The 59,816-nt window shown below is 42.3% G+C and overlaps 5 protein-coding genes and 3 long non-coding RNA genes across 51 annotated transcripts; 6 read left to right on the top strand and 2 right to left on the bottom strand.

Moving 5' to 3' along the window:
• The first annotated feature begins 2,673 nt into the window (after positions 1–2,673).
• On the top strand, positions 2,674–9,362 carry LOC4345297 (putative disease resistance protein RGA1). 19 transcript variants are annotated; one of them, XM_066303830.1, is made up of 7 exons: positions 2,674–3,283; positions 3,391–3,475; positions 3,782–4,231; positions 4,332–4,396; positions 5,272–5,362; positions 6,092–6,349; positions 6,436–9,362. In XM_066303830.1, the coding sequence occupies exon 7, from the start codon at positions 6,452–6,454 to the stop codon at positions 7,475–7,477; it is 1,026 nt and encodes a 341-aa protein (XP_066159927.1). In that variant the 5' UTR covers positions 2,674–3,283; positions 3,391–3,475; positions 3,782–4,231; positions 4,332–4,396; positions 5,272–5,362; positions 6,092–6,349; positions 6,436–6,451; the 3' UTR covers positions 7,478–9,362. The 19 variants fall into 19 exon arrangements, with proteins under 19 accessions (XP_066159927.1, XP_066159924.1, XP_066159920.1 ...); XM_066303827.1 differs by having other exon boundaries at positions 4,212–4,231; positions 5,272–6,349; XM_066303823.1 differs by having other exon boundaries at positions 4,212–4,231; positions 5,266–6,349.
• Positions 7,698–9,405, top strand: LOC136351558 (disease resistance protein RFL1-like). The gene is made up of 4 exons (XM_066303737.1): positions 7,698–8,187; positions 8,399–8,680; positions 8,774–8,951; positions 9,030–9,405. Exons 1-4 carry the CDS (start codon positions 7,698–7,700, stop codon positions 9,403–9,405), a joined length of 1,326 nt encoding a protein of 441 aa, XP_066159834.1.
• A 4,741-nt stretch (positions 9,406–14,146) lies between these two features.
• Positions 14,147–15,697, top strand: LOC136351359 (F-box/LRR-repeat protein 13-like). The gene has a single exon (XM_066303359.1). It carries the CDS (start codon positions 14,147–14,149, stop codon positions 15,695–15,697), a length of 1,551 nt encoding a protein of 516 aa, XP_066159456.1.
• A 4,153-nt stretch (positions 15,698–19,850) lies between these two features.
• Positions 19,851–21,462, top strand: LOC112939843 (uncharacterized). 9 transcript variants are annotated; one of them, XR_010734791.1, is made up of 5 exons: positions 19,851–20,293; positions 20,447–20,566; positions 20,666–20,675; positions 20,802–20,855; positions 21,000–21,462. XR_010734791.1 is itself a non-coding variant. In XM_026027362.2 (5 exons), the coding sequence occupies exons 2-5, from the start codon at positions 20,456–20,458 to the stop codon at positions 21,086–21,088; spliced, it is 294 nt and encodes a 97-aa protein (XP_025883147.1). In that variant the 5' UTR covers positions 19,851–20,293; positions 20,447–20,455; the 3' UTR covers positions 21,089–21,462. The 9 variants fall into 9 exon arrangements, 1 of the variants encoding a protein (XP_025883147.1); XR_010734790.1 differs by having other exon boundaries at positions 20,981–21,462; XR_003243692.2 differs by having other exon boundaries at positions 20,666–20,711.
• Positions 21,463–27,478: 6,016 nt separating this feature from the next.
• LOC4345295 (uncharacterized) lies at positions 27,479–35,256 on the top strand. 2 transcript variants are annotated; one of them, XR_010734695.1, is made up of 3 exons: positions 27,479–28,793; positions 28,908–29,229; positions 34,227–35,256. It is a non-coding gene; the product is annotated as an uncharacterized lncRNA (long non-coding RNA). The 2 variants fall into 2 exon arrangements; XR_001547993.3 differs by having other exon boundaries at positions 27,479–28,844.
• LOC107281832 (uncharacterized) lies at positions 30,867–33,742 on the bottom strand. 17 transcript variants are annotated; one of them, XR_010734692.1, is made up of 5 exons: positions 32,790–33,742; positions 32,630–32,717; positions 32,312–32,426; positions 31,908–32,094; positions 30,867–31,704 (listed from the first exon to the last, which is right to left on the bottom strand). It is a non-coding gene; the product is annotated as an uncharacterized lncRNA (long non-coding RNA). The 17 variants fall into 17 exon arrangements; XR_010734691.1 differs by having other exon boundaries at positions 32,630–32,681; XR_010734693.1 differs by lacking the exon at positions 32,790–33,742 and having other exon boundaries at positions 30,867–31,203; positions 31,295–31,502; positions 31,578–31,704; positions 32,312–32,783.
• Positions 35,257–41,394: 6,138 nt separating the features above from the next.
• On the top strand, positions 41,395–42,805 carry LOC9268948 (uncharacterized). Its single transcript, XR_001548122.3, has 2 exons — positions 41,395–41,681; positions 42,021–42,805. It is a non-coding gene; the product is annotated as an uncharacterized lncRNA (long non-coding RNA).
• A 5,139-nt stretch (positions 42,806–47,944) lies between these two features.
• Positions 47,945–51,046, bottom strand: LOC4345294 (LRR receptor-like serine/threonine-protein kinase EFR). The gene is made up of 2 exons (XM_015792639.3): positions 49,972–51,046; positions 47,945–49,840 (listed from the first exon to the last, which is right to left on the bottom strand). Exons 1-2 carry the CDS (start codon positions 51,008–51,010, stop codon positions 49,785–49,787), a joined length of 1,095 nt encoding a protein of 364 aa, XP_015648125.1. The 5' UTR covers positions 51,011–51,046; the 3' UTR covers positions 47,945–49,784.
• Between the last annotated feature and the right edge of the window lie 8,770 nt (positions 51,047–59,816).

Below are 59,816 nucleotides of genomic sequence, written 5' to 3'. Positions count from 1 at the left end.
ATCAAACCAAAATAGCCTGTACTTTGAAATCCTGCCAGTATTATCTAAGCCATGATTGTTTTTCATGAAAGTAACTAGGTTTTGCCATACGGATAACCATGGCAAATTCATGCCCAAATTTTGTTGTTTTAACTCTCAGCGTCGACTGATGCCAATACGTTCTACTAATCTATATCTATACAATCTTAAAAAAAAAGGCAATGGTGATGGACGTAGATAAATGGGGACCATAGATCAGTCACCTCTTGTTGACCAATATGGCAGTGGCCATGCGGTGGTAGTACTATGTTGGAATCTCAATTTGTTTCATGTAGAACACACTTACCGAATAATCTATTTATTTATTTTAATTCACTCTTAGTTAATTAGAGTCCAAGAGTGATGGTTTAGTCTTAATTAGATCATCTAATATCATTATACCTTGTTGCAACGTACAGGTGTTTCGCTAGTGTTAAAGAAAAGGTTATCACACAGATTCAAAGCAACATTGTAGTTTGTTATTGTGCACATTTTGGCTGTGTTCGGTACCGGGAGTTCCCAACTCTGGGGATTTTAACTATTTGCCACTCTTACGGATGTTGCTTAACGATTTGCCACTAGGCCCACATATCATAGACACATGAGGGCCCACATGTCATTGACAGGATGTGGCAAATTATTAATTGCCAGGTCACAAGAGTGGCAAATAGTTAAATTTCCCCCATCTCCCCCTCTCATTTTTCGCACGCACGCTTTTCAAACTTTTAAACGGTGTGTTTTTGCAAAAAGTTTATATACGAAAGTTGTTTAAAAAAATCATATTGATCTATTTTTGAAAAAAAATTAGCTAATACTTAATTAATCACGTGCTAATGGACCGCTCCTTTTTCGTGCGTGGATGATGGGTTTCTAACACCCACCACCGAACACAGCCTTTGCAGTGTTCTCTGCATCCGCAACTATGCATCATGTCCCTTGCGGTAACCGATGCCCTAACAGGCTATAGAGACGATGCAAAACTACCTTATTTGGTGAAAGGCGGACATTGTAATCCTACATCAGCTCAAATTTGGCACATCAAATAAAACACTGGAGAAAAGTACGTTGGAAGCATCATAAATTGTAGAATCGGTGCCAATGCTTGGAGCTGTACAGAAAGATTATTCCAGCGGTGTTCTAAACATCTCATAACATTCAATCGCGTCATCGTAACCGAGCTATAACTATGTGCCCCGAGTATTTCGGATCAGGGTTGTATGTAGATCCCATATGCCTCCCAAGCCCTGGGTAGTTGTCAGAACTGTGTTGATAAGGAAAATTGATCATCACATGAAAACATGATGCCATCCAAAGCTATAACATGAATGATATATTTTTTTCTTGAGATGGATAAGTTTGTTTGTAGTACTCTACTTGAATCTTATCACACGGCATGAGAGGCTCACGTTAGTATATATTCTTCAAACTTGCTTTTCATTTCTGGCTATTTATAAGCTAAACACGTACAAACTGTAGAAAAAAACATTTTATTTGTTACCTGTACATTCATTATCAAACTATTCTGAAAAGTGGGTAGTACATGACATCTTGATGTCTTGAGTTAAGACATGTTGTCCACCATGATTTCCAGTGGATTAAACATCCCGTACATTGTGCATGTAATGTTTATTATATATATCCATTCCAGCATAAAGAAAAGGCCTACTACCTCTATCACAAAATAAGTTTATTTTTAAATCCACCGCACACATTCCAATAAAAAACAAAAACATTAGAATATTCCTACTTTATTAAATGCCAATATATGTACTCCCAATATAATTAAGGCTAAGTTGAGGTTCCCAACTCACCTCTTTCTTTTTACGCGTGCACACTGTTCAAACGGCTAAGCGGTGTATTTTTTTTAAAAAAATTATAGGAAAGTTGCTTTAAAAAATCATATTAATTTATTTTTTTTAAAAAATACCTAATAGTTAATTAATTGTATGCTAATGAGCTACTCTGTTTTATGTGTATTGGAGATTAGTTCCAACGTGCAAGTGATGTTCATGCCAGCAATGTAATCTCTTATGCATAAAAGTTACTCCAGGAGATAAACTTTTGGTAAGTTATACTACGTACTCCCTCCATTTTTTAATAGATGACGCCGTTAACTTTTTCTCACATGTTTGGGTCCCCATCGTTTGGCTTATTTCCTAATAAGGCAAAATGGCTTATTAGAAAATAAAAATGAATTTATGGATAAAACTTTTATAAATGTGTTATTTGTGACTTAAAAGCCAACGTTGAAAAAAAACTACGTTGAAAATATGTTAAAATCAATCTTAAAATTAAGCTTGAAAATTTTAAATTTGGCTTTTTCTTTGGCTTATTAGGCCATCCGATAAGGCTGTTGACCGTTCGTCTTATTCAAAAAATTTACGTAATTATAATTTATTTTGTTATGGGTTGTTTTATCACTCATATTACTTTAAGTGTGATTTATATCTTATACATTTGCATAAAATTTTTGAATAAGACGAAAGGTCAAACATGTAAGAAAAAGTCAAAGGCGTCATCTATTAAAAAACGGAGATAGTAATATTTTTAGTTTTAATGGTAAACTACTGGTTCAGAGGCATTTAATTTCACAAAACAAAACACCACTTTTCTTTCTAGCTGCTTTTCTATTCCGTCAACTGGCAAGTGGGCCCCATTGTCAGCCCCAAACGTTTGCTCGTTCCTCGGTTTCCTCCTCCTCCATCAGCTGAGATGGAGCTGGGAGCCTGGGAGCTCGACTCTATGGCTCCAGGTCCAGGCAGGCCACTGTGTCTGTGTGTGAGCTATTTGGAAATTGGAATTGGAAGGGGAGAAGAGCAAAGCTGCGAAAACCGTCAGAGCCATGCACTGCCACTGCTGCTGCTCATCGGCGTCGATCCCCTCTACACTGGATCGAGTTCCCCTATGCGTCTGGACGCGGCGGAGCTCCATCAATCCCCTCCCCAAATTGAGACGCCAGATTGATCGTGGATGGCGAGGAGCGAGCGATCGATCGATCATCACGAGCATTTGCCTCAACAACTCGTTCTGGGAAACAAATGGGGGGAATGAATCGGATCGGGATTCGGGAGCGCGAGACCCGCGGCGGAAGCTTAATTGGCATTGTTGTTGTAGGCGCCGCCGCCGCCGCCCACACCGCGCATCAACCATCAAGTAGGGGAAGGGCTGATTCGCCGCGGATGATGCGCGCCTCTCTGCTCGCTCCTCTCGAGTTGAGCGCTGATCTCACCCCGCCGTTACCCAGTGCCAGGCACTTCGCCTCGAGGTAATTCGATTGCAAATACAAAGCCGAATGTGAAAAGCTTTCCCGTAGTTGCAGACATAACATGGCAAATTCAAAGAAAATTTAAGTGCTGCCGATGTTTAATTTAGGGGCTCATGCTTCCTTGAACTCTGACCAGGAGGAGACTTCTTCAGAATATGTGACTACAATCAAAAGAGGAAGGAGCAATCCCAGGTAATAAATCAGTCAACTTCTTTACAGTAGTAGGTAAAATGTGATTACTTTCAAAACATAGCAGAACATTTATGTTATTTATCTCTTAACTTGTTTACATTAACTATGCACTGGAAACAATTTAAATGCTCATCTTCACTAAATTCCGGATATTAGCAATTTTTTTTTGTGCAGTAGATTATGTTGATGCTCTCTTCTAATTCATGTTGCTAATTTACTGTAGTTAGGAGGAACCCTGAGAAGTTTTTAACCAAGCTTCTTATGTGTATTTGATACATTGACTGTCTTGCAAACTTTGTTTAACAGGCAGGTACCTGATCATTGTAGATATAAAAATAACTTCACCGAGCAAATTTTTTTGTCATGTTTTGGATCCATACTCTATTCCCTCTTTATTCTTCTCATAATTATCCAATGATGAAATATTTGCCTTTTTATTTTTGAGCTCTAATTTATGAGGATCATGAATTGAGGGATTACTTATGTTTCTTTTGCTACATGTGTTTCACGCGTTATGCTTAATCAGTTTGCCATCTCGACCTGAATTGGATGTATATGCTGGTGCAGATTTTTTTTGACCGATTGTTTTTTCTCTTTCTGTTTAAATCTTCCAGTTGTGATTTTATCATAAGGTGCCTGTATATGTAATTCCTTTGCTTGTACTCATGCTTTCTTCTTTTGCTTTTGCTCTGCTTCTGCTCTTTGTTTCCTGGTTTGCTGCTTTCGAAATGAACAGATCAATGGATTGTTCTTGAGGTATAGCAATTATACCATTTACATTTGATTTTAGAATAATCTCTACTGAACTCCATGTGTTGATTTGATCAATGGGTTGATACTATTTCTTTTAGCCCAGATCCATCAAAATGAAGCTAGCAGGCCTATGATCCTTCTGTGGCCAATACGAGCACCCTTTTGCAGGTATTGCTTTATTATCAGAATCTTAAAAAATGACTACCCTTCCCTTTCATGAAAACAACGTTTTACAGATAAATGTGAATGCTCCTCTTGTCTGCAGTAGACCAGTAGTTTGAGTCTACCTTTCTGTAAGCCTCACTACAATGTATTTGTGACAACAATACCACCTTCCTGTTCATTGGCTAAACCCAGCACTACAGATACTCTGGTGTCTGGTCGCTGTTTTATTTACCATATCGTAGTGCTGAAATTTCTCAGTGGTCTGTGTGTATAATGTGAAAGTCTTCACAAGATCATGAAGCAACATTATTTATCTCAGTCCCACTCTTCGAGGTGTTCAATTGTTCATGCCTACTTGATCAAATAAATGATATAGTACTTCAGCAAGCTATTATATATTGGCTCTTCTTTTCAATCTCGGTCACTAGATGTTGCTAGTCCTGCAACTTGGGTAGGTTCAGACTGAACCATTCAGGGTGTTGCCCTAATATTTTGCACGCCATTTCAAAATCCATCAGAGTCAACCTCAACTGTTGAAGTAGTCCACATATGTTAGGAAAACGGTGTTGCATCACCTTCACTCAGGCTGATAAGCCTTGTATCCTGTAGAGTCTTTAGGGCCCGGCATTCCTTTTCTCCTCAAAACCTCATCCTAAGTGTCATGTACATATCAGGTTTTATTTTCAGGTTGACAAATTGTTTCTTCAAGGTAATCGATCGTGAAATGATTGCTTCATTGTTCAAGGCCCTATAGCTACTCATTGCTTTGCTTGATTCAAATAGAACGACTATTACTACTTGTTCAATTTCATTGTGCTCAGTCTCTATCTGAAATTTCAAATTGCAATTACCGTTCTTATTTGTTTCTTCAGTTGCAGGCCCTCATGGTAAGCTCAACTGCACATTACAGTTGATAACATCAATGAGCAGGATGTAGTGAGTGTTCTGGCATCACCGATCGTTCTGTTGGTAGTCTGCCTCACAAACTTTGTGCTTTACCAAAGCCTTGGCTGCACCTCATTTGAAAAATCAGGCCACTGTCACATCGGCAAGCATGCCACATCAAATACCTACAACAATGATAGCAAATGTAGATTAGTTAACTGCCACATTAAGAATGCCTTCGCTAGAATAAATCTTTGCAAGCAAGCTGCTTTAACAAATTATGTATACTTGGATTGCTAGCTTTAACAAGCTATTTTAACTACATGTTCATTACACAACGATTCATATTCGAGAGTAACAACATCATTTTGATAAGGTTTTGCATGGTTTGTTGCCAGTGGTAGAAACCATGTGTACTAATTACCAAAGTTCTGGAGAGAAAGGAACCAGACGGCAACAGTGCAACAGTCAAAATGATCTGCAAAGAAAGTCAATGATGTACTGTTGCTAGCAATAATCAACAATAGAAAAATGATCTGCATGTTGGTGACTTGTCCAAATCAACAATAGCTCCTAGCCTTTCTTTATTAACTAGGAATATATTATTTACTACTGGTGTTGACAACTAATCAATTGCAATAAGTAACGTGTTAGGTTAGTGTGGACATAGAAAAAAAATACTTAGTTTTAAAACACATATCACAATTATTTATTTTTGTTGATAGCATTGCATGTGGACATACTCTGCTAATATGCTTCTTGCTCCATTTACTTTAACAAGTTTTGGTGAACTTAAGTCATTGTGCCCTGCAGCCTGTCTTGTTTCAAAATATAATATTGGCAAGGGGGTGACAAACCAGGTTGTCAGGGTTCTCAGGCCTTATCAGGAATCATAGTTGCCACACACACACACACAGAGACATACAGAAAGTGTTGCAACATGTGCCTCAACAATTTCCTTGTTCCAGCAATCCAGGGTCGCTTTACCTCCCCTGCCTGAACACTCTATGCTGCAGGTCAACGCAAGCTCACTCAAAGTGCTTCAACACCTCCAGCCATCTCCATTTTCAGGTACTGGCGTTCGATCTAAATGTGTTTCCAGGACTTGCATTGGTATCTGCAATTTATAAGACCTCTAAATTTGTTCTGTAGATCAGGCCACAAGCATAGACGATGGGGACAATTTTAGTGTGTTTGTCATCCAAATGTTTAGAAAAGCTGGTTGGGATACTGCGGGAGGAATTTGTGAAGACATTATTTGTGAGAAGAGATATCAGGAGGCTCCGTGAATCTCTGAAGTACTTTGATTCTGTTCGTGAAGATGCCGATGCTTTGGCCTTGGAAAATAGAGTGACAGGAACATGGTGGAGTGATGTGAAGGATGTTATGTATGATGTTGACGACATTGTAGATTTTTTGAGAGCTCACTCGTACAAGCAGCGATGTTGTGATCGTGTCCTGTTCTCTAGGCTGGCACAACTTCCACTTGATTACAGGATTGCCAGAAGAATCAAATATGTAAATGAAAGGCTTGTGCAAATCACAATGAACAGCAAGATGTTTGTTCCACTGGCAATGAGGAGTCCTCAAACTCTCCAAAGAAACGGTGTTAGTAGGTATGTGGCTGCTTTGGTTGATGAACTTGATGTTGTCGGAAGAGAAATCAAGGAAACTACTGATGATATGGTTCAAATGATCATTGGATGTGGCCATCAGAGCACCATATCAGTTTACGGGATCCTAGGGATGGGAGGAATTGGCAAGACAACTTTAGCTCAGAAGATATACAATGATCGAAGGATAAGGGAGAGGTTTCACCATGTCCTTATATGGCTGTCAATTTCTGAGAGCATCTCAGAGACTGACTTGCTGAAGGAGGCCATTGAAAAGGCAGGAGGACAGTCTTATCAGGGCAAGAGTAAGGATCAACTTCTACAAGCTCTACTAAATTGTATCACTGGACAAAGTATCTTCCTTGTGTTGGATAATATGACAAGTTCACATATCTGGATTGATCTTCTTCGGTCCCCAATAGAGAGATGTGCGGATGCCCATGTACTTGTTACCACAAGGAGCCGTGATGTTTTGTCACAGATGAACGCGATACATGTTCACGAAGTGCACAAGCTGAAGGAACATGATGGCCTGGAACTTCTTCAGATCATTCCGAACCGAAGACGAAATAAATGTATTCGGTGATATTGGATCACAGATTGTCAAGAAATGTGATGGGCTTCCTCTTGCCATCAAGGCCGTTGCAGGTGTCCTGTCCTCGAAGGCAACGAAGGAAGAATGGGCTAGAGTCCTGGAGAGCAGATGGTGTTATGAAGGACTTCCAGAAGAAATACAAGGCCCCTTGTATTTAAGTTACAATGACTTATCCCCACAGCTTAAGAGCTGTTTCCTCTGGTGTGCCTTGATGCCTCAAAATTTCCATATTCACCGAGATGTCACTTACTTCTGGATTGCTGAAGGCTTTGTGAAGAAAGAGGGCAGCAGACCGATACAGGAGGTAGCTGAAGATTACTACCACGAGCTAATCATGAGAAATCTACTGCAGGCAAGACCAGAGTACATAGACAAGGGAATTTCTACCATGCATGATCTACTAAGGTTGCTTGGCCAATACTTGACAAGAGACGTAGCCGTGTTCATGGATGAGGACGAAACCCCTCCAAATGTTCGGCGTTTAGCGGTTGGCAACGCCGTTGAGGAAATACCTGGTATACAAGACCAGAAAAACCTACGGTGCCTCCTAGTGTATCACCACGACGCATGCAGATCAGTCAAGAGGGACATTTACAGGAAGCTGGAGCATCTTCGCATCTTAATTCTAGTTGGAGCAGGCCTCCAGAGCATACCAGAGTCAGTTGGGCACCTGGTGCTGTTGAGGCTGCTGGATGTCAGCTGTAATGAAGAAATCAAGCAACTTCCGGGATCCATCGGAAACCTTACCTGCCTTGAACACCTCTCAGTGTCTGGTTGCGAAAAATTGGCATCGCTGCCGGCGAGTCTGATGACGCTGTCCACGATAAGCTTCCTCAATATAGGTGGCACAGCACTGACCCCAAGTTCCCAAAGGGATCGGTAATTTCCGATGCATGGATAATCTTCGATCAGTTTTCCAAGATGGTACTGGCGGGTTCCGATTGGATGAACTAGATAGTCTCTCCAAGATACGGCGCCTCTTGCTGATCAAGCTGGAGAAAGCCTCACCGCCAGCTTCACCCGTGTTGTGCAACAAGCGTCACCTCAAAGAGCTCGGCCTTACCTGTACAATGGGTGAAGAAGCTGATTGTCGAACCAGCTACGAGGACAGTGAAGTGAAGAACATCGAGGAGATCTACAACAAGCTCTGTCCATCACGAAAATTGCAGTACATCTTTATAGATGGGTTCCCTGGTGACGCGTTTCCAAAATGGTTATCTTCAGAGCCGCAGGACACACTGCCGAACCTGGCTCATTTGCACTTCAACCACTGAATATCTTGTCCAGAGCTTCCGCCTGCAGGCCAGCTACCAATGTTGCAGGTTCTTCATGTCAAAGGGGCTGATGCAGTTGTGAGCATTGGCCATGAACTCTTTGGTAAAGGGGTAGTGTCTCCAACACATACCATTATATTTCCAAAGCTTGAGCTGCTTGAGATCGTTGACATGTACAACTGGCAGAGTTGGTCGGTTAGCACAGAAAGCTTGTCTGATGGCACATCGGAAACCATCTCACGATCAGTCTTTCTTATGCCATGCATCAGGTACCTGCAGCTGATAAATTGCCCAAAACTGAGAGCTCTCCCCGAAGATCTGCACAGAATTGTTAACCTACGAAGGGTTCTTATAGAAGGTGTGCACAGCCTGCAGGAAATCGTCTACCATCCCGGAATCGTCTGGCTCAAGGTCAAGAACAATAAAAGCTTGAGGAGGATATCCAATCTTTCTAAGTTGCAACTCTTACTTGCGCAGGACTGCTCGGAATTGCAGCAGGCTGAGGAGCTTAGCTCGCTGAAAACCTTGTACATGGTCGACTGTCCAATGGAGCAAATGTTCTGGGATTGTTTCTCCAAGGAGCAACAGAGCATGATGACCCATGTAGTTGTTGGGATACGCGTGGGCTACGATAGCATAAATTAAAATTTTCTATCGCGTAAACCAGGAACCATGCAAGCATTAGATCATAGATCGTTACCACTCGACGCGCTGCACAGCGGAAGAAGACGCTGAGAAGTCGAAGGAACTATCGCGAAGTAGCGCGCATCGATGTAGAGGAAGTAGTCGATCGCACCGGCTCGACCTTCTCCTCCTCGTGCGTTCTCCTCGCCGTACTCCCACGCCGATCAGCACTGCAAACCAGTGGCGTCTCTACCGGTATCCACACGTACAGGGACGAAACGCCACGCGCAGATGTGCTAGCACCCGTGTGCGGCTAGGGTTTTGCTCGAGGACGGAAGTGACGGCTAGGGTTTCTCACGTGATGCAATGCCTCCGCCAGTCACGCCTCTCACGAATATATAGAATCCATTACTCGGGCCTCCAAGGCCCGTAGGACTCCTATTCGGATCCCTATCCGAATTAAGCTCATATTGGATCTCTATCCAATCCCCTTATTCTGGCCCATTAAGCGTGCGACCTTGTAGGTTCATATATACTCGGCTGTAACCCGAAAACTCCTTTTCGGTCCACGCGTCAACAGCGGCCCCTAGCAGAATGTATTGACCCACCGGGCATACATAAAGATCATATCGGCTGAACCTCTAGTGTATACTTGTATGAACCCCTTTGCCTCACGATATCGATTAAGCTCAAGGCTAGATATGTGCCATCCTCTAATAACTCAATCATTCACTCGAATCTGTTGATAGATTATATATCTTGTGATTGACTCCTCAATCACTTTTGGCATGGCCATACACTTCCATAATCTACAACATCGAGGGACCCAGAGATATCTCTCCATAGGAGGGGCAAATCCCATCTTGATTATTCATATCCCACTACATGTTTCATAGCATATCCGAATACTACTTTTATAGCTACCCATTTACGGAGTAGCGTTTAGCAGTCCCTAAGTAAGTTGCTACATATATTGAAAACCATGATAATCTCAGGTCTAAGGATTCAACACCAACACTAAATGAGATTACTGATGACACAACACATATGGCTCTTGCAGTGTCTCATGTTGGATCTATCCAACAACATGTTCACTAACATGTGTACACATTATTAATTTGGTATCTCTATACCATGATCCATGAGACATGATCATTAATTAATACATGTGCTGATCATATAAACATATTTGTTTCACATATGATATTTGATCAGGGATCCTTTAGAAATAGTAACAAACAACATAAAGAGTCTCATGAAAAAATTATATATTCATTAACCAATAAGGAGTTATCTATTTCAAGGAACAATATCGGATAAATATGTAAACATAGTATGTGATACAATCATCTCTATGATTGCCTCTAGGGCATATCACTAACAGTAGTCACCACTGAGGCATACGGTCAGGATATTTATCCTCTTGAATCAGTCTTTTCTTAAAAGGGACTGTACCACGAGCTATCTTCGGGAGAAAAAACATGCTAATACGTTCATGTCCCAATTCAATTTTTTTATTCTTAAACTTACAGTTTCTGCATAACCTGATTTGGCAAATACATTTGAAAAACTGTAGACACTCAAACCTGCTTTCTCCATCTTCCAACAAAAGTATGACCAAAGCTTGCCATTTTAACACCTTGATATTGTTGATTACCAAAACTTGTCACTCCCGTTATTCGTTAATGTATAAATTATAAAATGGTAGGAGTAAAATATTGTCGTTATAATTGCTCACTTTATACTATCGTTTCTCACCAATTATACATTCATTCTGTGCCTTGATTTATACTCCTTATTTGTTTGTACTGTTTGTTTATTATCCTTTGAAGTTTGAATTGCTAATAGGTGTTCTATATCCTCGGTACAGTTGAGAATATATCTGTTGGGTGAATTTCAGTATTGTGTCGATATTTGGATTGTTGATCCTGTTTTAAAGATATTTATGAAATACAATTTCATTGTCATTGTTATGAAACATACCCATACCATTTTATTAGAGGAAATCATTCAGCGGTAAAGTGCCCTAGAAACCAACACTTTTAGTTTATTTTGTAGATAAATGTACCTCTGAAATTCATGGTGGTATGAGTTATAAAACCTTAGTGGTGGTGCATTGGGTTTTAAACTCTAGCATTCTCACGAGTACCTTTCTTTCTCCTTATTAAAGAAAGGATACGCAGATCTCCTGCGTGTTAAAAAAAAGGAATTACTTGTGCAAATATGATAAACCTTGTAGCCTAGTGGTTACAAGAGCCTCAGTAGCACCTGAGGTCCTGGGTTCAACTCCCCATGGGAGCGAATTTTCTAGGATTTAATGGCGTTGTGCTTTCAGTGGTAGGTGCCGTACCTCTCGACAGCGAGACGCCTGTGGTGACTTCGTCAACTGCAAGTAGGGGAATAAGTTCATTATGACTCTCTGATTCGTATCCCTGAACCATGATACCGGATATTTCGACCCGCCCCCCAAACTATTAAACCGGTGGAATTTGACTCCCTCGATGGTTTTGGAGGTCGGTTTCACTGATATGGCGTCTATTTAGTGGTGTTGACTCGGTCTTCGTTCCATGTGGAGTCAACGTGATGCTTAGTGCATTAGAATTAAAAAACTGCGTCAACTCCATGTGGAATGAAGATCGAGTCAACACTGCCACTAGGCGCCACGTCAGCGAACCCGTCCTCCAAAACCACTTAGGATAGTTGATACCGGATATTTCGACCCACCCCCCAAACTATTAAACCGGTGGAATTTGACTCCCTCGATGGTTTTGGAGGTCGGTTTCACTGATATGGCGTCTATTTAGTGGTGTTGACTCGGTCTTCGTTCCATGTGGAGTCAACGTGATGCTTAGTGCATTAGAATTAAAAAACTGCGTCAACTCCATGTGGAATGAAGATCGAGTCAACACTGCCACTAGGCGCCACGTCAGCGAACCCGTCCTCCAAAACCACTTAGGATAGTTGGGGGGCGTCGAAATATCCGGTATTATGGTCCTGGGATACAAATCAACTTCAGTCACTGATTAAGGGATTCAAAGTGAACTTATTCCGCAAGTAGGAGAAATGAAGGGTCAAGAAGGGCCAGGATGGGCCCAAAGTGAAAATATGGGCCCTTATCTTTTACCATCTCATCTAATCTAACTGTAATTCACGTATAATCCTCTTTGAGCGTATATATCTATATCTATAACTAATATAAATATTCGTATTTTGCTGATCGTCACATCTAATTTTCGTCCATCTTTTGTCCATGCACAATCCGATTCGGTTAGCAATAGTCATGGAAAAAATTGCAAAAAAAAAAAAAAAAAAAAAATCGACGGCCGCCGATACCACCACCGCTGCCGGAGGGAGCCGCTGCCGCCTGATCCGCCCGCGGTCGCCATTGCCGCTGCCGGATCCGCACGCGGATGAAGCCGACGCCATCGCGGCCGTTGGGAGGGCGCCGTCACCGTCGAGGCCGACGGGGGGAGAGAGAGAGGGGGAGGGACGGTCGTCGCTGCCGTTTCCGCCGCACCCCGCCGTCGCTGCGCCAAGTCGGCGAGACGGGAAGGAGAGGGGGAGAGGGAGCGAGGCCGCCGCGGACGCCGTCGTCGCCGCCGTTGGGACGGCGCCGTCTCCGCCGAACCCCGCCGTTGCCGCACCGAGCCGGCGAGAAAGGAGGGAGATGGGAAGGGAAGCGGCGCCGGTGACGGGGGAAGCCGCCGGTTGGGAGGAGGGGGAAAGGGGGCGGCGCCGCCAGCGGGGAGGGGGAGGGGAAGCGGCGGCCCTCTAGCCTCCCTCCCGCGGCAGATCCGCCGTCGCGTCGCCGACGCCGCCTCTCCCCCCTACCCCCAGCCGGCCGTCTCCCCCGCCATCGGCGCCGCTTTCCTTCCCCCTCCCCTCCGGCGGCGCCGCCCCCTCCCCCTAGCCGCCTGCCTCCCCCGCCACCAGTCGCTGCCCGCGGTAGGGCAGGTATGCCGCCGCCTCGCCTCGGCCGCGAGATAGCCGGTCGCCGCCGCCGCCATTCGCCGACTCGCGGTGGGAGAGGGAGGAGAATGAGTTTGGGGGGGGGGGCGGGTGGGGAGGGTTAGGGTTAGGGTTAGGGTTAGGGTTTTGATAAGGCCGTGGGCCGATCGGAAGGAACGGAAATAAGTCTATTTTAGGTCCCTCGGGCCGGAAATAAGTCTATATTAGGTCCCTCGGGCCGAAAAAAAAAGAGAAGTTCATTTTTAGTGCTTCATTTCTTCATAAGCATTTACAATTATATTTATTGAATGTGTTTATTTCTAAGCAAACCTAACCGGAAGGATTTTCTTTCTTTTTCCAATTAAATAATTATTAAATGATGTTTGTATTATTAAAATTAGCAATTAAGTTCTGAAAATTCCAATAAAATTCCAAAGAGCGTAACTAATCATGGAGAATTTAATAAAATTAAATTTAACAATGTCATTTTATTTCTCACACTTGCTTTACTTGTAAATATATTTAATTATACACATACCTATTTAAAAATACCAAATATTTCAGTGAATTTGTATTTTAATTAATTGCATATTTTTTTGATCTGTGCGCTTCCCGGTGCAACGCACGGGCACTTTTGCTAGTGTGTGTGGCTATATATATATATATATATATATATATATATATATATATATATATATATATATATATATATATATATATATATATATATATATGATATTCCTCCTCGTTTCCTCGAAGAAACCCTAACGGATCGATCTAGCCTCTCGCTGTTGCCCAGCCGAGAACATCATCCATGGCCGCCGTGGATCGCATCTCTGAACTCTCCGACGACCTACTCCTGCACATCCTCTCCTCCCTGCACACCAAGGACGCCGCCGCCACCACCGTCCTCTCACGCAGGTGGCGTCCCCTGTGGCGCCGGACCTGCGTCCTCAACCTCTACTCCGAACCCTTCCTCCCCACACACAATGCCTTCTTCCGCTTCGCCGACGGCGCCCTCGCCGCCGTCCTCCGCCGTGGCGACGACCCAGCCCTCAAGAAGCTCTCGCTCGCCGTGGACTCGGCTGCGGCACGCCCTGTTCTCTCCAACTTCGACAGCAGGATCGGCGCAATCCTCTCCCACCGCGCCGCGGCCGGGCTGCAGGACCTCCGCGTCGATTGTCTACCGGTCGCCGGCGCCGGCGACGCCGGCGACACCATCGGCATGTACAAGCTGCGGCTAGCGTCGCTGCCGTGCGCCGCCACGCTGCGGGTGCTGCACCTCGCGTGCTGCTGCTGCTACTCGTCGCCGCCGTCCGTCGTGGCGGCGTTCCCGTCCCTGACGGATCTAGCGATGACCAGATGCATGCTGTCGCTGTCCAAGGGTGGTCACCTCCTCCAGACCATCGTCGACGCCGCGCCGAGGCTCGCCATGCTCAGACTGGACCGTGTCCATCTCCTGATCTCGGCGGCGAAGACGAAGGAGGAGACCGCCGTCCTCCGCCTCCGCTGCCCGACGGTGACGACGCTCGTGCTCGTCGCCGTGACGTCAAGGATCGAAGCACTCCAGCTCGACGCGCCGAGCCTGGTCTCCTTCTCGTACGGCGGGCACCCGATGGCGATCTCGCTGGCACCACCGCCGGCGAACCTCGCGCTCGTCGACGTGGACATCAGCCGACCTTCCTTCTTCACCTGGAAGTACGAGCCGGTGTGCCGCGTCCTCCGCAGCCTCGGCGGCGGCGACACCACGACGATGAGGGCCATGACGCTGCGCGTGTACTGCGTCGACGACATTCTCGACGACGGCGGCGGCGGCGCCCTCCCCGTCTTCCCCAACCTCGCGTTCCTCCACCTGGAAGCACAGTACCTGCACAGCCGCTATCAGACGCCCATATCGTTGTCAGCAATGGCGAAGCTGCTCCAATCCTGCCCAGCTGTTTCTGAACTCCGGCTCAGGCTAACAACGAAGGATGACAGCCACAGCCACCCCGTGTCCGAAGAACAGCGCTTCAACCGAAGGATATCCGGGAACTCCATTGGGAGGAGGATCGAGTCAAGCTCAAGTTCTTCTTCCAAGGACGAAGGTGATCTTGAGCTTAAGCGTCAGCGCGTAAGCGAGCCGGCAATCGAATGTTTGGAGAAAACCGTCAGGAAGGTGACCATGGAATTCACGGCCAAGGAGATGGACAGTTTTCCGGTCCATCTCACCAAGTTCCTGGTGGAGAACGCCATGGTTCTCGAGGAGTTGCACGTTGATGACACAGCACAGTTCTTCCTGGACCAGAAGGTTGAAAAGTGGAGAGCTGATTCATTTCAGCGGAGGAACTTACCAATCGTTGGCCGCTTCGAGGTCAAGCCTATGTAAAATTTAGGGGAAGTCTATCGCGCGAACTTGCGGGAGACGCGAACGGATTGGTAGGTCTAGTATACGAGCTAGGAATCTCGCGAATTTTGCGATTACCGTTTCATCTTTTATTCCTCATAGCTAATTACATGCCTAATTACGTGTTTAAATCATGATTTGTTTAATGGCTAATGTCCCGGTAGTTTGTTTCTTCGGTTAAAATAAGTCTTTATGTTTTCTTGTCACGACTTACGAGGTTTGCTTGGATTGGAGTAATGTAGCTATTTTATTTTTTAAAAAATATCCTGTGATGATCAACATTTATATTTCTATTAAAATTAATACACTAAACTTTATAATTGCAGACATATAAATTCTACTAGCAAAATGCCCGTGCGTTGCACCGGGAATTGGCGGGGTGACTGGAGTTCGATATTAATGATTTACCAAAACACCATAGTATGATTATAAACATCGGCTATATGTAGAGTGATAAACAAATCATATTTGTTTTTGACAATTAATCTACTTTACATTTGCGTGTTGTGGATGACACTTCTGACGCGTGGGCCCAATGATTATAGCAAGAGAGGAACAAATGATGAACAACAAAAGTGATTGCTTTTGCGTAGAAAGTGATTGATGAAAAATTTAAGTGATGAATAGAAAAATCAAATATTTTTAAAGTACAAAATCCTAATGAAAAATGAATGGAATTGACCAAAGGACATGAATGGAATTGCCCAAAGGACACGTCTGAATACACGTCATGCGGAAATTATATTTTCTTGTAATCTATATAATGTAATTGTGAGAATATACTCGATTTTCTATGCATTGTACTTGTGAGAGCTGAATTTTGTTTTAGGTTAAATATAGTGTGCGATAGAAATCTTTAAAATCATGTAGTGGGAACGCTAAAAATAGCGAAAAGAAAAGCGGGGCAGACCCACACTCCTGGACGAAAAGGGAAAGAAAAGCTAATTGAACTCCTGTACTGCAAACTTTTTTTTTGTGTATTTTGGTTTTCATTTTGTATTTTGGACTAAGACATTATGAATTATAAAATAAATAATATTGGAAGAGAGTAATATTCTCCGAAAGAGGCTATAGTCCATATAAAAAATAATTAATATTATTTATTTTTAGTCCAAATTTAAATTCTATTATTTATTTTTAATTGATATACAATTACATTTCTTGTTGACTCCATTTAGATATAAATAATTTAACATGAAGAAAGAAAAACTAAACATAGGAAAATATTAAGTTTCTTAAGGGAGAAATAGTTTAAATCAACTCAATAGATAAAACTCAATTAGGCCCATAAGGATGGGCCGAATGTCTTCCACAACTTGGCCTGTTAAGTGCACATGGCCCATGTGGCCCAAGTCGGCTTAGATGCGCTAAGAGGCGTCGGATTCAATCGAACGTTAGGATCGCTTGAGATATATATATATATATATATATATATATATATATATATATATATATATATATATATATATATATATATATATATAAAAGCTCTATTATACACCCCTCCCCTAGAATAACTATTCTATACCCCCTCCCACCTCCCTCCCTCCCGTCGCTCCTCCCCTCCCATCGCTCCTCTCTCCCTCCCCCGCCCCCCTCTCCCTCTCGCGCCCCCTCCGTCCCCACCTCCCTCCCTACCCGTCGCTCCTCCCCCGCCCCCCTCTCCCTCTCGCGCCCCCTCCGTCCCCCCCTCCCTTCCTCCCTGTCGCTCCTCTCTCCCGTCGCTCCTCCCTCCGATTCTCCCTTCTCCCGATTTCTCATCCTCCCCCACAATCTCAACTTTTCTTTTTTTTCTCTCCCTCCTCCTTCTCTCTTCTCCTCCCGATTTCTCATCCTCCCCCCAATCTCAACTTTTCTTCTTTTTTTTCTCTCCCTCTTCTTCTCTCTTTTTTTTTCTCTCCCTCTTCTTCTCTCTTCCTCCCGATTTCTCATCCTCCCCCAATATCAACTTTTCTTCTTTTTTTTATCTCCCTCCTTATTCTCTCTTTTTTAGAAAAATTAAAAATACCCTCTCTCTCCCGTCGCTCCTCCCTCCTCCTGATCCTCCCCCAATCTCAACTTCAAGACTTGAACCCATGATCTCATGGTTCATGGCGAGCACTTCTTACCAAATCACCATATGATGATTTATGAATAAATCAGTTATATACATGTAACAATCATACCTTGTTACTATGATTCGGCAATAACATTATCTCAAAAGGATAGTAACATTATATGTTACTGCAAAAATGTATAGGTTGTTACTGTAAACTTTATAGTTTGTTACTGCACTTTTGGCAGTAACAATATAACGAAATTTACAGTAACAGAGAACATGCATAGTAACAGTGGCCTTATAGTAGTAATGTTTTTTAGATCTAGAGTATTTTAAATCTCAATCTTTAGAGAGTACTAACGTACACGTCATGTCTTATTTTTCTAACCCATTTGCATCATGGTGTTTGTAAAAAAAAAGTGCTTAACGAAACTAGAACCATCATAAATATTTTTTAATGTTGTTACTGCGAAAAGTAGACGTGTTACTATATATTGGCCATCGTGTTACTACGCTGTTCCAGTGAGACGAGAACTAAAAAAGAGATAAATCACAATCTTTAGAGAGCAATATCTCTCACATCATATCTTGTATTTCCAATCCGTTTGCACCATGAAGTTCATAAAAAAACGCTTAACGAAACTAGATCCATCATGACTACTTTTTGACGTTGTTACTGCGATAATGCTGTCTTGTTACTGCAGGATGACCGTCCTGTTACTGCACGATTCCTGTAAGACGAGAGCAGCAAAGTGGTGGGCGGGGGAGGGAGTGGTGGGCAGGTTTGACCGGCGGGAGGACGCTTTGACCGAGGTGGGAGGGGGGTTTTGGGCCCTAGGGAGGGTGGGGAGGTGGGTTTGACCCATGGGAGGAGGGGGTGTAGAATAGTTATTCTAGGGGAAGGGTGTAGAATAGATTCAATATATATATATATATATATATATATATATATATATATATATATATATATATATATATATATATATATATATATATATATATATTCCATGTTGAAACCCTAACCCTAAACTCATTCTCCTCCCTCTCCCACCGCGAGCGGTGGCGGCGGCGACCGGCGATCTCACAGCGGAGGCAGGGCGGCGGCTACTTGCCCTACCGCGAGCTGCAACGGCTATGGCGGCGACTACCTCCCTACCGCGATTCCCATCTTCCTCAGCGGCAGCCGGAGATCTCGCGACCGACGTGGGGCGGCGGCTACCTCCCCCATCACGAGCAGCGGCGGCGACGGCGACGCTCTCCCCCATCGTGAGCGGCGCGGCGGTGCCCTCTCCCACCGCTAGCGGCGGCGACGGCAGCCTTCTTCACCATGACGCCCTCCCTCGCACCTCACTCTCTCCACTTCTCCCCCGCGCTCTCTGTGCGGCGGTGGCGGGAGGGCCGGCGACGCCCTCCCCTCCGCGAGATCGGGGGGAGGGGAGGTGCGGCGGCGGTGGTGGTGGACGACATGGAGGCGGCGGGTCGGACGGCGTGGAGGCGATGACCCGGACGGCGTGGAGGCGGCGGGCCGGGCCTTGCCTCCTCCATATCCGGTGGCATGGAGGCGGCTGCGGCCCGGCGGGGCAGGAAGGGTGGCGGCCCGAACGGCGGGCGGTGGTGGCGTCGGCGGCCGCCGATTTTTTTTTTTTGCAATTTTTGCAATTTTTTTACATCAATATTGCTAACCTAATCGGATTGTGTATGGATGAAAACTCTGACGAAATTAGATGTGACAACCGGAAAAATACGAATATTTATATTAGTTATATATATAAAGTTTATATAAATAAAGTCTACACATAGAAAGTTTATATACATAAAATCTACATATACAATCTTTACATATATAAAATCTACACATAGAAACTATACATGTATAAAGGAAATAATTCATATAAAAAAGTTTCCGTTAAAAGAAACAATGAAAAAGGACTAATGAATAAAAGAAATCTGAAAAAAATAAGGACGTGGAAAAATAACGCCTATATTTATTGCGTTGCCAGATGCTATATCTATCTATTCTATCTATCCTATAATTCACCAACTGATGTTTACATCCTTCGTACTTCATTCATCAAATCCAGCGGATGAAAATCATCCAACGTATCACATCCGTCTCCCTTCCTTCCTCCACCTCCGGATCGCTCCCTGCGCTGCCACACCTCACCCACACGGCCACACCTCTCTCCCCTACGCCCTAATCCCCTTCCCTCTTGCACGCCGCGCCAATCTCCGCCGCCAGAGCGTCGTCGACCTGCGCAACAAACATCCACGGCGGCACCGGCAACCGCTCCCTGCGCCACCTCCTGATCGACGGGATCGCTCCCTGCGCTGCCGCCTCCGCCGATCACTTCCTGCGCCGCCGCACCTCACCCACAACTCTCTCCCCCACGCCCTAATCCCCTTTCCTCTCGCACACCGCGCCGATCTCCGCCGCCAGAGCATCGTCGACCCGCACAACCAACGTCCATGGTGGCAGTCCGCAATCGACCCCTGCCACCACGCAGTTTCTGCACACTGCTACAGTTATCAGCAACTTAATTGTATGTTCACTGTATGCCCTTTGAACAACAAAGCATGGCCATCTTTCATTATATTGATATAAACACAAATTTCTACTATCATATGTTCTGCAAAAAATGAGATTTCGAGGTTATATAGTTTTGTGTTGAAAAGTTAATGGTGCTATTGTTCAGGTGCTTGCAATGATTTTGCGTGGACAGACGCTGGTGTTGAGTCCAGCGCTTTCCATGATGGTGGACCAATTGAGGAAGCTCCATGCATTTCTTCCAGACGGCCTTCTTGCAAGCAGTCAGGTAAAAGTAAAATGTTCGTAGTTGCTGCATGTGCTATTCATTCTCATTTCATTCAGACATCTGATTAGTTTTATCATATGCTACAAAGGACGTGTTCAGGGAAATAAAGGTACATTCTTCTTAAGCCCATCCCTATGCAATCAAGGTAAATTTACGGTTTCGACAGTTGAAGTGAAGAACATGACACTGAATTGTTGCATTATACTCATGTTCAGCATCATGTATTATTGTGCAGGCCTATGCTTCAGAGTTCTGCAGGAAGGAGCACCAAGCTCTTGAAATTTCCCTTGTAAGAATGAGTTTCACTCTTGTTTTGCCTTTCAAGCTTCTTGTTTATCTCTATAAGAAAATAATTTAGTACTTTTTATATTTAGTTCTACACTGAATTTTGATATATTTCAAGCCCATGTTCAGACAATAATCTGGATTTCAGACAATAATCCTGCAGTCGTACCTGTTGCATTGTCCTCGAGCTCACGCAAGCCCCTGCACTGTAAACTGAAACTGATGCACACCGGCTAGAAATAGCCCATTGAGTCAGCTATTTCGCACACAAATCAGCTATTTTTAGCATTCCCGAGGGATACAAAGAATGCTAGAAATAGCTGACTCATTTCGATGGCTTGCAGATATACGTCAAGGAAAATAAAGGGGCTGCAACTGTAGCTAGCACCGAGGCCTGGTCGGATACCAAAATTGAAGGGGAAAGACTTATATCAGTAGTACATTTCTAATTTCTGTGGAGCAGATTTGCTGTGTAGTCAAATTGAAGGGGAAAGACTTATATCAAATCACTGCCGGCATATCAAATTTAGTGACATGCATTGATGTCGTCATATCAAATTTTGACATTTATTAATATTCATGCTTGAATTCTTCCAGTCATTTTGAAATTAGATTGCATGTGGAACTTCCTGGTACCGCTCTTTTGATAATCTGAAAATCTGTTTTGATATTTTTTTTTTAATTATCGTTGTCCAATTCTGGTTCTTCATTGAATTTTGGGAGAAAGGTACTACTGATATGCATATGACCATGCATATCTCCTGTACATTGTACATGACAACATTTTGTCAAAAATAAAACCATGTCTAAATTTATTCCTAAGCAAAATTCCTTTATATTCCTATACAAGTACATGTGCTTACATTTTTAAGATCACATAGTAATGTGTGCAATAAAATTGCTATATAGTCAAATTGAAGGGGGGAAGCCTTTATATTTCTGTGCTGAAATGGAAATAGATAAATGGCACAGTTGTTTTTAATAAACATTGGGTGGTCTGAAGTTTAGAACACTGAAATGTATATGTATTTGGATAATTCATGCATTTATATATTTGGGGCCAATATTATTTTCTTAAGGTCATACATTTAGACTGTATACATGTGAAATGGTAGTGACTATTGAATAAAAATCAGTCATGGAAAATGGTAGCAACTATTGAATAAAAATGTGTCTTGGTTCTAGTAACTGGATAAGAATAACATTGTAGGTAACTTGTCTCAGCCAATGGTTAAATAACTCATGAACCACCTTTTTTTTTTTCAGAATCCTTCTTTGTGAATAAATATGACTGTCTTATTATATGGTAGTGCCCAAGTTGTGTAGTTAATGATGAAACATCCAAACTGAATTTAGTTGCTGCATTTAGGATGTCATTGGACCATGTTATATGTAATTTGCAGGGTAGATATATTTGGATTATTCATGCATTTATATATGCGGGGCCAATATTATTTTCTTAAGGTCATAGATTTAGACTGTATATATGTGAAATGGTAGCGACTATTGAATAAAATTGTGTCTTGGTTCCAATAACTTGATAAGAATAACATTGTAGGTAACTTGTCTAAGCAACCAATGGTCAAATAACTCATGAACCCCCCCCCCCCCCCCCTGTTTTTTTTTCAAAATCCTTCCCGAATCATTATGGTAGTGCCCGAGTTGTACAAATTACAAATTCAAATCCTGCTGACAACTACCATTTGATTGATTTTGTACAACACGCCAGAAGAAACATGTGCGGTATTGCGTGATTGTCACTGGCATAACTCTTTATGTAACTTTTTGCTTGAACCTTAATAGCATCCATTCTATGCGGAAATGAAATGCCTTTAAAATGTCAAACGTCATTGTGCCAGTTTGAGTTATCAAACGCCACCCCGTAGCATTTGTACAGGCATATTACTAGTACACAATAATAACTGACATGTGCTAATTACACACTAATTAGGTGGCGGGATGCATGCTAATTCGATGATGCCAGATCTGTGTTGGTGCGAACTAAGTCGACGAACACAACAGCCTCGGAGATCTGCTTAGCTCTAGTGCAAGTCCAAAACTTGATGAGATGCGGGCGTGCCAGCCAGTTTGATCTTGCAACTGATAAGATAGATAAATATGTTGATCACCGAAGAGTCGATCGGCTAATAAGTTATCAGCTATATGTCCAATGTAGATAATGTATAAAGACAATCGGCTATATGGTTTTAACCAATCAGCTATATGTCCAATGTAGATAATGATATAAAGACAATCGGCTGATAATAATGTAATATAACAATAATATAATCCAGTAGAAACCAATCGACTAATAATAATATGATAGAATAAGTGATATGATGGTTAAAGCATACATCAGCTGAAGGTCCGATGTTATTAAATCCAAATGATTAGATAAACAATGAAACCTTTGTTGCATGCTAAATCCAACTTGTATGTAATCCTTGTGAATCGATGCAACATCCAGATAACTCATCAGTTGAAACCACGATGAAACCCTTATTGGCAATCAAAAAGCAGGGTAGAGATTATGGTTCTAAACACGACTAGGTCTGATGTTGTGCAAAGTATGAAAATAAACATAATATCTAAACAATCAAGCCCTTGACTGATTTTTAATAGTGGTGGATACCTTAGCTAATCCAATATGGCAAAGCAATTTAGCCGATACCGGCAAAAACCCTAAAGCAGATCCCAGCCGATACAAGTAAATTGAGCTGTCAAACTAGATTAACTAAAATATGTGATAGGTAGGTAGGCAAATATATCAACCGAACCAGAGCGATCCAAGAGGTCAAAGCGATGTAGCCTTGAACAACACCAATGTAGTGGATACAATTGCCAAGGCCGGTGGAACGTAGGACTTACCTCTTCACCGGAGATCGAAAGCTGATGCAACCCCGCATCAGGTGCCAAGTTTCGCTGGTGATAAGTAAAAACCTCGGAAAAGAGGGTGGCGATGCGCCAAGAGTATTTTTATTGATCGAGAGATAAATTACAATGACCCCGGGTGTACATATTTATACACATGGGTAGATACTAGTTCTTATTGGACAAGAGAATTTGTTTCCTAATGTTAAAAGGAAAACATAAAGTCCTTATCAAACACTAAACACACTTTTCTAAAGATAAAAGGAAACTAACAGACTCTTCCTAATTAATAGATAAACTTCCAAGCCACATCCTCCTTGAACTCGGTCTCTTCTGGATAAACTTCCCTTAATTGATTAATTTCCTTAACTGAACCCATCAAGAATCCGACTACTGGCGACTGATAGTGCCCATTGGCTGATTCCAGGACTCTGAAACCGATACTGACTCTAGGCCGATGATGACTTCGGGGCTTACCAAATTTTTGTGTTAACACCTTTGCTCTCCTCCACGCCACCTCCCTGCTCTCTTTTCTCTTTGACCCCTCAACAGTCGGCACGAGTAGAGAGAAGGGGTGGCAAGTTGGGGATTTTAACCAATGGTTGGCTGGATCAACTGTGTGGGGAGGCTGCTATAGTGCAGATTGTGAGGAGGTTGCTACCGTGTTGATTGCTGTGGTACTGCTGTTGCATATACCTTTTTTTTCTCCCGATCAGAGACCGGGTTTGTGTCGTCCACCGCCTCGTCGATATCTACGCGTCTCCGACATCGGCATCGGCTCTGGCTTCCTCTATGTCGTCCTGCCCCGCGCATGTTCGGCTTGATCACCTATTCAAGTGCTCGGCTACAATGACTTCTGCAACCGATTGTCATCAAGCACGCATCTACGCTATCAAGCTTCAGGTTGCCGCTGCATCCCCCCCTCAGGCTGCAGTGCCATCGCCCGTGGTCCACCTCCATTGGCTATTGGAATGCTGAGAGGCGCCCTCCTCAGCATGGCCTCACCGCCAGTGGAGTTCATGCTGCTGCATCGACATAAGAGCTGCAACTGTGTTGTCCCTTTGGACCACAGCTTCGCTGCTTTTGTCATATTCATCACCGTTCGCGCATTGACAACCTCGTTGTCCGCACTGGTCATCATCAGCCGCTCAGGGTCTTCTTCATTTACTTCGAGCCTCGCCGCCGCATCTCCAGGCTGCTACCGTTGCCACTCTAGGCCAGTGGTTCAGCCGCCCCTACTTCGGCTACCGAGGTTGTCATTCCATACTGTTGGTCCTGCTACTTCACCTTCTTCTTCGTCTAGCATATCTCATTGCCAACGTTGCCGTATCTTCCTCGACTACAATTCACTCTTCTCTAACAACTGCATGTTGCTCCGGCAATTCTCCCTCTACACCATTCTCGTGTCGCAACCGTCTCGGAGGCCTTCTCTGCTAGTCTCCTCTGACATTGTCATAGATTGATGGTGGTCTCCTACCATCTCCCACGCGATATTGGCAACACCGTTGCACGCATTCAACTCGAGTTGTCCTCAGGTCTAGCAAACCCGGCGTAATGTCTTGTCCTTCACGGTTCAACGACATCGACTCTTCGGCGTCATCTTCCCCAACGACTGCCGCGATTGTGTCACCGTCTTCGTCTCCAGCGTGTTCTCGTGCACCTTGGTCCACGACGCCCTCCTGTGCGTCTATGACTACTCCTTAGCACCCCTTGCGGGCGATGCGGCTCGGCTACCTCAACATCAGCACACCCGATTTCAACAACATCAACCATGGCTACTCTACGCACGGATTCATCGACCACAGCTTCCTCGCACCCTTCGCTTTGGCTACATCGACTATGGCACAAAGGGATATCATCCATATTGAGTACTCTTGCAGGTTTCTTCTCCAGTCCAAGTGTCCGCATTGCTCACGCTTGGACTACGGGGGGATGTTAGAGTATATGGTAGTTAGAGTCATATTAGGACAGGATTGATTTGTGTGGATTCCTTGCATATCTGTAATCCTTCCTTATCTCCTTCCCATGTACTCCTATATATACCAGCCCCTTGAGGCTCAATACAGCGTATCCACGTTACGCAGTGTACTCTCCTCCTATACTATTCAACCACATGTTTTCTCATTGGATGCTACAGACACATGGCCTAGGGCTGATTAGATGTAAAGTGTTTAGTGCCAGATGGAGAACATGAATGATTGATCTGGATGTTCTTGCTACGTACCAATGCTGATGCATAAAACAACATTGTTATGCTAACGTCTAATGAGTATTGTTAGGAATGAAGTTAATTGGGTGCTTGTTTTGTTAATTCTGTTACTTTGGAATCTCCCCATCTCCTTTCTTTTTGCATATTTTCTGTTCAAGTCATGTGCATGAATGAATCGATTGTGTGCCGTTGGGCTCTACATGCACGATTCATTCGCACGGGAAGAGCATCACGCGGGCATGATTCTCTAACGCCTGGGATGGCATGCATATTCGTCGCTACAAGATGCTGTCCACAGATGTAAGGCCATATGGTGCAAGTTATACGCAGCACCAAAAACCTCTGTGTACTCTCTCACTTTGCAATTTCGTTCTCGCATGTGTTTCTTGCTCAATAGTTTTGGTTACAGCTAACAAGTATTCTTGCAAATTAAAATCCTAAAGCAAATCATGGCCAATTAATTATCCTTTTTCAATGTCATCGTTAGATTCCAGAAGGTGCGTATTGAGTCTGCCTTCGATCGCTTGGCAGAAGACGTACAATCAGTGCATCGATACAGCGGATATGGGTTTTTATCCCTAAATAGTCACCTAACTAGTAATCTTGACATCCCTCATTTCTTTGTCACTAATATTTATCCTCCTCTGCAGGTTGGTTTACATGTTGATCACGCTGATGCAAAGATGGAGAATCCTTTTCAAAGAAGAAAAGACAATCTTCATTTGAATTTGCTCTATAACAAATAGATGCAGAAGGCCAAGCAACTTCGTATGGTGGGAAGGCTGCCTGATGATTTGGGACTGTTGTAGTGGTCGTGCTATATGTTTCATGTTTTGTTGGCGTTGTTGGTGACCAGCTGTTTGTCGTTCAGGAGTTTTCAGCTGTCATCCCAGCTAGGGAGCAATCTAGCTTTTGGGTGCGCTCTAAAGTGGCGAGTTGGATGGGCTGACATGGGCTAGGGGAGTCGTTACTGTAGCAGAATTTTGTGTTGGGCTTAAAGTATACTATAAAAGTCCACGTGGGTTATAACGCCGTTGTGAGCATGACGTTTACGTCAGACCTTCGTCACCGCGTCATCTTCTCCTTCTAGCGCTCTCTCGTGATCCCATCGCAAGGAGCAGCTCACCCCATTGTCCACCGGTTTTTCCCCTTTCCACACGTCGCGTAAGAGTGCATACTACCGACTGGCGATTGTCGAGGCAGAGGAGGAGAGCGTCAGCGTGCCGTGCGGAGCTGAATTCGTTGCTCGTTGTCATCAGTGGCGTGCAGCCGGGCGATGACGCGGGTGACATCAATGACTCGTGAGCAGCCCCTCGGAGACCGCATCCTGTGGAAAGGGGCGTGGTGTGCGCAGTTGCCGGCAGCGATTCCAACATCCATTGCTGCAGCCTGGCAGCGATTCCTGCTGCATTTTTGCAGCCTTGTGAGCTGATTTGATCGATCTCTGCACTGATCTCGTGTAGTACAGTAGGTAGAAGGCAAATTTTACTACAGGACACTGCTAATGTGTAGTTTTAGCCCTAGGACACTGCCCAAACTCACTTTTGGGGGAAAACACTCCATAAACGTGGTAATTTGCTAGTGGACACCGCGCCGATTAAAATAATAATTTCCGGTTGAAGAGGAGAGAGAAATCGCGTGAAATGACAAAAATGCCCTTGGACCCACATGTCAGCTCTCTTATCTCCACTCTCTATCCCCTTTCCAGCGTCTACAGAGCGCCAGCCCGACGCCGAGACGCTGCAGCTGCGATAGACCGCGGCGGTCACTGGTGACACGCGCACGAGCAGCATTAGCACGGCATCGTAGGTGGGCAGGCGAGGTCCGACGGCGGCGGCGGCGGTGGAAGGGCGAGGGTGGAGCGGCCACGGCGGGCCGGCAAGTCCGATGGCTGCGGCGGTGACGGCTGGTGTGGGTGTAGGGTGGCCGCGCGGTACGGCGCCGACGGCAACGAGATGATGCAGTTCCAGTGCCGCACGGCCACGGGGCCCGACGGGGTGTTCGGCGCGGGCGTCACCACTTTCCGCCTCAACATGAACTACTCCTCTTCGCTTGGCTTGCAGTGGAATTAGAATGGGCTTGAATGGTTTTAAGAACTGGATTGAATCTACAAGGGGGAAATGGTTTGGTTTGGTTTGGAACTTTGGATAGAACCTCGTCGGCGGACGAAGAGCACTATCAGCATCGCGCCCAGCAGCGACCCGGCCGTCCTCCCGATCGGTAGGAAGAAGAAGGGATAGGAGAAAGAAAAAGAAAGAGAGAGAAGATAGCTGACATGTGGGCCCAAGGGCATTTTTGACATTTCACGCGATTTCTCTCTCCTCTTCAACCAGAAATTATTATTTTATTTGGTGCGGTGTCCATTGGCAAATTACCACGTTTATGAAGTGTTTTCCTCCAAAAGTAAGTTTGGGCAGTGTCCTAGGGCTAAAACCACACATTGGCAGTGTCCTAGGGCTAAAACCACACATTGGCAGTGTCTTATAGCAAAATTTGCCTAGGTAAAATCGTCGACGCGCGGCTTCAATATTTGTGTGCGCCATTGAAGAGCCGCCGACGCCTATTTTAGACCCCTCGTAGTTGATCATGGCAGCAAGAGGAATCAAGAGAAAATGTCCATCCCCTCAACCTCTCCTCTGTACCTCCCCCTCTTTAGTGTCGCCCATTGACGCCGGCAAGTTGGGAGAGGTTTCAGCTGACCTGGAATCGAGCCAAGATTCTAGCAAGTTGTACATCTTCGACGTTGTGTCTGGAGCCACTGCAGAAGACGATGTGGAGCTCATCGCTCGTGCGCTCTCATCCGTAGCTGCCAACAACCCTGAAGCAGTCTGTTAGTTCATCCGCTGCCTCACGCCGGAGAAGGTTGTGCGCTCGTTGGATTGGGACCTCCTCAAATCCGACAAACTAAGAAAGGTAACTACTACCTAGATTTGAGTTTCTGAGGTTTGTTTCTGTTTGCTCAACTTGTGTGGTTAGATGGCTGGCGGAGGGCACACTCACTGGACTAAGGACGAACTGCAAGCGTTCCTAGAGAGCTACATGGAGGAAATTGCAGCTCGCAACATCACATCGTCTTGCCCCAAAGCTCAGGGGTATGCCAACTCGCAAGCTTAGATGCTGGCCAAGGTAGGAAAGCAGGTCACTAGGCAGCAGGCAGCAGGTGAAGAATTTCTAGGATGGTTGCCGCCGCCGATTCTAGACATGGACATGGCTGGAATCTATGGCAACTGGGCTAGGAAGGAACCCCTACACTGGCAGCATCGGCGCCAGCCCAGAGTGGTGGGAATCAATGGAAGGGGTAAGTCCTCACAGTACTCCTTTTTGCTGTAATGACAACTCATTTTCACATAAGGGTAGAAAAAACCATCATATTTGGATCTCTCAACCTAGGATTAAATGTAGCTGTTAACTAATTTTTGGCTGTGGCAGAGTAGAATACATAGTTTAATTAGATGTAATCAAATTTTAAGTTAGGTATGTGTGATCGAGAAATGTAGAATTCATTGGAGGAAGTACATATGGATTTTTCAATGAATAAAGTCATCGTAGATCATGGTAATTATATTGATGGAAACATCACATTGTGTTTCCAAGGTTAGTACATTATGATCTCATAGGTTTCCTTATGTTGTCTCATACAAAAATGTAGATGCTTATGATAAATGAAAGTAGCATTATTTGAGAATCTACAAGGACATAAAACTAAAACATTTATATGAGTTCAAAACCTAAAGCCATCATAGATGATAAATTTGCTATTTTTTTTAATGAAATATGATATAGTACTTCCAACTAGAGTACAATTGGTCTTCATAACTTAGCAAATCCAAATTTTCTTTTGAATAATACGTAGCACTACTTTCAATTAATTATTATGCAATAGAGTACATGCAAGAGCTCAATTAATTTATACAAGGTCATGAACACATGTACAACACCTGCTACTCCCAACATGGTATATTTTAACTATCACCTTCTTTGCCTACAATAGTGGTTGCTCCCATATTTAGCTATAGTTATATTTTATTGTCATTGACTATTAGAGCATTTTGTGATTGGCTAAAAAACCTCATATCTTTAGTTTACATCTCCATCTTGTGATGTTTTTAATACAAACAAACCATATTACATATTACTGATGCAAGGTACATGCACTTTAAAATATTGAAATGCATTACCACTGAACAATATTTGTTGTCTGCTGTTGTTGTTATGCATAGTACACCTAAAGAATTTTTGCATGCCTTTGGTCGTTTTTCTTCTACTGTCATATAGAAATGCCATGAAGTGTGCTTGCTTGCTGTTTGCTGCTGCTTGCATTTTATCTTTGCAAACTTTATTCTTAAGTTAGCTGCTGCTGTAACTAGCTGTATGCTATGCATTATTGAATGCTTTTCACAATGTTTAGATCTTGTTTCACTCCTCATTATGGGGTGGTTTTGCAAATGCAACATAGGTCAATGGATAACCTCCCTATTTAATTACACTTTAGGACTTTGTGGCATATGTACATTCTTGTGACACTAGTAAGGTGCCCGTGCGTTGCAACGGGAAATGCTATATATCAATTTCAAATTATATTAAGTGAAAAGATATTAAATAATTATTGAGTGAAAATTTGTTGAACACTGAAAAAAATCTGGCAATCCAAAAAAACTACAAATCATGATTCAGTCGACGATGTTTTATCAACTCCATGTTATGCTTGATGTCTTCAGCGTCTTTTTCCCCGTCTCACGCCAGTACCCAAAGAACGAAAGTCTGAACCGATTTCAGGACACATCCAATCAATTCGTTCGAATACATAATTCATGGCTTTTCAACGTTAATTAAAGCATCACATTCATATATCAGTACATGACATGGCAAACCACAAAGCCAAGGTTGCCATAATCTATGCTACGATCAAATTACAAAAATCTTTGCATTTGCGAATAAATGCCCAAGAGAGAATAGATTAAATCGAATGCACTATTTCATACACGTTTGGTATTCACTTCCAAATATGAGAGTATGCACTAAACCTTAGGAGATATATGATTGCGTCCATATTCTAATACAGAAGTATATGATACTTGCTTCAGATAAAATCTGACAAGGAGAACAAAAGTTCAAACTCGTCATAAAAAAATGTGTGCGTGTTGAGAAGTAAAATTATAAAGGTACCATTTTGCCATCGTTCGGAAGGAGCTGACTCTGTTATTGAATATCTGATCCTTTTTTTCATAAACTCACTAATACATATGAGCTAGCTTTGATTGATCATCATCAGCTAGAAGTGAAATTGTAAGTCAATAGTGAAGATAAATGATGGTTTTGAGAGAGAGAGAGAGAGGTGGGGTGGGGAAGGGGGATGAACTCACCAAAATATCCCAACTGCATACAACCATCAAGGGTCACGCATTCATGTGTGATAGAGAGCTAGCTGAAGGGCTGGGACAGGCAACAGAATCAAGGCAGCAAGTGCCAAAATAATGGGACATGATCATATTCAACGACAAGAAATATATAGTATTTTCCAAGAATTGCCCATCCTCTGCTAGAAAAATTCCCATGTTGAGCTATTTTGATCTGAATCCAAAGAAACTATTAATCAAAAATGAAGGTGCAGATTTGCAGTTCACTGGGTACAAAAGTTAGATGCACCTCTTTAACATTTAGCAGATTGCTCTCAGCATATGACAACAGCTTCCCAGTCAATTGAGCTATTGTCCTTTAGACCCTCAAACAGCTCCTCCTTTTGTGTATATATGCCTTCATTATATATATATGTCTGAAAAAAACCAAACAAAAGGGAGAAATTTATGAACATCCCTGCTAGTTGGTTATTTTACAAGGCATTAAAAAAAATAAGAAAAAAATGATCTACTCCATAGTAATGACACCCTGAAACAAAACAGATAAAAACAAGAACACCAATAGCCGAGCACATGGGAAATCATAATAATTAAATTGACAACACAAAAAAGAAACTACCAAGACCACAGGCAGCAAGCATGACTTGGAGTGAAGAAAGCTGCTAACAACATAGGGCAGGCTCCCATCTGCCACCAGCCGGCTCAGATTGCACCAGCAGCAAGCATGTTGGAGTTTGCAGCAACAATCATGAAGCAGGATAGGCTTAGTTGGTGATCTTGGGGTTGGTGTGGTTGTTCATCTTGAGCTGAACAATACAACATAAAATGTTAGTCCTACTGCTAGGTATGAAAACTCAGCTCAAATTTTTAAGCAGGTATCAGATCTATCACAGCTGAGGGTTATTAATAGTAGAAAATGTAAGCAGTGTCAACTGTAGAGCAGATTTACAACATATTAATTCTTGGGCTAGCTTTAACATATGTTATGCAGATTTACAGAGATGTAGTTCACTAATTAATAACCTGCAAATTTTTGTATTTGTGCAATGGCCATCTATGAGAATTTCAGGATCGATATATCACGAACATTGCTTACATAATCTTCACTGCATCATTCCATTTTTTATTTTCATCCACTCTGAAACAATCAAGAACCAGATTAGTTTTGAGACTGCGAGATCCAAATTAGTTTGCTCCAACAGATCAATTGAATCTTTTTGCTTGGTAGCAACACTCTCAACTTCCCAGCACTTCATAGCATAAATAACAACAGAGAGAATCCTGCAATCATTAGTATAAATAACAACATAGGGGACATGACAATATGACATTCTCACTTACAGAGAAATCAATTTCTGGTAATACATTGGCTAAGCAGCATTTCGTTGAACACCTTATGGGCAAAAAAGAGCATTAGTGATCCTGCAATCTGTAATAACCCTCGGCACTCACAATGATGATTCTTGACAAATGAATGGATTGCAACGTAAAGAGAACGAACCAATTATCCACAGGGCGCGTAGAGTGCTGAAGGTCGGCGCATGCGTCCCTTCTCCGGCAGAAGCTAAGGAGGGATCGTGCTCGGATGGTATCCGGGGGCATGGAGCGCTGGAGGCGGGCACAGGTGTCACCTCTCCCATGGAGCGGGCGAGGCGGCTGGGAAGCAGATTGGCGAACCCCGCCCTTGGCGCCGACTTGGGCGAGGGGCGAGTGAGGGATCGGCGGCGGCATTGATCTGGGCAAGGACGAACAACCCCGCCGCACCTCGCACCGCATTCTCTCCCTCAGTGCCTGGTAGTGTCGCCGCGCGCAGCCGTCGTTGGAGTGAGGTCTTCAACATCTCCCCTCTGTCGACTGTTGTGGCGTCGATGCAGGGTCAGCGTTCGGTCCCCAATCGGCGGGGTGTCGGGCGGCGATGAGCGTGTGACCTTGAGAGGCGGAGGCGTGCGATGGCGATCTGCGGAGGTGGCGGCAGTCGAGGGCGGCGCGGGTCGTCGCGACGGCGGCGAGGAAGCGGCTCCTCGGCGGTGTTGACGCGGCGTGACCTCCTGCTCCCGCATCGGCGGTAGAGGGCAGCGCGGGACGCGGGACTCGGGGCGCGGCGACGGCAGCGAGGAGACGGCGCGGGTCGCAGCGTCGGCGGTCGAGGGCGGCGCGGGACGCGGGGCGCGGGGCACGGGGCTGCTGAGGAGGCGATGCGGTGGCGAGGTGTGAAGGTGAGGAGGCGAGGAGGCGACGCAGGGAGGAGGGCGAAGGTGGATGATCGATCCGATGCGAGGTGGAGGCGCGTTGGAGAGGGCGGCGGCGATCGCGGAGGAGGCCGGCGGGCGTGGCTGGTGAGGAGGCGATGCGGCGGCGGGGCGAGCGTCGCCCAGGGAGGAGGGCGAAGGACGCGGCGTGGGAGGAGGAGGAGTGGGCGTGGGGAGGAGATCGATTCAAGAGAGGAGCGAGCGCGTGATGGGGAGAAGATTGACGCCGTTGGATATGGCAATCGGATGGTTGAGATTACGTGTGTCTGTCAGATGCGTCTGCTATGTCAGGAATCAAGACCACCACTACGAATTTTTTAAGTAGTAGAGATATGTGTATGGTCTGCACACTGCATATGTGTATGGACTGCACATGCTGCTACTGTGAGCTTGTTGCTTCAACAATATGGATTCTATGGTTTATTTACACATATTTGCTTGCTGCTGTTGGGTGATTCATGTTTGTGCCTTCAGTTTTGTTCTGGTTATGCAAAAGAAACATGCACAACTGCTGTGTAGTTGATGTTTTTTTCAACTTTGGTATGTCTACTTTGTCCTTGCTTGCTGCAACACAATTTTGCTCCATTATGCTATTGGATATGCAAATGTCGGCGGCAGTCATTTATGCAATACATTTGCAATTGTGCTTCATATTCAACCTCTTATATATCTCTTTTTCTCACATGCAGATGAGGAGAGGGGCAAGATCATTTATGCGTGGTCATGTCAGATTCATTTATGAACACCATGCTGTTTTCAGAGGGAGGACTGTTGTCGGCAACCGTTCAAGTGTTCCTGTAGCTGAACCTGAATAGCAGCTGCTGCCAGCCAACCCTGGTGTCATTGATGTTTAGCACCTTGTCAACTTGTCGGAGTCGCCACCATCATCTGAGCCACCATCAAGGCTTATCAGGCGTAGGGACAAAAGTGTGGCAACACCGAGTAGTGGATCTAGGGGTTCCAAAAAGACCCACAGTGACTCCACAGGTGAGGCTTTGTAGAGGCTCGCAAATCTTAGGGTTAAGTCCAGTGAGAGCAAAGCACAAAAGCAGCGGGAGTAAGAGGTGAGGAGTGCTAGGGCTTGCATTGTGCTGATCAAGTGTGACCCCTACTTTTACGAGTTATTCCTTGGTGATGCCATTACTCAGGAGATGCGTGAGTATTACATTCTCTTCCACTATGCCATGAAGTTTCCTAATGGTGGAGGTTTTCCCTCTACCATCATGCTCAGGAGGTTGGTTTCCACCTGGTGGTGGAGGGTTTGATGGGGACGATGGGGGTGACCCTGGGGATGATGGCACTGGGGGAGCTGATGGTGCAACATTGTGCTGATGGGGGATGGAGCTGGTAGTGTTGCTGCTGCTGGGAGCGTTGTGTGCTGTGTGTTGTATGCCGAAGCTGATGGGAGTGTGCTGCTATGTGCTGTGTGTGATGCTGTGAGGTGTGTGCTGTTGTTGTGAGCTGCAGTTTGCAGTTGAGTGCTAGCTGCTATTAAGTGCAAAAGCTGATGTTTGCTGCTGCAGGAGGCTAAAGCTCAAGTGTGCTCAAGCAACCTTTTTATTCCATCGTGATGATAGTTGAATAATGTGTTCGATTTTAAAATCAACACTTGTGATAAACGTTGTATGCATGTTTATTTGTATGTATGTATGAATAATGTGGCACACATTGCATTTGATATTTGAGTTGCTTGGTTTAATGGAATAATTTATTTAGTTCTGTATTTGTGCTACAATTTATTTGTTGTGCTTATGGTAATATAAATTTAATATTTTGTAATTTATTAACATTTGAGCTGAACTTGTGCAGACATGAACTAACCAAATTTCCTGTCTTCATTACTATTCTAACCTAAATTTATTGTTTGCTTCAGTTTAATTATTTACGTGTTTCTAATTAACTTTTTTTAGAGCAAATGAACTAGTTTTATATGACACTGATCATAACATGCATAACAACCTCTATTTGCTTATTTGATGAATTAGGAGGATGAGTATCAGTTCAAAGAACACCTCAGAGTCTCAAGATGGATACACTGGTGAAGAGGATGAAACAATTATTGAGTTGTTGGCTGCTTCTTTTCAAAGGAATGTGCATATAAGAGCTCCAAGACGTGTCCCTCAGTAGTACGGAACAAAATGGATTGTGGAGATGGGCAACCCATATATAGCAGTGCCACAACATGTTTCGCATGAGAGTGGACTAGATTCATGCTCTCTATAATCTACTCACCAACAGGTACCATCTGCATGGTACCTATGAGGTATGCCCTATGGAAGGAATTGGAATGTTTCTGTACTCTATGGCAGGTGGCTATTTCGTGAGGGCTATCAACAATAGGATGGTTCGTTGCAATGCCACGGTAAATAGATATTTTCACAAGGTATTGAATGTTGTGCATGCAATGGCAGCCGACATCATCAAATGTGTTGATCCAAACAACTTCGCTCAACATTACCGTCTAGGGCAAGAGCCTGCCTGCCTTCCTTTCTGTGATGCAGTTGGTGCAGTTGATGAGATGCACATACCTCTTCTCGTGCGGTCCTCAACTTCAACTGTACACGGGAACCGTCACAACGAGACTTCAAGGAATGTGCTCACCGTTATTGGTTGGGATGAACGAGTTACGTTTGTAGGTGCTGGATGGCCTGGTTCAGTCCACGACTAGAGAGTGCTATCAGAGGCTGTGCGATCTTATCCCTTCGCGTTTCCAAGGTTGTCATGAGGTTAGTAATCTTTTCAAACTTTGACATTTGCATTTTAATTTAAGTTCAAATATGCACTTGTGCCCAATGCGTACACTTGTATTTCTTCAATTTCCAGGAAAATATCTGCTTGTTGACTATGGTTATCCCAGTAGGTACGGTTTCCTACCGCCGTATCCACATGTGCTATACCACTTGGATGATTTCGATAACGACAAAGCTCCACCCCCAGTTGGAAAGGAAGAGACTTTTAACTACATGCACTCAGCTTGCGTAATACAACTGAAAGAGTTTTTGGGATGATCAAGAGTCAGTGGAGAGTCTTACGGGAATTCCTTTATTTGGAGAGGCTGATGCTCAGACAAAGATTATAGTTGCTACTTTTGCTCTTCACAACTTTAAGATTGATAGTAACGACCTCCACTTTATGACACATCACCCATTGTACAACGGGTACCCCCATGTGCCACAGGCGCCACCCCTACGCACATGGTACGACTCACCCAACAGCGAGGCAGCTATGTCGGCTTACCGTGAAGCTATTGCAAACCAGGTGTACGACGGGTAGACGTGTGTACTTTAATTTTAATTTGTATTGAACGGTGCCCTTTCAGGTTTTAAAATCCATCGTTGAAATGGATATGTATCGTACTCCATCCGTTTAAGGTTATAAGACGTTTTGACTTTGGTCAAAGTCAAACTACTTTGAGTTTGACTAACTCTACAGAAAAAAATAGTAATATTTACAACACCAGCATAGTTTCATTAAATCTATAATTGGATAAATTTTATAATATATTAGTCTTGGTTTAAAAATATTATCACCACTACAGCAACTATATGAACCATGCATATTATACACTAATTATCATAGTCAATCTCAGCATCATCGTAGAGTCCTTCCTGGTTGTCATCCATAACGTGAGTTCCTTCACTTCCAGCCATATATTCTTGTTCAACAGATTCTAATGATTCAACATCTATATACAAGGAATTAACATAGGGGATGAGTACAAATGGTACTCAACAAGCCCATCAATAGCAAGAAATGTGTGAATGCAACTATCTCTAGAATCTAAGATTCTTCAAAGAATTCATAATGTTTTTGACAAATATTTGTTGCAAAAATTCAAATTAAAATATGTGGATCTGTGGATCAGTTCTTTGGTGATCTTAATAATTGGCAGTCTGAACTTGGTTGTTGTGTGGTTCAGCTGTATATGCTTAACATCATAAGGTTAATTAACAACTACTGCAAGGTATGCAAGCGCCGTAGCAATCGTGTCGACCATATGACCTGGAATGGGACAGGCTGGTTTAGTAGTTCTTTCTTAATGGCTTTATCCTGCGGGCTTAAGGACTTCCGCGAATCCTGTGAGTGTGGGCTAGTGATGAGGGTTGCCGTTGTTGCGGAATCCGATTAGATGATGTAGATCGCCGTTGTTGCGGGATCCGATGATTCGCCGTTGTTGCGGTAAACACTGATCCTCTATATCCTCTATATGACACTATTCGTTTTGGAACTCCATGTTGGCTTACTATTCGATCTAAGTAGAGTTTTGCTAACTTGTCAGTATCCATATTCTGTCGTATTGGTATGAAATGTGCTGATTTGGTAAGTCTATCAGCAATTACCCATATGGCATCATTATGCTTCTTTGTTCTCGGTAAACCCGTGATAAAATCAATACCAATTTGTTCCCACTTCCACTCAGGAATAGGTAATGGTTGTAATAATCCTGCCGGGTTTTGATGCTCTGCTTTAACCCTCCTGCACACATCACATTCAGATACAAATTTTGCAATTTCTCTCTTCATATTTCTCCACCAAAATCTTTCCTTTAAATCCATATACATCTTAGGACTTCCAGGATGCATAGTGTATTGGTTTGATGAGCTTCTCTAAGAATTAATTCCTTAATCTTTGGAACATTAGGCACACAGATTCTACCCTTGTACCATAACAGTTCCTTATCATCAAGTTTGAATTCAGAAAATTTTCCAGCTTTAATTCTTTGAATTTCTTCTCGAATATATGCATCATCTTGTTGTTTATCTTGAATCTGACTACTCAATTCACATTCCAGTATCATATTGTTTATTACTGTTGTAGCTGGACCTTGAATTACCTCAACATTTATCCGGTTTAAACTAGCAAAATTTTCTTTAGGCATGTTTTCCTCTCTTACAATCTGTGTAACTTGTGCTTTACGACTTAAAGCATCAGCTACAACATTTGCTTTCCCAGGATGATAATTAATCTCTAGATCATAATCCTTTATAAGTTCTAACCACCGTCGTTGTCTCATATTCAGATCCTTTTGAGTAAAAATATATTTCAAACTTTTATGATCTGTGTACAGTTCACATTTTGCTCCATATAAATAATGTCGCCATATCTTGAGAGCAAATACCACAGCTACTAATTCCAAATCATGAGTAGGATAATTCACTTCATGAGGTCGAAGCTGTCTTGAAGCATAAGCAATTACTTTCTGGTTTTGCATCAATACACAACCTAATCCTGTTTTAGATGCATCACAGTACACAGTGAAATTCATACCCATCCTAGGTAAAGTCAACATTGGTGCATTTGTGAGTCTCCTCTTAAGTTCTTAAGTTCTTGGAAACTCTCTTCACAGTCCTCTGTCCATAGAAATTTAACATCCTTTCTAAGTAACTGAGTTAAAGGTCTAGCAATCTTGGAAAAATCTTTAATAAACCATCTATAATATCCAGCCATTCCCAAAAGTCAGTCCCTCTAATTCCTACACTACCACATTACTGAGACTCTCTAGCTTGCAGTCGAGCACTACGACGAGCTGGTGCTGTAGTATCAGTCAAACGTCGCTCTCTCATGGAAGGAAAATAATCCTTGTCAAAAGTATTTCCAGAACTCTCCTCACTATTGTAACCATGAAACTCACGCAGTTAAAATCCATGCATAGGAGCTAAAGTTAGATGTGCTTCATAAAACAGCAATCCAGGCCCCTCATAAATCATGCGAATCTCCAATTGAGTTCTCTCAGTTTGTCCAATGGAGTTTTGAACCTCTGCAAGGTATCTAACCCATGTACTATGAAAGTCGTCGACCTGTCTAGTTTGAGTCAGTGTGGTCCTTGGCAATTCAATATCCTGAACCTCCATTTCCCAGTCCAACAAACTAGTTAGCACTTATAGTTAATCAAGGGAATCTATATTTTTTTAAAAAAACAGTACACAAGTAAGGATAAGAGAATAAGAAAATTTTGCAACATAATTTTAGTAATCTATGTTTTTTTACAAGGCAATCTCAACCAATCCTAGAGTTCTCAAGTCTCCAACTAACTTACGGCCTAAGGTCGAACAATGCTCTGATACCACCTGAAACGACCCACATATTCCACAACAAGAGTAGAATATAAGTCTATAGCATATATCTTCATAGACATCGTTTACTCAGAGATATGCACATCAGAGTAGCATAGCAGAAACATCGCATTGGTTCCGGTTATTACAGTACAATAGATACAGCTCAAGACAAGCCTCGAGCGATAACAACAAAATAATATACAAACCCCAAAAGCTCAGCAAATATACAGCACACTAGAAAATTCACAAGTGCTGCTACAGTTATTACTACTACTCATATTAACGTTATTGCTACTACTACAAATACTACCGCTGCCACTGCTACTACCATCACCACTACATCAACTATATGAACCATGCATATTATACACTAATTATCATAGTCAATCTCAGCATCATCGTAGAGTCCTTCCCGGTTGTCATCCATAACGTGAGTTCCTTCACTTCCAGCCATATATTCTTGTTCAACAGATTCTAATGATTCAACATCTATATACAAGGAATTAACATAGGGGATGAGTACAAATGGTACTCAACAAGCCCATCAATAGCAAGAAATGTGTGAATGCAACTATCTCTAGAATCCAAGATTCTTCAAAGAATTCATAATGTTTTTGACAAATATTTGTTGCAAAAATTCAAATTTTAATTATAAAACACTACTGCATATAAAGTACCACAGGGTAGAATCTCCGATAGATCCCTTTCCTGCCGCGTTCGCAGTTTCTACCCGAAACAGGGAGTGACATATCACAATTCATACACTCTGCAGAGGTGTGTCGCTATACCCATAGACGCCTTAAACCTTTTAACGCCCGCGCTACACAGCCACCACGCCAGCGCCTAAGCACACTTCATGGTGTATGCCGGCAAGGATAAGGTCACAAGCTTTTCATCAATCCCATTTGGCAATAATCTCTGCGGGTGATTTCTGCAACAACGGCGAATCATCGGATTCCGCAACAACGGCGATCCACATCATCTAATCAGATTCCGCAACAACGGCAACCCTCATCGCTAGCCCACGCTCACGGGATTCGCGGAAGTCCTTAAGCCCGCAGGATAAAGCCATTAAGAAAGAACTACTAAACCAGCCTGTCCCATTCCAGGTCATATGGTCGACATGATCGCTACGGCGCTTGCATACCTTACAGCAGTTGTTAATTAACCTTATGATGTTAAGCATATACAGCTGAACCACACAACAACTAAGTTCAGACTGCCAATTATCAAGATCACCAAAGAACTGATCCACAGATTCACATGTACAATATTAACATTCAAAAATAAATTTCTGGTTTTCTATGCAATGGGGAGAGATATATAGGTTGCAAATATTTGAAATAACTAAGCAATATGATCAAGAGATGGACTTGCCTGGATAGAAAACACCATGAATACCCTCAGATTCAGTCGAAATGAATGATTCCTCAGGAACTTGAACTTCGGAAAAAAAATACTGAAGTCCGAATAAGGACATATTCCGAACGCTTAATTTACCGCATGCAATGCATATGAATTGTGTATTATGAATGGCAAATATAATGATCAGGTGCTGTTATATAAATTTATTTTTCTCTGCTCAGATTTTATTTTAGCACTAATGCCAAAAATTTAGAATCATCAATTTGTATGCTATATAAACTTGCTCACATTCTATTCTAAATCTAAATCTAATTTCCTGGAGACTATATATGATCAATTTAGTCCAGCCCACAAAACCAAAGCCCAACCAGCCCACTTTCTTTCTTCTCATCTTCTTCTCTCGTTATCTCCTTCTCTCCCTCACGCCTTCTCTCCTGTGCCGCCATCCCCAAACAGTGCCGTCAACACCAACGCTCTCCCTCAGGCCGGCTGCCACTCCCCACTCCGGCGATCTCCCTAGCAGCTGCCCCTGCAGTGATTTGTTCTCCCTAGTTCCCACGAGCTCATATCCTGCTTTACCTCCATCCTCTACTACCACCTCTCCTCTCTCAAGTAATCTGAGCATTGCTGTCCTTCATGACTATTGGTACTCAACTCCTGTGGTGGTCGCCGTGGAGACGGCCAATACCTCAATGGCAACTGCGGCAGCCACAACCCTCACCAGTAACTCCATATCCCTTTTCCCCCTTCTATTTTTCTGTTCTATTTCTCATAATGTCTCACAATAAAAGTATTGGTTGGATGTGTGCCACTGTAACCTTGTAATGCAAATGATATGGTCTCTAAATTCTTGATTTGTAAATAATCTGATTTCAATCATGATTATATGCCATGGATGATGCTTGCATGAATAAAAATCTGAAATTGCTAATGCGTGTGATCAGGAAATATAATATATACATTATTTACTCTTTCCTAAATCTTAAACTAGTTTACTTCTTTGTTGATTATTCAGTGGTTGTGAAAATATATGGTTGAACTCCTCTTTTGCTTCTACTGCAGCTTCTATTGGTTGGTTGATTCTACTGAATCAGCGTCTCCTCCTTCAGCTGGGGTACCTGTTCCTAATGGAGCTGGAGCCCCTGCTCCACCTGTTGTTGGGTGATTTTGCCCTCTTGTATTTTTCTTTTCTTCTCTAACTCTCTGGTTATGGTGGTTCTTCTTGCTACTGGTTTTGGTCTCTACGAGGAAAACGAGGCTCGGTCAGGATGGAGTTCACACTGATATGGTTTTTGTCACAGGGACATGGTTGACTACTAGGTGACTCACCTACTAAGGTTTTACTGGTGGTCTCCCTGTTTGACACCTAAGCATGGTTTATTCGGTGGAGGCTCAGCATAATTTTTCACAGATTTGCAATTAAATAAAAATCTAGTGAAAAGTATGATATTTGTAACTTTTGCATTATAGTACCATAGACTTTAAAAATATGGAGATTACTTTGAGTTTAGGGACTGATTTTCAATTGCCCAAAAACTCACAGTTTACCTAAGAAATAAATAGTTTTGGAAGCTACTAAGAGATGGCTAATGTTACTAATTTTGTGCCCCAAAATGGTTTGATTGCAAAATATGTGACATCAAGCAACTCTAAATTTTCTCTTTTGCCTAAATCTTATATTTAAAATCTCCTAAAGCAATAAGGTGTGGTCACAGATCACACCAACATTTTTATTTAATTTTCATTATTTCTATTTTAGATGAATAATGTATGAGATGCGTTTGATGTATGCAACAACACTGTATAATGTATATGTGAAGAAATAAAGAATTTACTTATGTGTCTAATTTGTGTTTTCTACTGTGATATATGCATATGAATCGATCCTCTAACGCAAAAATCCAAGCCAATCGCATGACACAACTAGTCGTTCAGCTCAACACAGTGAGTTTACTATAACTAGGTTGCCAACAGTGCGGCGAAGCAAATTAAAATTTTAGGGTCGTTACATCCTACCCCCCTTAAAAAAATTTCGACCACGAAATTTATACCTGAAAAGATAAGGGTAATTCTTCGTCAACTCTTCTTTCTCCCATGTGGCCTCTCTTTCTGAATGATTTTTCCATTTGACCTTACAGAATTTGATAGTTCTATTACGAAGTTGTTTCCAATCTTCTGCTAAAATTTTACTTGGCCTCTCATCATAGGACAAATCAGATTTCAGCTACACTTGATCCTGCTTAATTTTCTCTTCAGGTTCTTTTAGACATTTACGAAGTTGAGACACATGAAAAATATTGTGAACTGTAGATAGTGTTGCTGGCAGTTTCAACTAATAAGCCACAGCTCCTTTTCTACCAATAATCTTGAAAGGTCCAATATATCTAGGACTTAATTTTCCTTGTATTCCAAATCTTTTTGTCATACGATTTGGTGAAACCTTCAGATATACTAATTCACCAACATTAAACTCCAATTCTCGCCTTCGCTCGTCAGCATAGCTCTTCTGTCGACTTTGAGCAATTTTTAGTCTTTCTCTGATTATATCAATAGTGCTTTGTTTTGTTCTAACAAATTCAGGTCCTACCAATTTATTTTCACCAGTTTCATACCAACACACTAGTGACCTACATTTTCTTCCATATAATGCTTCATGTGGTGCCATTTTAATACTTTTTTCTACAAAATTAGTTAAACTTAAAAGTAGTTTGACTTTGAGTAAAGTCAAAACGTCTTATAATCTAAAACGGTGGGAGTACTATTTATGTGTTTGCTTTATCGAACCAAAACTATCCCCAGTTATTTATAATATTGGTTTCACTACTATGCTCTTGCTCGTTTGTTCACTAATTTCCGTCAATCGTACTCAAATAAAAATAAATAAATTTCGGCTGTAACCGTGGGCAAGGCCATCGATGGAAGGGTAGGATTTCTTGGTGCATTGTGCGCGTGCATCTAGCATTTTCTTGTTTTTCCCACCGTTATCTCTTTCCATCCGACGCCGTGCATGCGCCAAGATTCCATCCAACACTGCCGTCACATGCATGGGGCTGATTTTTCAAAGGCTTCTGCTGCTGATACAATGCACACGGGTTATAGTGGTCCGGGACTCCCGATTATTTCAGATTCTTTACACATCGCTTTAGAACGTACCCTTTGTGTGGGGGCTAGGCTTTCCGGCCGGTCCCTCCTGTGCTTGTAGTGATACTTGCTGTGTTGTTTTCCTTTCTTTTTTTTTTACTTTCATTTTTCTGTGTAAGACACTTCTTTGTTCTCTAGGCTTTTTTCTAAAGCCAGTTAATATATTTGCCTACTAAAAAAATATTTATCATTTTTTAAAGAATTTACCAGATAGATTAAAACTCAGTATTATATACTGAGTAATATCAGTTCACACACATATAACATCAATTTCAACTTCTATTTGTAATAGAGGGAGTATATCACTTCTACATGTTATAATAAAATACAAACTAAACTGAAAATAGTTAATGTAAATTCACAGTTATATTTGGTTTTTTGTTACAACTTGTAAAATTAAAAATTGAGTTTGTATAGTGATGTATGTAATATTAATCTATCTTGTCAACTATTTTAAAATTTTTGGATCACTATGTCAGCTCCCGATTTTGGATATCGGGAACCTCATGTGTTTTCTTGTACCAATCCTAGATAAGCAGCTGATACAAATTGATAACCAATACAAAACATATATAGAGATGAATTTAAGCCAAAGGAGTTTAATACCTTTACTAGGACAAATAGGATCTTGTCCTATTAGACAAACAACAGCTGAAACCAAATAGTAGTAGGTCCAACTCACATGCCTACAGGCAGATGGCTAGGGTCACAACCTAGTTCTCGATCAGCCTTCTGATCATGTGCTAATTAAGTACAGAATCATGCCAGTAGAGTCTTCCTCTTCTCACGCTTTTATGTCTAAAAAGAGGGGAAAATAACAATGGTGAGTACTAGAGTACTCATAAGCCACAACTATAATATGATTAATGCACATAGGGTTGAAGAAAGGTCAAGGTTCTTTTTGGACGAAGCCGGTTTTTATAAATATTTTCACAAAGTTATAACCTAGCCCTTTTAAATAAACACTACATTATGTTCTCTTGTTTAACCATTTACTGATGGTTGTGGCCACCTCTCCAAGTCTCACTTGGAACAGTTTACCTCCAGGCACATTTATCCATATTTCTGTCACTGGATCATACCGTCATCCTATGTGGTTCTATCATTCATTATCCATTCCCATCCATGCCCCAACCCCCAAGTTAAATTAAAAGTTGTAAGTCTAGTCAAGAATAGTACAAGTCCCGGTCCTCCTTCCATGCTGATTACAGTGAAATATAATTCTTGCATTGTAATTGCATGATATTTGTTGCACTTGGAAATACTTTTAACTTACCTTTCATAAATATTTGTATTCTTAATATATTGCTCGAGTGTATTGTATTAGTATATTAGGAATAGAGAATTAAATAGGTACTTTAATTCATGACCTTTTGTTGCCAGATTAAGCTCTTGGTCACACTTTTGTAGTATAATTGGATTAGAAATTAAATTGGTATTTAATTTCTCTAAATTTGTGTTATCTTTTTCCAAATTCTTTGTTTTAAGTTCTCTAATTAAATTATAATGTCTCTTGGTGGATTTCGTGATTCAATTATGCATAGTTTTGTTTAAAAGTGAGTTTCCACACAACTTAGCAAAGATCACAACATGATGCAAAAGTTTTAAAAAGTTCAGAATTTTACTGATTTTTCTTCACTAGATTTTCACAGTGTTACAAACTATTTAGGTGGTATACAAGAAATAGGGGATATCCTTGGGAGATGAAAATACTTTCCCCGATATAGCAAGTAAAACAGACGATTACGCTTTTCTTAAATTTGATATATACTCTAGCAGTAACTGTCGGAATTGTAGTATAAGCCTTAGCCCATATGAAAAATAATTCCTAAAAAATGATAAAAGACCCAATCTCAAGTGAAGGGATGCATGTAAACCTTTAGTATCATCTTACTACTTCTAGGATAGAGAAACCTCCTTTAAAGGATGAGTGCTCTTTTAGCTACTTGAGCAATGAGGGGTGGAGAGAACCAGGGAAACACATCCGTGTGCTCACTAGTGGATATATTTTCGCACAAGGATTCATTGTACCAGTACCCAGTGGTACTGGAGGGATATAGTGATTCTAATTGGATCTCCAATGGTCATGAGATAAATGCCACTAGTGGATATAGGTGGTGGTGCATGCTGTTTTGTTGAGGTCTTGCAAACAGACCACTTTGACGAGGTTAGCTATGGAAGCAGGCTGGCAACATGATCTAATGATGGATCCGCTTGTGGTTAAAAAACTTGTGTTGACTATCCTCATAAATTATGACAATCATACTATCATTGACAAGGTGAAGCGTTTCAAGGATAACATGAAATTGTCTAGATATATGAAGAGATGATTGAAGTCTGTTAGGACATTGAGAAACTCCAAAGTTATAATGTTTGATAAGATCCAAATATTAGAAAATGGTAGATCCCTTCAAAAAGGGACTATCACGGAATGTGACAATACACCAAAGGATATGGGTATAAAAGCCATATGAGTTGTACTATATATGGTGGAAACCCAACCTAGGTGATCATAAATCCTGTGAATTAGGACTTGGCAAGAACAAGTCATTAGTTAACTTGAGAAGAGTAGCTTTTTAAATATTCTCTAAATCAATATGCATGTACTCTCATGAGTTGCAAGGTAGGTTGGCTACGCCATAATGGGTTTTGCTGGCTTTAATTGGCGAAGATGTTGTCCTACAGAGCATTGTTTAAAGAACACACCTATGTGAGCTTAACCGTTTGTCGTAATCTATGGAAATTTTGAGTGAAGCCCATAGGAAATTCATTAAAAATCCAAGGAGTACAAATTATATGCTCTAACTGAGAAGTAGGCTATTGATGGCCTAGTATCAGTCAAATCTTTGCGTGAAACTTGCTTGCAGAAAACTTACAATTCAAGGCATAGTCTATTGTTCAAGTTTTGAGCAAGTTTAGCTTGGAGATTTGCACCGACACAGCTTCCTTTTTGTAGTTTTGTTTCCCTACATAATGCAGTGTTTGCAAACTCATTGGATTCTCCATTGTGTAGGGTGGCAGAAATTTCAAATAAGTTATGCACAACTTATTCGGTTCGATTATGTGGTAGTATGGATGGCAAAAAATCTGGTTAGTATGGGCCTTAGCTCTCCTAGGGTTTGCCTCCTCCTCTGTGCTACACAGTTGCTAGTAGTCTACTTTATCCTTCCTGTTAGTATGCATCGGCTACCCGGAGAGCAAGTCTCCAGAACTATAATCCTCGAAGTCCTCCACTGGGAGAGGGTGATAAGGTATTTGGGAGTGCTCCGTGTGACTGGTTACTGTTTGTCCACCATGGCTCACCTTCATCTATATTTTGATGCTATATATTGTCATCAACATCTGGTACCATGTGTCGTAAGTGCGATGCATGCTGCTCTCCCTTATGCAAGAGAACCAGAACCATCATGACATCTCAATCATGTTTGATATGTAACTTTCTAGTATAGATGTCTAGATCGTATGAGGTGGTTCTTTATTTATGAAATAAATTAAGTCTATATGTGCTTATATTTTAAACAATTATAAGAAGATAAATGAACATCAGTTGTAGATGACAACAAAAATGAAGGAATTTCCATTGACTATATATGCCCCTTCAAGAGAAGTCCATAGACTTGATAAAAACCAGCTCATCTATGCACATAACAGAAGTTTTTTTTAAAAATAAATCCGTACAAGATTGTGCTATTTCATTAAATATAGTAGAGAAAAAAATTACAGCCCTTAGGATGAAAGAAAAAAAAAGGGTAAATTTTGCTACAAGACTCTGTGACTTCGCGGTTTTTGCGGTAGGACACGGCACGAAGTGACTTTTGGAGGGAAAACACTCCCAAAAGTTGAAAATTTGCTGGTGGACACCGCACCTATTAAAATAATAATTTCCTGTTCAAGAGGAGAGACAAATCATGTAAAATGTGGTTACCTGGTGCAATATATCCAATTGAGCCTCTTGGTCCCCCTAAGCTTGTAGAGCTAGTAATACTTGTGGAATTGTGAGTGGGAAGGAACTTCGCTAACCCAAAGTCACTGAGACGGGCACCCATGGCATTGTCTAGAAGCACATTGCTAGGCTTCAAATCGCAGTGGACTATAGGGGGCATGCAGCGGTTATGTAAATAATCCAATGCTGCAGCTATGTCCACTGCTATTGTTACTCTGGAGTCTAAACTCAACGGTTCTCTCATTTCGGAATAAATCCAGCTCTCTAGGGTGCCATTAGCCATATATTCAATAATAAGAGCTTTGAAATCATTCCCTTTATTGTCCCATGTCGAGCATGCGGAAATCACCCTCACAAGATTACGATGACGAGTGTTTCTAAAGGCCTCGCACTCAGCAACAAAGCTTTTCGGTGCTCCAAGTTCATCAAGGTTGAAAACTTTGATAGCAACAATTCCATTTGCTTCAGAGTCAAGTATACCCTTATATACTGACCCATATGTCCCTGAGCCAAGCAAGTTGTCTGAAGAGAAACCATTTGTTGCTTTGACTAAGTCAGCATATGAGAAGTTCTTCATCTCCGTGAATGAATGGCGATCTGATTGTTTAGATCTCTTACTCCTCTTCAAGATAATAAATGCTACACATGACAAAGAGACCAAAACAAGAGCCACACTAATCCCAATTATCTTTAGATTGCGGGAAGTGTGCCGGTGTCTAGATGATGCTAAGCAAAGTGGCAATTGCAACATTGGGGAGCTAGAGCATAACATAATGTTCCCTTGGACAAATACCTCACTAGAATTTTGAAATATCCCCCCTTCTGGCATTTGACCTTCTAGGTTGTTGAAGGACAAGTTGAGAAGCTTCAAAGAATTGAAGGATTGAAAAAAGTTTGGAATTTCCCCACTCAAGTTGTTTCGGGAGAGATCAATCTCAGAAATACCTTTCAAATTGACGAAAGAGTCAGGAATTGTGCCATCAAGAAAGTTACCCTCGAGGTGAAGGGACTCTAAGCGGACACAAGCACCTAGAGTAGTTGGAATTTTCCCAGAAATATGGTTGTTGGAAAAATTTAGTAGGCCTATATTGATCAAGCTACCAACCTCCTGTGGAATCTGTGCAGACAGCTGGTTGTGGGACAAATCCAAACCTGTTGTTAGGGAATAAAGCGAGAAAAGCTCTTTTGGTATGCTCCCATTCAAGGTGTTACATGAAAGGTTGAGATTGACTAATTTTTTGCAATCACCTAATGCACTAGGAATGGGTCCACTGAAATTATTGTCTTGCAAAAAGAGCTCGTTCAGTTGACCGAGTTTGCCTATTGAATGTGGAATCTGTCCTGAAAGTTTGTTTCGTGATAAGTCTAGGGAATTCAGGTTTGCAAGATTACCTATTGTGCCCGGGACATTTCCAACAATATAATTCTGCTCCATTCTAAGCCACACAAGGTTTGTGAGACTCCCTGTCTCTGGTGGTATGGGACCAGATATCTCATTTGCGTGCAGCCACAAAGCCCCTAGGGTGTTTGCAAGACTACCAATTGAACTCGGCAAACTCCCCTGCAATTTATTTGTTGCCAACGACAATACCTCCAACCGTGTGCAATTTGCCAATGAGGACATGAAAGACCAATCTCCAGCTTCCAGCTGATTACTAGCCAGAATTAGTTGTTTTAATTTATAAAGGGACCCAAAAGAAGGGATAATACCATTGAATGCATTAGCCCCCAGGTTAATGGACTCAAGATTGGTTGCGTTGGCTAGAGAAGCAGGGATTTTGCCTTGAAAGTTGCCTTGCTGCAAAATCAATGTTTGGATGTTTGGAAGGGTGTACCCGATGCCAAATGGAAGGGTGTTAGTGAAATCATTGACTGCTAAACTAAGGTAAGTGAGTGAAGAAATGTTGAATATGGAGGGTGGGACAGTACCTGGCAAATAGTTGTAAGATATATCAAGCTCTTGCAAGTTTGGCAATTTACTTATACTTACTGGGATGCTGCCCTGGAAATGGTTAGCTGCAAGATACAGCAAGCGAAGGGAAGAAAAGTTGCCCAGAGATGAAGGTATGGTGCCTGTCAGACCATTCACCGACAAGGTAAGATACTGCAATGGCGAGTCGACATTTGAAACATCTGGTATGGACCCAGTAAAGTTGTTCCACCCAAGATTTAATCTTCGAAGCGATGTGCTGTTGAACAGGGCTGGAGGAATGCCTCCACCGAGGTTGTTTGATACCAAGTTCAACACCTGAAGCGATGAACAGTTGGCAAGCACGGATGGAATAGGCCCTGTGAGTGTATTGTTTGCGAGGACTACAGAAACAAGGGACGTGCTGCTTCCGAGCGAAATGGGAATGTTGCCTGTCAAACTGTTACCGGCAAGATTCAGAACCGAAAGATTGCGGAGCATCCCGAGCTCTCCAGGGATACCTCCAGTGAGCTTGTTGCTCTCGAGATCAATCACCTCAAGGTAAGTGGAAGACAGCGTGTTTGGGATCGAACCACTAAGGCTGTTGGAACTGAGGTTAAGGTAGCCCAACCTGCTCAGCTGCCCAAGTTCAGGTGGAATCTGGCCACTGAGCTGGTTGTCAGGGAAGTGGATCCTTGCGAGGAGAGTGAGGTTGGTGATGCATGGTGGTATTTGGCCATTGAGGCCAGATGATCCGAGGTCTAGCGCAACGACACGAGATGTGTTCGTCTTGCTGCAAGTGACACCGGGCCAGCGGCAGAAACCGATGGAATCGTTCTGCTTCCATGAGCCTAGGAAGCCACCGGGGTCGTTGGAGAGATGGAGCTTCAGGCAAAGGAGGGTTTGGAAATCGGTGTTGGATGGAGAAGAAGAAGAAGCAGCAGCAGCAGCAGGGTGTACTGCAAAGCTCGAAAGACAGGAGTGGACAACCAAGATTAGGAGCCACGAGGATCGGAGAGTTCCCAAAGGAGGCACAGGTCTTCTTTGTCTGTCACACATGTTGTGTGCTTCTTGTCTAATACTCCTATGTTGCCTGCTCTAGCTAGTGAGACACGCAGCATTTATACAAGGGAAAGGTATAAGCTGATACCTGCCTAACTCGGTATCTCCTTTCAAATTACTTTTGAATGCGCAATTTGCTATAGATATTGGTAACGTTAATTATTGGTTTGTTAGATTCCTCGCTGGTTTCTTCTTCCTCATTTCCACCTAACGTTCTTTCAGAGTTTCAGTCAAAGATAGAGAGCAATCAAGGGAGAGAAGACGATGTGCATCAGGTAGAAGTAGAAGACTTCTTGGGGGAGAAAAGATTGTCGCCTGGGATTTTCCCTCTCAACACACACTTAGGCCCTATTTAGTTTCCAAAACAAAAAATTTTCACCCATCACATCAAATATTTGGCATATGCATAAATTATTAAATATGAAAAAAAAACAATTACACAGTTTGCGTCTAAATTGAGAGACGAATCTTTTAAGCCTAATTGCGTCATGATTTGATAATATGGTGCTACAATAAATATTTGCTAATGATGGATTAATTAGGCTTAATAAATTTATCTCGCAGATTTTCGAGAGGATCTATAATTTATTTTATTATTAAACTACGTTTAATATTTTAAATGTGTGTCCGTATATCTCATATAACAACCAAACATTAAAAATTTTCCCCATCTAAAAACGACCTTAATTTCATCCCTGACCTCCAAAAAAAACGATCCATCATGGTCTGAATCGACACGAGGCATGTCTGACTTGACAACCTTTTGCAACAGTACGTAATCTAGTATCATCGGTCCCCGTAACTCCTAGTCTCCAAGAGTCTTACAATTTTGACTACTTGTGTGAAGTTGTATATTATGGTAGGTAGTTGGCTAATAATATGTCTGAACCCAACTCGAATTTGTCCCTAAGATATGTCAGCGTGCGTTCTCACTCGGCATTCGGATGACTTGGGTCTGAAATTATTTGTCCAGAAAGGCACAGCTGAAGGCTGAAGCTACCCGGTAAGCTGGCAACCACCCAAAGCTCCATTTCAGTGTGGTCGATCACGTTGAAGCATACTGCTACAGAAAAGCACTTTGATTTCGGTTCGGAATCAGTCCTTGGTGTCGAATTCACAACCAATGACTGTTCAGGCAACACTGTTAACGACCATTGGTGCCAGTTCCAATTTAGAATCGGCACATGTAGGGGAGCACCCGTTTTTTTAGTTTTGGAAACTAGGGGTAGACAAAAACCATGAAGCTCATTAGTGTGTATTCCCTCCGTCCCAAAATAACTCAACCTAGGATGGGTCAATCGTCCAGATTCGTTACCCATCCTAGGTTGAGTTATTTCGGGACGGAAGGAGTACTCTTTTAGTTATATCAAAACTATTTGTATTTTGTGATTTTTTTCATTATTTAGTGTCCATTATTATGTTAATTTATGATAAAATGGTAATTTAAAATTATTAATATGACTAGAAAAAAATATCCGTGTGTTGCAACGGGTAAAACCAATTTAATTTGTACATATTTGTCGGTAGATAAATAATCACATACTATTGTTTCGTTTTTTCACGTGCTTATCCGAATCGCTTATTACCAAATAAAAGACTATTTATATGCAGATTTTTTATATACATGTTCTTAGCGACTCAAAAGCAAATATGGTAAAATAAAGTAAGTTAAAAAACCAAAAGTTAAATTCAAAATTATGTTCTAAAATTTAATATTTGGCTTATAGGAATAAGCATAAGCCAAACAACGAGGTCTTTAAACACAAGCTTGATTTTTCGTCCAGCTTTATCTCAAGTCAGGTAGGTATTGATAATAGACAAAATCAGCATCTTCGATCATCTTTTATTTTTGGTTGGCATGTTCTTTTCGAAAGTAAAACCGATTCTTATGGATTATTGTAATGGCATGCCTGGTAGTACGTACGAGCATTGTGGAGACTGAATTGAAATCATGCTAACATGTCCCATGAATCGTGCCGTATGAAAGGAATAGCATTTGATGAACTGGGCAACGGCATACGTGATATCTGCGTGGACTCTGCGAGTTTCATTCGCTTGCTATCCACATCACACAAACTCTCTTTTGTAGTTTGCTCGTGAGCCGTGACTTCACAATGAATGTTACGTGTGACGGAAATCGGATGCGGATGATATACCACAAAACATCTATAATTTTTAAATCGTGGGTGAGGGTGACGCACTCCCAAATCAAACATGCGGCAAGGGCAAATTGCGCGCGCGAGGACATCGCGGGCCCAATCGGGCATATGAAAAATCACGTGCACGATGCCGTTGTGGGCCCAATGGCGGCAGCGAGCAAAGGGACATGTGGAAAATGGACTCAGATGTGGGCCCGGTTGCTGCGTGTGGCAAGGGGCGCATGAAAAGGTGCGGGCCCAATTAATTCGTGTGCGTCTCAGATAAGAGTGACACTCTGGCGCAAGAAAAAAGAAAAGGATTTGACAAAAACATAAAATTAAAACCGATTCAAACAAGTTTGACGTACCAAAATTCTAGTGGAAACATCTTTAATTTTATAATAGTAGAGAAAATGAATAGATCTCTTTAACGAGCCTAACGACTCAAAATAGCCAAGCCTTAACAAGCCGAGCTAGCTCATTATTTACCCCTAGTGGGAGCAAACATAATAAAAAAAAACGTGCGACCTCCCTCAAGTCCCACAAGTCCCAAGATTTTAACACTATTTCCATACGCACGGGGTAAGAAGGGTTCAAACCTATGACCTCCCTCTCCTCCGGAAGCCTCCTTACGATCTCACCTAAAAACACATGTCTTAGAAGCAAATAATTTTGAGGCTACTCTCATCCAAAACTTATAATCCATATTTAACACCATAGACGTGCTCAAATGAAAATTTTGTCAATTACAAAGATCTCATATAGATCTATAACTTTCATATAGATTTTCTCTCCTTTGGAGATTGTTTAGAAATTTTAAATATCCACTTTTCCAAATAGGTTTGAGAACTTATAGTACATTTTTAGACATCCTGACAACCACAAATCAAAATGTCATCAACTACACAAAGTTGTATATCTCGTCGACCTCTACAAATTTGATACAAACTTTATATTTATCCAACTTCATATGAGAAAGTTAGGTAAAAATCATACATACATACATACATACATACATACATATATATATATATATGTATATATACATATATATATATATATATATATACATATATATATATATATATACATATATATATATATATATATATATACATGTATATATGTATATACATGTATATATGTATATACATGTATATATGTATATACATATATGTATATATATATAAGTATATATATATATATGTATATATATATAAGTAGCGTCATTATAGGTGCCGGTTTTAATTGTCAACGGGTACCTAAGGACTCATAGATGTTGGTTTATATAGTAAACCAGATATGTGAAGTCCATAGTTGCCAGTTCACAGTAAAAACCAGCACATTTTGCGCCACACTAGTGGGTGCAAATTTATTATAAGAACCGTCGCCTATATAATGTCGGTACGTGCCGCTTTATAAGAAGAACTGGCACTTGTGACTTGGGGAACTATTATTGCTGGTTTTTTTATGAACCGGTACCAATAAGTGGTTATAGGTGCCGCTTCTTAATTTTATTGTATTAAAAGGTGAAAAACGTCTCATATGTGCCGACTATAGAGTTTCCGGCACATATAAGCCCTTCCCTATTTGCTGTTTTGTACTTCCTCCATTTCAGGTTATAAGACTTTTTAGCATTGCCCACATTTATATATATATATGCTAATGAATCTTGACACATATATGAATGTGGGCAATGCTAAAAAGTCTTATAACCTAAAACAAAGGTAGTAGTAGGTTTCTAAGTACTAGAAATTGTCCACAAGTGCACAGATCAAGTTGTTGAGGTATTTTTGGAACGGGTATTTGATCTAGAAGGTAACTAACATCACCTTGGCTAATAATAAGCAGTCGACTGAGACTTTTCGAGTAATTAAGGGTGTGTTTAGTTCACGCTAAAATTGGAAGTTTGGTTAAGATTGGAATGATGTGACGGAAAAGTTGAAAGTTTGTGTGTGTAGGAAAGTTTTGATGTGATAGAAAAGTTGAAAGTTTAAAGAAAAAGTTTGGGACTAAACTCGGCCTAATTTGTAATTGATCTGAGGGCCATCATGTTGTCTTCTAGCTCCAGCCAAGCAGAGGCATGAGAAAGACAGAGGGACATGGCAGGAGACGACTGACCAGCAACGCCGGCAATAACTTCCATGTTGACTGGGTATGTCTGAAGTCTGAACTATGGCAGAAAACAGACAGATGAAGGGCATAAAAGGGTGGTGAGAGTGACTTTAGAGGAATGGTGGAAGTGGACACTACGCTGGTCATTGACGCTGGTATCTATCTCTCATATGGCTCCTAAGTTCTCGAGGTGTCTACAAATCGGACGCCTGATATTTTTGTCAAAAATCGGACGCTGTTTCACCAAGTAGATCGAAAATATTTTAATCTTTTAAAAAGCTAAAACACAATCAAATCATACAATGAAATATTTTAATACAACATATGAAATAACAGTTTCGAATATATTGAAACATGAAACAAATCCGAGTACATCAAGAAAAAGAATGAAACACCATCGAATTAAAAATGTTTCGGTGCTGAAAGTGGTGAAACACAATCAAATCACACAACGAAATATTTTGCTACAATGTATGAATCAACGGTTCCGAATATACTGAAACATATTACATCCAGAAAAAGAATGGAACATAATCGAAAACTAACATTGCAACGTTTCAAATCTAACTGATGAAACATCATGGTACATGGACTGAAACATAAAAAATCAAGAGGAAAACCTAGATCTACATAGTACATGGTATATGGTACGGCCTTCCTGTCGAGCGCTAGGCGTCAGCCACCACGCCGGAGTACACGAGGGAAGGGGGCACCATCCACCGGCCCAGCCTAGACCCCTGACCGCCACGGCGGTGACTGCCACCGCCCCCTCGCGTCCTGCCGGCGCCTCCGCTGCAGCGCTCGATAGGAAGCAGCAGCGACTCCGCCCTGAACCGTCGGACGGCGGACCAGAAGAGGAGGGCCGCGCGACGGGGCAGGAGAGCAGCCGTGCGAGGTCGCCCGGGGAAGAGAAGGTGGCGTGGGCGAGGTTAACGGGGGAGAGGGTAGTGTGGGCAAGAGAGCATGAGGGAGAGGAGACAGTGCTGGTAGGAAGCTTGGGGGAGGAGGCGACGCGAGCGAGGGAGACAGAGGAGAAGATGCAGCGCACGCGGAATGGGACGACGCGGAAGGGCGCCTGATATTTTTGGCTCACATCGGGCGCCTAAGACTGAGCATTCTCGCTAAGTTCTAGCCCGTCACTGGTAAACTATCTCTCAAATTACTCCTAAGTTCTAGCCTGCTAGTGATGTGATAAACCAAAAAAAAAATCAAATAAATATCTTTGTGACCCGTCACAAGTGTGAATAACCCAAAAAATATGGTGCACGCTGTGCGCTCGGTCCTCACCGCTCATCATCCCTGCATATGTTCCACCCCACTAATCACATTTTGAAGATAATATTTAGATCATAAACATCACCAGATTCATCACAATCACAAAAACTTCATCACGAATTCACAATCACAAAAACATCCAAAATACACATTCATCAGAAACAACACGTCGTGATCTCAATCATCACACTACACATTCATTAGAAATAGAGGGGGATGGGGCAATGGAGTGGATCTGGCTAGGGGGCAACGGATCCAAGCAGCCGACCACCATCACGAGCTTGGGAGCCACCTAATCAGGCCACCCTAAGCTTGAGGGTTGTTGGAGGCTACCCCGAGATTGGCAGCTGCTAGGGAGATAGAGACAATGGCGGAGGCAGTTAAGATGAGGATGGCGAGCTCTCGTCCCGCCACCCAGCCGCATCTGTCTCCCCGTGCGCCTCCCTCCCCATTTCCCTTTCTAGGGATGATGAGTCGGCCAGATGTGCCATTCCTGCCCTTCGCCGCCCTCTCCGTCTCGCCCTGTGCCTCTAAGTAGTGCTGCCTACAACCCCAAGCTCCTGCAGGCACCAGCGTGGCCTTCGACCCCGCGGACCCATCGACTCTAGCTCCGTCCCCGATCTCCCGCTGCCTATGCCAATGCCGTCATCCACCAGTTTCACGTGCTGAGAGGAAGAGAGTACGAGAGAAGGGGGAGGGGGGGAGACTGAGAGAGAGAGGGTGGAGAGATATTAAAAATGATTTTATTGTCGATAGTCTCTGTTAGTGACTGGTGAAAAAAGATCCGTTAGAGATAACATTTAATCTTTGATGGGCCTACATATGTACCCATTAGTGGTATTGTCTATCAAGTGCACATATAGATCAATTACTTACACCTATAACTGGCCGTGTCTCATAGCCTTATCTTGAACGGGCTTCGGTTGAACCCGTTATAGATGATGTCATCTGTGACAAGGCACCTCAGTCCGTTACAGATAGGCTATCATAGATGGGTAGATCTAGCATAGTGGGAGGAAGACCAGTGGTGGCAGGAGGGTACCTATGGGCGGCAAGGTGCCACCGACAGTTTCGTAGCCGCGGGGATGGAGAAAGGGTGGTGGATCGGGTTGGCGGCCGATGCAAAGGATGTCGTGTGCCAGCAAGGGCATTGGCAATGGTCCAACGGCTCGTGTCGCTAAAGATTGTGGAGAAGAGGGGAAGTTGAAATCTAGCAGTGAGTTGATGAAGTGAAATGACGGCGACAATGTGAAGGATGATGTGGGAGTGCAGGAGGCCGTCGGGCTCTTTGGTGCCGATGCTCAGAGCAAGGCGGTGTCGCGGCGTGATGTTATCCTGATGGCCTCATCCTCTAGTCTACTCTGGCCTATCGACGCACCTTCATGACGAATTCGCCATGACTGACTTGGGTGATCTTCGCTAATATTTACCTCTCCCAATGCCATTCTGTGGTCGATCTGCACTTGTGGCAACTTATTGGAATGCATGAATATAATAGGCACATAGTGTTGTAACCACGTTTTGTATTTGCATTTTTTTTCTTATTTTTAATTTTAATACTCATTGTAAAATTGTACATTTGTGTTGTAATGCACGGGCAATTTCCAGTTATGGTTGGTAAGTACACTTTAGCCAGTTAGCTAATAACATGTATGCACCCAACTCGAATTTGCCCAGATATGCCAACAAACCTTAATTTGTGGAAGTCAAGGCAAGGCGCGTGCGTTCTCAATCGGATGATTTGTGTCCAAACTTCCACGTAAGATAATTTTATCATGTCGGCCACATACAGTTTTTTCCACGAAGGCACAGCTGAAGCCACCCACCAACCATGCAAAACCACCCAAAATTCCATTTCAGTATTGTGGATCTTGTATTGAAGCTGACTGATACGGTGACCGGATCGAGTACGTAAGTTGACTGTGCTTGATTTGACATGCCACCTATGGTTTGGAAGATTAAAGAGAAATATCCCTCTGTTACCAAGTACTAATAATTATCGACAAGTAGTAGATACTGGATACTGGTCGTTTGCTTCACAAATTAAGTCGTTGAGGTATTTTTCGAAAGAGTGAAGTACCTGGGTAGTTATTAAACTTGAGCGGTTTTGTCATCTAGTTACATATATAAACTCTCAAATTAAATTTTGGTGCTCTTGAATATATATGTTTAAACGGGCTCCAACCCGCTCCGTACGTTAACGTGTCATGTTTGGGTGGTGCCTACATATTCGATGGGACCCATATATCAGTTTTATATAAAAGATAAATTTTGAAAATATTTTTCCTCTTAGGTAGAGGAGACTATATATATATATATATATATATATATATATATATATATATATATATATAAATATAAAGAATTAAGGTAGAGAGAAGAAATATTTATTGTTTTTAAAAAAATTCTATGTCACTGACACGTAGACGCCGCTGTAGCATGCCACGCAAGTGTATATAGCGAACTGGCACCTGCTTGGACCTGTATCACACCCAAGACATGTTCGGAATTCTGAAAACGCATTTGGGCTGAGTTCTCCACCTCCCTGCAAAAAAATAGTGTTGCCCGTTAATACGCGATTAATTAAGTATTAGCCTATAAAAACTACAAAAATGGATTAATATGATTTTTTTAAAGCAACTTTCCTGTAGAAAACTTTTGAAAAAAATGTACCGTTTAACACTTTGAAAAGCATGCGTACGGAAAAAGAGGGAGGTTAGTTACTTCCTCCCTCCCAAAATGTTGCTAGCTAAGATGGGATTTGACCCATCCTAAGACAGCGAATCTGGATAAATGTTATGTCCAAATTTGTTATCCTAGGATGGGTAGATAGCAACATTTTGGGATGGAGAAAGTAGGGGAAAGAATACAACCTAAGGGACGGAGGAAGTAGGAAAGTAGGGGGAAGAATACAGCCTTTGGCTGTGTGGTTCCAACTCCTTCGCCTCATTTTCCACGTGTACGCTTCTCAAACTGCTAAACGGTGTATTTTTTTTTCAAAAAGTTTATATACGAAAGTTGCTTCAAAAAATCATATTGATCCATTTTTAAAAAATAAATCAGCTAATACTTAATTAATCACGTGCTAATGAATCGCTCTGTTTTCCGTGCGTGTGAGATGGGTCCCTAACACCCACCAACGAATACAGCCTTGGAGTGTTAAGGAACGTAAATGGTATATTTAAGTGCCTTCCGTGCATTTACTCTTTTTGAAACCAGTATTTTCTCTAGAAGGCAATTAACGTGAATTAAGGAATTACCTCAGTCGACCAGCA

The sequence above is a fragment of the Oryza sativa genome, chromosome 8, assembly GCF_034140825.1.
Source record: "Oryza sativa Japonica Group chromosome 8, ASM3414082v1".
In the NCBI taxonomy this organism is placed as follows: domain Eukaryota; kingdom Viridiplantae; phylum Streptophyta; class Magnoliopsida; order Poales; family Poaceae; genus Oryza; species Oryza sativa.
Note: the sequence above shows the minus strand (reverse complement) of the source record. Positions and strands in the feature narration are given on the sequence as shown.

What these genes read in the sequence shown, in the direction of transcription:
- LOC4345297 (XM_066303828.1), top strand. Translation starts at nt 6,452, where the DNA reads ATGGGGACAATTTTAGTGTGTTTGTCATCCAAATGTTTAGAAAAGCTG.
- LOC136351558 (XM_066303737.1), top strand. Translation starts at nt 7,698, where the DNA reads ATGCCTCAAAATTTCCATATTCACCGAGATGTCACTTACTTCTGGATT. An exon ending in CTTTATAGATGGGTTCCCTG is followed by an intron (nt 8,681 to 8,773) that starts GTGACGCGTTTC and finishes TATCTTGTCCAG; the next exon opens with AGCTTCCGCCTGCAGGCCAG. An exon ending in ATGTACAACTGGCAGAGTTG is followed by an intron (nt 8,952 to 9,029) that starts GTCGGTTAGCAC and finishes GCCATGCATCAG; the next exon opens with GTACCTGCAGCTGATAAATT.
- LOC136351359 (XM_066303359.1), top strand. Translation starts at nt 14,147, where the DNA reads ATGGCCGCCGTGGATCGCATCTCTGAACTCTCCGACGACCTACTCCTG.
- LOC112939843 (XM_026027362.2), top strand. Translation starts at nt 20,456, where the DNA reads ATGATTTTGCGTGGACAGACGCTGGTGTTGAGTCCAGCGCTTTCCATG. An exon ending in ACGTGTTCAGGGAAATAAAG is followed by an intron (nt 20,676 to 20,801) that starts GTACATTCTTCT and finishes ATTATTGTGCAG; the next exon opens with GCCTATGCTTCAGAGTTCTG. An exon ending in AAGCTCTTGAAATTTCCCTT is followed by an intron (nt 20,856 to 20,980) that starts GTAAGAATGAGT and finishes GCCCATGTTCAG; the next exon opens with ACAATAATCTGGATTTCAGA.
- LOC4345294 (XM_015792639.3), bottom strand. Translation starts at nt 51,010, where the DNA reads ATGTGTGACAGACAAAGAAGACCTGTGCCTCCTTTGGGAACTCTCCGA. An exon ending in ATCTTACAACTATTTGCCAG is followed by an intron (nt 49,841 to 49,971) that starts GTACTGTCCCAC and finishes TTGATTTTGCAG; the next exon opens with CAAGGCAACTTTCAAGGCAA.